This window comes from Capricornis sumatraensis, chromosome 4 (assembly GCF_032405125.1).
Source record: "Capricornis sumatraensis isolate serow.1 chromosome 4, serow.2, whole genome shotgun sequence".
Taxonomy (NCBI): domain Eukaryota; kingdom Metazoa; phylum Chordata; class Mammalia; order Artiodactyla; family Bovidae; genus Capricornis; species Capricornis sumatraensis.
In genome coordinates this window covers 119713192-119781957 of record NC_091072.1, presented here as the reverse complement: position 1 = coordinate 119781957, position 68766 = coordinate 119713192, and the positions used below count along the sequence as shown (strand labels likewise).

General features: G+C 51.6%; 3 protein-coding genes across 4 annotated transcripts in view; all 3 read left to right on the top strand.

Annotated features, from left to right (window-relative positions):
- Positions 1 to 15403: 15403 nt before the first annotated feature.
- On the top strand, positions 15404 to 33620 carry RAC2 (Rac family small GTPase 2). The gene is made up of 7 exons (XM_068972028.1): positions 15404 to 15531; positions 17654 to 17725; positions 25909 to 26026; positions 26738 to 26800; positions 27123 to 27282; positions 30499 to 30631; positions 31238 to 33620. Exons 1-6 carry the CDS (start codon positions 15497 to 15499, stop codon positions 30627 to 30629), a joined length of 579 nt encoding a protein of 192 aa, XP_068828129.1. The 5' UTR covers positions 15404 to 15496; the 3' UTR covers positions 30630 to 30631; positions 31238 to 33620.
- Positions 33621 to 52629: 19009 nt separating this feature from the next.
- On the top strand, positions 52630 to 53898 carry SSTR3 (somatostatin receptor 3). The gene has a single exon (XM_068972119.1). It carries the CDS (start codon positions 52630 to 52632, stop codon positions 53896 to 53898), a length of 1269 nt encoding a protein of 422 aa, XP_068828220.1.
- A 12178-nt stretch (positions 53899 to 66076) lies between these two features.
- Positions 66077 to 68766, top strand: part of C1QTNF6 (C1q and TNF related 6) — a 7287-nt gene continuing 4597 nt past the window's right edge. The window contains exons 1-2 of one of the 2 annotated variants that reach the window (XM_068970717.1): positions 66077 to 66206; positions 68491 to 68749. In XM_068970717.1, coding sequence (XP_068826818.1) covers positions 68497 to 68749 — 253 coding nt within the window. In that variant the 5' untranslated portion in view covers positions 66077 to 66206; positions 68491 to 68496. The remainder of the gene's footprint in view (positions 66207 to 68490; positions 68750 to 68766) is intronic. The other variant, XM_068970718.1, reaches the window with a different exon arrangement.

Below are 68766 nucleotides of genomic sequence, written 5' to 3'. Positions count from 1 at the left end.
ATGGAGAGAGGAAACTGACAGGCTACAGACCAAAGGGTCGAAAAGAGTCAGACACGACTGAGGCCAGCCCCACGGATGACATGATATGAGCTTCTGGACCCATCCTTGCCTGAAGCCTGGACAACCATCAATAATTCCCTTTTTGGCTCTGGCAAACATTAAAAATTGTCTCACTCAACACTATTCCCAATCCATCTTCCCCTTTCCTTCCTCTGCGACAGAGTCTGGAAAGCTAAATTATTATTTTCGAGCCAAGGGTGGCCATGCGACATTTTATGACCAATAAGGAAGTCCCTGGGGAAGGGTGCTCCTTCCTGAGTAAAAGGAAATTCTCATTAAGAGAATGAATTTGGGGTCCTTTGCCCTTCCGCCTTCTTGCTGCTTGGAATGTGCCTGTCAGGCTAGGGCAGGGGGGTGAGTGTGTGGCCACCATCTGGCAGATACGCGGCAGCAAGCTGGAGATACATGACAAGCGCTAAGGATGATGGGACCAAGACACCAGCAGAGCCGAGGCTCCCGACGGCATCACAGGACTCTTGCTTCAGGCCTGGGCGGCTTCTTCCCGACGTTCTGCTGAATAGGCAATAAGGCCTCCTACCTGATCAAACTGACTCATTTGGAAAGACCCTGATGCTGGGAAAGACTGAAGGCAGGAGGAGAAGGGGATGACAAAGGATGAGATGGTTGGATGGCATCACCGACTCAATGGACATGAGTTTGAGTAAACTCCGGGACTTGCTGATGGACAGGGAGGCCCGTGCTGTGGTCCATGGGGCCGCAAAGAGTCAGACGTGACTGAGCGACTGAACTGACTGACTAACTGACCTGATCAAGCCCCTGCTGCTGGGTTTCTGTTACCTGCAACAGAGTGGAGTCTGTAGACACCTGGAGCTCGGGCAAAGGAAGCCAAGTAAATGCGAAGCAAGTATGCTTAAAAGGGCAGGGAGTGGAGCCGAGTGATGCAGACAGGCTGGGAGAACGGAGCCTGTGATGGAGTCCTGGGTGAGCCCACTTGCCTTCTCTTACCCTCCCCTCACTGTGCTTTTCTGTCCTGCTCGTGGCCTTGGCTGCAGCTCCCCTTGGTCAGTTCTGCGGTGTTCAAGGAGTCGTTCCTGGAGGCCCACCCACTCACAGAGTACTTCCTGTGATTTTTTAAAGCACCCAATTGTCCACCTTAAATCCCTCTCTACTGAAGATAACTAGGGTGGTTTTAGTTCCTGTACGAAAATATGACTGATACAGGATCAAGAAGTGGCCCTTGGGTCTAGGAATCTGGAAGTCGCCAATGACCTTTGAGAGAGTGGTTTCAATGGAGGGGTGGTGAGGGGCAATCTGTTTTGGAGCTCCATTGGTGCCTTTGAAGAACATGGCCTAACACATAGATGCAGGCCAGTCTCCAGAAGTACAGTGCTGCGGGAGAGCCTGAGTGTGTAGATTTAGCTCCCGAGTGTGTCTTTGGCTCACTGGGGTCTCTTGTCTCCAGCCCTTCTAGGCCTAGTCCCTGGACACCTCATCTTTGTGTATTGACGTCTGGGGTCTGGTCTTGCTACAGTTGGGCCACAGAAAAACCAGATTGCAGTGGTGAGGGGTTTCCTAAGAGGTAAGGCCAAGAGATGACTTGGATAGGGGGGTAGAAGCTTGGGGGAACACAGGCAAAGCCCCAGGACTGTTCCTCTCTAGGTTGGGAGGCTCGGTGTGGGAAGGGGTGGATGTGGGAAAGCAGTTGGAGATGCTGCAGAAAGATCAGAGCAGCATCCTAGAGGAGAGCAGAGGGACAGACGATGAAAAGGGAGACCTGGCCCGGTGGCCTCAGCCTCCCGGGTATTTAGGAGTGTTTTTTGGCTCTCACGTCACTGGCCACGTGCTCATGGCTTTCTAGCAAGTGAAGGGGGTGGGCGTGACCACACAGCTGACTCCAGGTCCATGAGTCGGGAGAGAAGGAAGTTGGAGGAGGACCCATCTCCGGCTGGGTTAGAGTGAGATGGGAGTTGAGGTCTACTGAAGGAGAAGGTGTGTGGTTCCTGAATAGGTGATGGTCAGAGGGCCCCGGGCGTGTGTGAAAGAGCGCCCTCAAGGGCTCAGTAAGGGGATGGCTGAGACCTCAGTGCCTTGCCAAAACTGAAGTTGAAGTTGCCTCAATGGACTTTCTCCAACCACTGTGTGCAGCCCATGAATGGGCTGGGTAGGGGGTGGAGGGTAGGGAGGTAAGCAGGCAGCCAGTGTGTGGTTGGGAGAACAAAGTAGGGAGAAATTAAGGGTGCTTTGGGTAACTTGAGCAGGAAGAGCAATCTGAGAATGAGCTGCTGTCTGGGGTGTGGAGAGGAGGACAAGAAGGGGGCCAGGGCAGGAGGCCGAAGCTGGGTGAGGGTGGGTCCGGGAAAGCCTGGAGAGGGGACAGATATCTCTCCCTCTCCCAAGATATTTCATACTCAGTGACAAGAATATGGTAAGAGGGATTTTCCATGCTTATATTTCTAGTCTGGCTCCTTCCCTTGCTCCAGGCACATCATCCAACTCCATACTTGACATTCTCATGTCCAATAGCCTTCTCAACCGAAATTTCCAGAATGGAAGCCTGAATTCCCCATCCTGCAAACCCTCTCCTCCCACCGTCATTCCCTCCTGGTTAAATGGCACGTCTACCTGCCAAGTTGCTAAGAATGAAACTGGCACCGTCCTTGACTCCATCAGCCTGTAGACCGCACAGCATATATCTTGGGTCTAGCCACTTTGTAACTTCTCCACCACCACCTTGGTGGTCCTAGCCTCAGTCCTGTCTCACCAGGACATTTCTGTGATGATAGAGTCTCCCAGCTTCTGCCCTTGTTCCACAATGCTCTATTCCTCACATGGCCACCGGAGGGCGCCATATTGATGTGGCTCCTGTGGCTTCCCTGTTTGCGTGCACAGTCGTGCCTGGCGCCTGTCGGCCTGCTGGCCACTTGGCCTAGTGCACTTCATTCAAGCTCCACGGGCCTTTTTGCTGCGCCTGAGAACACTTCGAGCTCCTCCCCACCTTTGCCCTCGGCAGGTCCCTCCTGCAGTGCTCAGCCTTCGATCTTTGAGAACTCAGCCTGGTTTCTAGTCAGACTAAGTCAGCCTCTGCCCTTCTGTGTCATTCTCTTCTCCCCAGCCTCCTTTGTTATCTTTTCAGGGCACTTCCACCACCTGTATTTCATTCTACTTATTATATTCTTTATAGTCCGTGTCCCTGACGGCTCTGAGCTCCCCTGGGCAGAGTCTCGGCCTTTTCCACGGCCATATCCCCAGGGCCCGGTGCCCAGCACAGGTTGTTGAATATGCACTGAGTAGCGCATGTCAGCCTGGAGTGGCACAGGTGACCTGCAGTCCGGGAGGGTCCTCCCTACCCCCCAGGCCAGGGCCTATTGAAGGTGTCTTCCCTCCCCCTCCCTGCTTAGGGTTAGGGCTCCAGCTCACCCACCTGAGAGCAGGCAGAGCTAGATAACTGACCATAGCAAGGGCACAAGGAAAAAGGTGAGAGTGACGTGGTTCAATGGCTGGGGGTCCGTGTGGGAGGAGGGGACACTGAGAGCGGATGGAGCAGAAGCTGCCCCAAGACTCCTGGCCTCTGGCCTCGGAGCCAAGGAGTCTCTGTGCGTTGGTTTGTCCAGTGTGGTTCATGTGGTGCCTGAAGGCTGACAGGCAGGCCAACTGGAGGATGGGGGTGGTCCCTGCTCCTACCCGCTCACGGTAAAGGCAGGGGCTGTGCTGAGGAGTGGAGAGGTGAGTGGCGGGAGCTGAGGGCGGGGAACACCCAGTGCAGCCTTGGGGAGACATAGCATCTGGCCTGGCGGGAGGAGGAGCAGAGATTTCAGGCAGGGAGAATGGCGGGTGCAAGACCACTCTGAGCGGGCAGTGGAGGGCCTCTGGGGTCTGGCCTGGTGGTGATAGAGGGTGAAGGTGGGTGGGGACCAGCATCGAGACCCTCCTGCCCTAACCAGATGGGAGTGGGCCTTCTCTGGGGGAAACAGGTTCCCACTGACATGCCGGAAACCTCCCCCCAGCACTGATACTGACACACCGGAACACCTCTGGAGAGAAACGGTGAGTTCTGAGCCAGGCTGTGAGATGGACTGTGAGAGAAGGAGGGGGAACTATTCAGGAGGGAGAACCCTCAAGGCCCTGGATGCTGGACGGAGAGGAGGGAAAGCCCAGGAATGCTGCCCAGTTCAAGGCTAACTAAACCCATGTATGAAGGTAGCACGAGATGAAGGTCGCTTCAGGCAGCGGGGAGAAGATACACTCTTGGGGTAGATAGTGTTGGTCAAGGGACAGCCATCTAGGACTTTCCTGGTGGTTCAGTGGTTAAGAATCTGCTTTCCAATGCAGGGGACATGAGTTCAATCCCTGGTCGGGAAACTAAGATCCCACATGCTGGAACAGCTAAGCCTGTGAGCCACAACTATTGAGCCTGCATGCTCTGGAGCTTGTGCTCTGCAAAGAGAAGACGGCATGCCACAGTGAAGACCCAGCGCAGCCAAGAAAGAAAAAGGAAAGAGGGAGGTAGCCATTTGGAAAGAATAAGGTAGGAGTGGTACCTTATATGGTACACTGTGATAATATCAGATGTGTCAACTAGCCAAACGTAAAACCGAGATCATGACAGCAAGGAGAAACCAGAGAAGGCTCTAGAAACGCAATTTCAGGAGGGCAGAGGCCCTTCTAAGAATTACAAAGAAACTAGAAGCCAGACAAGAAAAGACAGAGAGACTGAATGACATGCTTCTGAAGAAGTCTGCTTGGTTCAAGCCACTATTAATAACATGGTGACAATCTGGGTAAATGTGGTTGTACCCCATGTGACAAAGAACTAATTTCCCTAAAATGAAAATCAGTGAAAAAGACCAAGCCAGAATAAGAAAATGGGCAAAGGGCATGAAAACACAATGCCCAGAAAAGGGAAATGCAGATGGCTTTCAACGCTATGAAAAAATGCCTGCTCGTGTTAAAAGAAATGCAAATTAAGATGCCATTGCTTTCTCTTTTTTTTGGCTTCTTGGAATATCAAACATAAGAAAGGCACCTAGAAGACTATTGATGAGAACGAGGAGAAAAGAGCTTTCATGCCCCGCTGCTGGGAGGATGGCTGACACAGCCCAGGAGGGGATTTGAGACAAACGGCAGCTCTAGCACCCAGCAGTCTTCAGACACTCACACCTGACCAAACGGTGTGTGCACGTTGTAATACGGGGCAGCACAGCTGGAGGGTAAACAGGCTGAGGAAAACCAAGCCATCCTTCAGTAGGAAGTGATCAGACCAATTCCAGCACGTGAAACAATGGAATTCTGTTCAGCGGCAAAAGCGAATGAGGAAGCTCTTTATCGGCAATTACGGAACAAACTCGAAGGTAAATAATAAATGGAAACCAGCTACGTGTGAGACACCAGGCCTCGTGTGCTCCCTTTGCGGGTGAGATAAAGGAAATAATGAACGCCTTTTTCTGTCGGGATACTTCCGGAAGGACACAAAGGACATTGGCGATGAAGGTGGTTTTCTAGGAGGAGACTGAGTGGCTGGGCTAGAAGACAGGCTTCTTCGTGACTTGGCGTGGTCAGTTTTTGTGTGCCTTTTGGGTTTTAGACCATGTGAATGTATTACTCATTCAGAGGTAATGTCAAAAGATTAAAATAACAAAAAAAGTGTAAAAGCATAGCAGTGATGCTGTCTAGGCCCCAGTTTAGGATAGTTGTGTTGTAATGGGATGGGAGACGGGGAAGCTGTGGAGCTGGAGGGACCAGTGGGCCATCTGCGGGGGCACGGGAGCCCCTCCAGTGGGCAGGGGAGCAAGATCCAGGGGTCCTATTTTTGGACAGTGATAGAATCCAGAGAGGGCTGAGATGACTCCAGGGGGTGTAAGAGAAAGGTCAAGACAGCACCCCAGGAGCAGAAGTGTGAACGAGAGGAGGGTGACCTGGCCGGGGAGCCAGGGCTGGAGGGGCAGTTCTCAGTGACCATCAATCGGAGGTATGCGGGGTATGCGGGGAGGCCTCTGGGGTCTGAGGGCTGAGGAGCAAGAATGGCCTGGCTGTGCTCGGTCCTGGGTGTGTCTGGGACACAAAACCTGATCCAGGGGCAGAAGAAGAGCACTTGATGAAGAAAGGGGTCCGTGCTCTGCATCTGGGGCTTTGTGGGGAATCTCCCATGCAAAATCCCCTCCCTGTGCCCTGGACTTGCCCCCTGGAGGCTGCTGGGCCTCTTCTGGGCTCCTCTAGCAGGAAGGAGGGAGATGACTGGAAGTGGAAAGTGGCCTGAAGTGATCGGCAGAGGCAGCTGGGTTGGGGCCCAGGGTAGCAAACAGCCCTCAGCGGCTGTTTGAACCAAAACTCAAGGAATTTGACTCCAGAGCCCAGTCATTCTGGGAGGACCATGCCAGGCTGGGGGTCAGATTCCATCAATGGGGACTGCCTGGAGCTAGTCACCCCTTCTCTTCATTTTCTTTTTTTTTTAATTTTTAAATTAAAAAAATTTTTTTTGGCCACACTGCGTGGTGTGTGGGATCTTGGTGCCCTGACTAGGATTCGAACCCACGCCCCCTGCAATGGAAGTGTAGAAGCTTAAATACCAGACGGCCAGGGACTTCCCTGGACACCGCTTTCTGACATTTCTTGATTGTGATGCTGAGCCTGGGTCTGACCAAGGCAGAGCCTCCACTCAAATCAGTTCCTAGTGCTGCCTCTAGGGGGCCTGCCAGAGACACACAGCGCAACTTTGTCCCATTGTTTTGTTTTGTTTTGTTTTAATTTAAAAATTCTTATTTCTGTAACAGTTTACTAAGTTCCATATCAGTGCCAGATATTAGAATACAAGGAAGACTCAGAAAATGTTGGCTGCTATTCTAAGGAAAGGTTAACATTTTTATGAAGATTTAACAATTTTAAAGTTCTATGCATTTGATGATACAGCCCAAAGATTTATCAAGCAAAAGTAAAAAGCAACAGAATTACAAGAACTGAGAAATTCGCCATTATAGTGCGAGAGTTAGCATATCTATACCCTTCTCAGGAGCTGATAGATCAAGAGACAAATGAAAGCAATCTGTAATGATATAAACAATTTAAGCAGACAGTTAACATCTTTGACTCATGAGACACACATGGAACACTGAAGATGTACACATTTATTTTTAAGCTTTTTATTTTGCACTGGGATATAATCAATTAATAATGTTGTGATAGTTTCAGTTGAACAGCAAAGGGACTCAGCCATACACATCCATGTATCCATTCCCCCTCAAACTCCCTTCCCATCCAGGCTGCCACATAACATTGAGCTGAGTTCCGTGTGCTATACAGTAGTTCCTTGTTTGTTATCCATTTGAAATATAGCAGTACGCATTCAAAACTTCCTAACCATCTCTCCCCACTGGGCAATCATATGTTCGTTCTCTAAGCTTGTGTGTCTCTTTCTGTTTCGTAAATAAATTCAATTGTATGAAGAACCTATACATTTGTGAAAAAACAAACCTCATACTAAGTCATACATGAAGCAAGTCTCAGCAAATTTAAATGAATCAGTGAAATACAGTCCATGCTTTGTGACCACAATACCGTTAGGAAGACAAAACAAAAAACCCCTTTCCCCAGCATTTGAAGATTAATAACACATTTTCAAATGACACAGTCAAAAAATAATAATGAAAACCCTAAGATACTTAGAACTAAAACACAATAAAATATTACACATCAAAAGTGTACCACAATTTTAAAAAAGCTATAAGCTGTAGCTCAAGTAGTATTTGAGAACAATTTATAGCCTCAAGAGCTTATATGAGGAACAAAACAAGGCTGAAAACTCATGACCTAAGCATTCAAAACTGAGAACTAAAATAAGAACAATAGAATAAACTCAAAGACCAGAAATTAAGTGGAAGAAATTGTATAGTAGAAAGGATATACAAGGCCAAAAGGTGGTCCTTTGAAAAGACTAATAACATGAACAGATTTGGGAAACAAGAACAAAGTTTGGAGACAAAAATAGTCAATGCAGAATGAAAAGAAGGGATATAACAAAAATTAAAAAGTAGAGATTAAAAAGATATAAAATAATACTATGAATAGCTTTATATCAGTGAATTTGAAAACCCAAGCAAAATAGAAAAATATATTGACTATTTCTAGAAAAATAGACAAAAATTGACTTGAAAAGCAATTGAAATTTTGAATAGCTCTGTATCTATTAAAGAAATTGAATTAGTAGTTTAAAATCTACCACCCCCTCCTCTTACATCATCCCAAACTAGGCACAGATAACTTTACAAATATTACAAAATATTCAATGAAGAGACAATACAACATTACCCAAACTTCTCTAAAAATGGAAAAAAAGATAACTACTGCCAACTCATTTCATGAAACTAGTATAACTTTGATACCTTCCCCTCAAAAAAAAAAAAAAAAAGACAATGTGAAAAAGGAAAATTACTGGCAAATCTCACTGATGAAACTGGGGTCCCCCACCAATACTGGCAGTTTGAAGCCAGCGATATATCAAAGACAATCATCATGACTGCATTTCTTAGGGTACAGTTTAAGCTGCTATAACCAAAAAACCTCCAAACACAGTGGCTTAAAGAAGACAAGGTGTATTTCTCTCTCACATCCAGATGTGAATTGTTCAAATCCACCATCTCCCACACATCCAGGATTGCAGCAGTATTTCTATCAATACTTCCTGTCCAGTGGAGAGGAAAAAAAGATGTACAGGACACATGGCATAGCCTTCAAGGAGATGGTAATACAAACTGCACTCCATTCATACCCTTTTCCTCCCAATGTAATTACGGGACCACATCTTGTTGCCGGGGACACTGAGAGACGCGGACTTCAGCTGGGTATGCTTAGGGTTGGCTACAAATCTTGGAGCTCTGTTCTTAAAAAGAAATGGAGAATGGCTATTGAGGGATAGTCAGCAGCATTTCCCAGATAGACTAAATTAGGTTTATGCAGGAATAAACCTGACTTCCCTAATTCATTGGTAAGTGAACGTTTGTTTGCTTAGTTGTTACATTATGTCCGACTCTTTTGCAACCCCATGGGCTGTAGCCTGCAAGGCTCCTCTGTCCACAGGATTTCCCAGGCAAGAGTACTGGAGTGGGTTGCCATTTCCTTCTCCAAGGGATCTTCTTAAGCCAGGGATCGAACCCATGTCTTCTACATTGCAGGCAGATTCTTTACTGCTGAGCCGCCAGGGAAGCCCCAAGTGAACATCAGGGAATGTATTAATATTATTCTCAGTATCACCATAGATACATAAGAAAAAAAAAAGCACTCAAAACTAAACACTTATGATCAAGATAAAGCTGTTATTACTAAGAATAGCAAGGAAGTTTCTTTAACTGATAATAATATATGATAATTATATCTGCCAAGAAGACCCTGCATCACATTCAGTGGTGAAATACTAGAAGCATTCTTTTTTTAAAATATAAATTTATTTATTTTAATTGGAGGTTAATTACTTAGAAGCATTCTTTGTAAAATCAGTAAGCAAAGATGCCTGCCATCACTGATTCTATTCAACCCAAGGAGTTATGTTATAAAAATTGGGAAGGAAGAAATAAAACTGTCATTTTTCACAGATAAGACTGTCTACAAAAACAGACTCGTTAGTAAGAAACTCTCCATAAATTATAATAAGAATTTCCATCCAGGTTGCCATATATATAAGTGCAATCTACAATGTTTGACATTTTTCTATGTATAAGCAACAAACAGAAAATGACATTTTAAAAAGTGTTAGCTATAATGACACTGAAAGTAATAAGGTATCAAGGGATAAATCTTACTTTAAAAGTGCATGACATTTCTTAGGCGAAATTATAAAATTTTATTGAAAGCTATAAAGAAGAAATATGACATGTTAATGGTAGGAAGATTGAAGGATGTTACCAAGATGTCAATTCTCTCCAAATTCTTCTATAAATTGAACAGAATTCTAATCAAAATCCTGTCATAGTTTTTCTTGGAACTTGACAAGCTGATTCTAAAATTTCTGTGAAAGAGCAAATGGTTAGTGACAACTGTAACAACTTTGAAAAAGTTTGAGAGGAGACTTAGCCCTTCTGAATATAATGACCTAACACAGAATTTCAGTAATTAAGGCAGCGTGATGCTGGCTCCAAGGTGGACACATAGACCAATAGATGGAGAAGCTAGGAACAGACTCACACACAGACACACTTGCTGTGGACAGCTTGGCTGCAGCTCACTGGTGACAAGACAGGCAGCTGAGCTCATTAACGGTGCTGCTGGGATGTCCCTGGTGGTCCAGTGGTTAAGAATCTGCCTGCCGATGTAGGAGACATGGGTTTGATCCCTGGTCTAGGAAGATCTCACATGCTGCCGAGTGACTAAGCCCAGGCACCACGAGTACTGAAGCCTGTGCTCTGCAACAAGGGAAGCAAGAAGAGTAGCACCCACTTGCCACAACCAGAGAAAGTCCCAGCAATGAAGACCCAGTGCAGCCCAAAATGGAAACAAATAAAAAATGGTGCTGGGGCTTCTCTTGTGGTTCAGGGGTTAAGAATCCACCTGCCAATGCACGAGACACAGGTTCGATCCCTGTTTGGGGAAGATCCCACTTGCTGCTGGGCAAATAAGCCTGTGCATCACAACTACTGAGCTTGTGCCCCAGAGTCCAGGAGCGCAACTAACTGAGCCCGAAGTGCCACAGTCACTGAAACCTGCGTGCTCGAGAGCCCTTGGACTGCAAGGAGATCCAACCAGTCCATTCTGAAGGAGATTAGCCCCGGGATTTCTTTGGAAGGAATGATGCTAAAGCTGAAACTCCAGTACTTTGGCCACCTCATGCCAAGAGTTGACTCATTGGAAAGGACTCTGATGCTGGGAGGGATTGGGGGCAGGAGGAGAAGGGGATGACGGAGGATGAGATGGCTGGATGGGATCACCGACTCGATGGACGTGAGTCTGAATGAACTCCGGGAGTTGGCGATGGACAGGGAGGCCTGGCGTGCTGCAATTCATGGGGTCGCAAACAGTCGGACACGACTGAGCGACTGAACTGAACTGAACTGAAACAATTATTCTTAAAGTGGTCTGGAGTAATTGGTCATGGCAATGGTGAAATTAAATCCTTAATCTCATGAAAACTGAAGAAATCTTATTTTACCACAGCCTAAAATCCATCCCAAATGTTTAAGGACCTAAATGTAGGAAATGAAACTTTAGAAGCTTTAGAAGAAAATGCGGTAGAATATCTTGATGAAGTTGGGAATAAGGCAGAACTTTGTAAGCAAAACTCACTCCAGAAGCACAAGTTATTAGAAAAGAAATTTAAATCAGACTACATCCAAGTGAAAATTTTATGTATTAAAAGTCATAACTGATTATAAGACATCTCGAAGACCGGAAGAGAGATTTGTAATGCATATAGTAAATTTAAGTTTGAAAATCAGAATATATAAAGAACTTCACCAAATAAGTATCAGAGAGTAGAGATGTGCACAAGCGATATGACGAGAAAATTTATGGAACAGGAGTCATCAGTGTCTGATAAAGATGCTCAGCCTCACTAGAAACAAGTTAGTATAAATTACATCTGCAACAAGATGCTAATTCATACCCGTGAAGTTGGCAAAAAGTCTTACAAAGCCAAATGTGGGCAAGTGTGTGGACCATGAGGATCCCTGAAAAATGACTTTCACTCTGCATTTAGGTGAAAGATGTAGGTGCCCGACAGCTCTGCCGTCCCTCTTCTAGAGAAACCTCACCCACCAACTTCAGGTGTCCATAAATATCCATAGCAGAACTATTTGTAAAGCAAACATCGCAAGCCTCATGCATATCCAGTAACAGGAGATGGGATAAATGCATTTTGATGCAATCATGTCACATGATATTATACACAAGCAAAGATACCTGAACAACAGCTACAGGTTAAACATTTACCAGTACACTGCTGGGTGCTTCCAGAATGCTAAGGCCTGTGGTGGGGGGAGGAAGCTGACCTGAGCAGCCCCTGGATTAGAACTAGGACCTCTGTGAGCACGATCTAGGGAGGTGAGTTGGGCTGAAAATGAGGAAGGGTTTTCTAACAGGCCCAGCTGCCCAAGGTGGGAGAGACTGTCCCCTAAGGGAATGAGTTCCCCATCATTGGAGATATGTGAGTTGGACTGGGCAGCTGCTTCGTGGGCCAAGCCTTGGATACCAGAAGTGCAGAGGCAGGGCTGGATAAAGATGCCCTCTATGATCCCTCTGCGTGTGCCCAGAGACCCCGTGCTTCTGTGAGTCAGTGAGCTTGCACAGTGTGGTTAAGAGAGGACTGAATGAGTAACCAAACTGTGACACATCCCTGGATGGAACTGCTCACTAACAAAAGGGGATGGACCATGGGCATACAGCAGCTCGGATGGAGCTCAAAAACACGCCGAGGGAAAGAAACCTTTTGCAAGAGGCTGAATACTGTGATTCCATTTATGGGAAACACTAGAAAATGCATGGTAATCTATAATGATAGAAAGCAGATCAGAGCTTCTCTGTGGGGGTATGGGGGTGGGGGAGTGGATGTGCAGGGGTGAGAAGAAACCTTCCACAAGAGTGGGAAAGTTCTCTGATGTTTGGCGTCTTGACTGTGGTAGAGATTTCATGCATATATGTATCGGGTTGGCCAAATGAACCCAAAGTTCACTTGGGTTTTCTGTAAGATGTTATGGAAAAACTTGAATGAACTTTTGGGCCAAACCAGTATCTGTGAAAATGAATGGAATTGAACACTTTAAATGGATTCATTTAATGTATGTAAACTATGTCTCAATACAGATAATTAAAAACAAAAAAGAAAAAGTGAAGAGGCCTGGAGAGGAGGCCACTGCTGCTGTATCTTGGTCTTGATCACATGCACAGGAGCCTCAGATGCCCCATCTGCAAAAAAACGAGGCTTCCAGTGTAATGGTTGCAAGTGCATCGAGTCACTCTGGGCAAATTCATCAATCACTCTGGGCCTCAGTTTTCTCATCTGTAAAGTGGGGGAATAATAGAGACACCACCAGCCAGGGTTTAGAGCAGTGGTTGCCTCACTGGAGGCCCGCAGAGACTGCTACTTCTCCTCTTGCTTTGCAGACACCCGGTGGTCACCCAGGCTGCCCTACTCCCCATTTATTCTCCTGCCATCCCTGCCCTGTCCTCACAGCCATAGGGCTACCTGCAGATTGGGGCCATCCCAAGATAATCTGTGGTCCCCAGGCCTCTGAGTCACTCTCGTTACAGGTTATAGGTTCCTCAGGGGCAGCTTCTCGTCTTCCTGGTTTTGTATCCACTGCAGTGCCAAGCCCAGAGCTAGGTATTCAAGTGGTATATAATGGATATTCGCAGAAGGAAGGAGGGATTCGGGTGGCCCTAAGTCAGGGAAGATTTTGTTTGTGTTGTCCTGGAGATTGGCTTTCTCAGTATGGAGGGCAGGTACAAATTTAGGGCCATCATGACCATGTACAGTTGAGTAGATTGTTCACTGCACAAGGGAGTTCCACCCCAGGGGACAAACGGGGGATGAAACACAGTACATATATCCGCTTCCAAGTCACGTGGCCATTTGCATTGTCTGTGTCTTCCTGAAGAGGTGCATTCTTCTATTTTCTTTTTAAATAAACATTTTATTTTGGAATAAACTTAGATTTACTGAAAAATTGCAAGGACAGTGATAGAATTCACCATATCCTTCAATCAGTTTTCCCTTATGTTAACAGCATTTATATAACCACAGAACTTAACCTTAGTATAATACTACTATTTAATTTCAAATTTGTCTTGGAGTTTACTGCCTTTTCCATTAATATCCTTTTTCCCCCCGTTGTTTCAGGATCCAATCCAGGATTGCATTGAGTACATTGTTTTCGTTAGATTAACACAGAGATTACCCTATGGGATCCCAATGGTTGGGAAAAGAATGTGGATTTGGGGGGAGTAGCCAAAACAAAGTCCTTAGGTGGCCTGTGAGGTGCCCAGTCTGGGTTGTAGGGGGGACCCTTGACCTTCCTGACCCTGGCTGGGTGCCATTAAGGCTTTGCATTGTCTCCACTCAGCCCATGCAAAGCACAGAGAAAAGACATCAAAGTTGGTTGGTGAGTTTTAATCATTGGCTGGCCAATGATTTTAGAGCAGGTCCTCAGGGAGGACCTTTCCTTTTCTGTGGAAGCCATTTTTGGCAACCCTGTAGCTTGCATGGAAGGTTCAGGAAGGTTCAGCTCCTCGTGTTTGTTGGCGGGAGAGGGGTCATTGACCCAGCACCTGGTGTTCCACACTCTCTGGGCAGTCTCCTGGTTTGTCCTGAGTGACCAGTGAGCGACTCTGCCCATTCCTCCCTCCCCTTGTCCCTAGAGCCAGAAGGGTGCTGGGTGTGGGGAGCACTAGCGATGAGAGTAACAGCTAGGTGAACTTGGAGCTCCCTGCGGAAAACCAGTGCCACTGGGATCCTGAGTCTCCTGGAGGCCAAGCGGGCTCACTCCCCTGCCCTACCCAGCTGCAGAACTCAGGTTTTGTCCCCCAGACAGCAGCTGGGGTGAAGAGGAGCTTGAAGTCACCTGACCCTGGGTTTGACTTCAGATTGGGCAGTCCTCATGAATCAACCTAAGCCCCAGACCTTCAGTTTCAGCATCGTTTAAACGGGCCACAGCTCCTGAGCCAGGGCGCCTGTCCCCGGGCTCCCTCCAGCACAGGGCCCAGCAGGTGTGGCACTACCAGTCACTTCCATTTCCCCTTCTCCATCAGCTGACTCCCCACCTCTCTTCCGTGCCTCATCATATTTCCCCCATCCTTGCACACTCAGGGGCTTCCACACTGGCCCTTGCTCAGGGAAGTCTTCCTGTCTTGCCTAGGCAGTCCCCTCTGGAGTGCCCTTTCTCTGACACCAGCTTTAACGTACCTGCTCAAGTGCCACCCTGAAGGTCCCAGCTCACCCTCTGTGTGACTCTGAGATCCCCTCCCTGCCAGTCCTCTGTGCCCCCATTGCTTCCTAGTTTGTTTTATGAACCCCTGTGATGAAGCTGTATCTTCCCACTCACATCCTGGGCTCATGAGTGCTAGCTCCTGTGCTTGGGACACAGCAGGTGCTCATTAAATGCTTATTGCTTAGAACTGAGGTGAACTACACTCTTGGAAGCCTCCGGTTCTTAGAGAACAGCTCTGGCCCTGCCTGTGGAAGTACGTCTCCAGCCCCGAGGGTCCCCAGATCTCCTGCTGGTGCCTCAGAGCAGCGATACCTGTGGGGCTGGCAAGGGCCCAGCCCAGCACCCGAGGGCCGCCCTGCCCTGGAGCCGTTCTGCCAGACCGCACGCTCCGCCTTCTGCAAACGGCCGTGGGGGCAGAGGCTTGGGTAAGTTCCCCTTCCGCTTCCTCCTGCCTCCTGTCCCGCTGCTGCTGCTCCCCATTCAGGACGCCTCTCCAGCTCTCCACACCCCGCGCGGCTGCAGAAACGCTGGGGCTCTGAGCTGTCACCACTACCAGCCCCCAGGCCCCGGACACCATGCAGGCCATCAAGTGTGTGGTGGTGGGAGATGGGTAGGTATCTGGCTGGACTTGTTCACAGCTCCCTCCGGGGGTAGCCCTGGGGCCCTCCCACCCTGGAGTCCCTGGGGAAGCCCCCTGCCTGCAGACAGAGGGGTCCCTAGGAGGCAGCCAGAGGAACTGCTCCCTTTTTCTCCCAGAGCCCAGAGGGAACCCCAGGAGTGGGCTGCACACAGCTTCACTCTCTGCCCCACTCATCCCGGAAACTGCCTGGGTAAAAGACTGCGCTTAGGGGTACCTGGGGCCTCTCACCTGCGCCCTGAGAGCTGGGGCTGATCTCCTATGGGACTTTGGTCTCTAAATCTGTGGCTGCCGGTGGGGGGTGGGGCCCCAGGCTGACCTGGGCTCTAGTCCCTGACTTGCTTTGCTGTGTGGCCTTTTGCAAGTCACAGTGGCCTTTTGCAAGTCACAGTGCCTCTCTGAACCAAAGCTTGGCCATCTGGGAAGAGGTCCATGCCCTCAAGGCGGATGTCGGGTCGCTTGAGCTGTTTTGAGTGGTTGTCCTGCACGTACGTGTGCTCGGTATAGCTTGCCTTCTAAGTCTCAGCCTGCCTGGCTGGGGAGGTGGTGCGGGGGACGTGGGTGAGGAGCGGGGGGGAGGGGCGTGAGAAGCAGCGCTAGGGCAGGCGGGGGGCGGGGTGGGGGGGGCTGCGGGGGACGGCCCAGGCTTGAACTGAAGGCCCTTCTCAGCGGTCGGATCTCTGTGACCTTAGCTTGTCAAGTGCCCTTACAGGCCTCAGTTTCCTCATCTGTAAAATGACAGGTTTGATATCCCATCTCCTGGGCCTGCCAGCAACACTGCCTCAGGGTCCAACACAAAGGTGCCTCCTGAAGTCTTCTGTAGGTCCATCCAACCCCAGCGTGTTCCAGCATGTTCTAGCCGGCAGGCTCTCGTCCAGGCCTCCCATCCTACAGAGGGGCAGCCTGAGGCCTTAAGAGACTTGACTTTCCTGTTCAAGGTGGGGTAGTGGTAGGGGGCTGGTTTATCATGGCAGTAGGGTGGGGATAGTGGGGGTGGGGGCTGGTTTATCAGGCAGCCTTTAGCTGATTGTGATACACGGCTTTGCCCGCCTGTCCAGTCCTGCTCACTTCTGCTTTGTATCTGATATGAGGAGGGGAGGGCGGAAGCCGCAACGTTCCAGTCACTCAGAGGTACCTTGCTGGCAGGCGGGGGGGTGGGAGGGGACGAGGAGAGAAAAGGGCGGGTGGCCCCCTTCAGAGCCAGAAGTGACGAAACCAAGTGGAGCAGGGGAAGGCCCAGGGCTACCTGTGGCCCCCACCCCCTCCCAGCCCAGCAGATTCAGGGCGCAGACAGCACCAGTCATGGCACTCACTTCTAACTTAGTGCTTACTGTGTGCAGGCCCTGGGCTTCCTCACGCTCTGTTTCATCCTCCCAACAACCCTCATATTAGGCCCGTCTTACAGGTGGGAAAACTGTAGCTCAAAGAAGTTAAGTCATTGGCTTAAGACCTCATGGGATTTGAGCCCTGGTCTCTCTGATTCCTGAACTCCACGCTCTTAACTGCCACACCCTCTGGTGAAGTGGGAGGGGAAGGAGAGGGGTCAGGCAGTCCCCTACATTTGGCGTCTGCTATGCTGTGCCAGGACTGTGCTTCAGTCTTTTACTGGCTTCATCTAATTTACATCTCCAGACTCATCTCATCCCTGTTTTCTGGACGGGGAAGCTGAGGCATGGGGAGGTTATGTGGCTTGCCTGAGAGCGCATTCCTGCTGGGTGGGTGATGAAGGATCTCGATCCCGGGGCAGTAATGGCAGAGCCCTAGTCAGGCTTCGGGAACCTCCTGGGGACCCGCTGCTCTTAATCCTCTGTTTCACATCAGAGTCACCTGGGAAAGCCTGTTACAAATTCCCAGATCCACGCCACACCCATGATTCAGAATCTCGGGTAGGACCCCAAAGTCTGTCCTTTAACAAACATCTCAATGTGATAACGCTGATACAGAAATTCTCAGATGGGGACACTGAGGCCCGCGGAGGTGGGGCTTGGGTCTCCCCTGAGGGCTGGGCTAAGGGACCATGGAGGTCCTCAGAAAACCTCCCTAGGTCTCAGGCAGGGCCCCTGACTGCTGTCCTCTTGAACTTCCTGTCTTTCAGAGCCGTGGGCAAGACCTGCCTGCTCATCAGCTACACCACCAACGCCTTCCCTGGAGAGTACATCCCCACCGTGTGAGTTCTGCACGTGGGTGGGATGCTCGGAGGCTGGGGAGACACGCATGGACCACCAGGCCCACCCCCCTTTCAGGCATTTCCTGTGTGCCGGGCCTGTGTGGGCACTTGGGGGTCAGGCTCCAGCCAGTCTTGGGCCTGCTGATCCAGATGGGGAGGTAGCCACCTGTTCCAGGATGAGCCCCCCAGGCTCCCAGAGGGGAGAGAGGTGCAGGAGGCAAGCTAGGGAGCGGGGCCTTCAGGCAGGGAGACATGGAGAGCTGGCCTGAGCAGAGCTGGGTGGAAGGGGACTGGGACAGAGGAGTGGAGTGGGTGCAGGAGGAGGGCCTACACATGGGGAGACCGGAGACGTCAGGGCACACACGTGTGCAGGGGGAGAGGACAGTGGCACTGGAGACCACTCAGGACCCACCCTTGTGTTGGATGTGGAGCAGGGCTGTCACCTGATTTGCAGGTATGGAGGAGTATGTGGGGTGAACGGAAGCACCAGCTCCTCTCTCCTTGATGCTCGGCGGCCCCACTCCCTCACGACAGCCCCTCAGCTCTGCAGCACAGCACCCAAGGCTCTGCGTGGCCTTCTCCAACCTTCCCTTCTGGCTTCACCACCCAGTTCTTCAGTTCTTGTTCTGTTTCTGGCCGCCTGGTCACCAAACACACCCTAGACATTTCTACTTCGGGATCTTTGCTCCAGCTCTTCCTTCTGCCTCAAGTGCTCTTCCTTCTGCCTCAAGTGCTCTTCCTTCCCATGTCCGTGTGTCTAAGTCCTCCAGGCCAGCTCCAGCATCCCTCCTCCAGAAAGCCTTTCTGACATAGCCTGAAGGGGTCTCTCACTCCCTAGACAGACTTTATCTGATCTTTTCCATGACCAAGAGTCTACAGAGGGCAGGGGGCCATCTCCAGTTCTTTAAGGGACTTAGGGTCTTACATGCAGTATAATCTACACATTATCTTAGAAACGATGTATATATTTTGAGTTGACCTGAATTGAACTTTATGGAGAGGCCCTAGGAGGATAGATCACAGCTATCATCTCTCAAGGGCCTACTGGGTGCCGGTCCCTGGAAATGTCACACGTGTGTGACCTCATCTGATGCTCGTGGGAGGAGTTGGGATTATTTTAGTCCCACAGTGTCTGTGGGGGGAGCTGAGGCTCACAGAAGCTCAGGGACTTGCCCCCCACCCCACCCCCCCCAGGGTCACCAGGTGGCCTAGGATCTCTCTATTTCTCCCTGGCACAAGGGGCCAGGCTCCAGTTGCCTCAGGGACCCCAGCCCAGGCAGGAGGATGACAGCTAGGAGAGGGCAGAGGGCAGGAAACCTGGGAAAGCAATTTCTAGTCTGGTTCTGTTCCCAATTCCCCATCAGGGCACCAGTGCCCCCCTTCGCATCAACCTGTATCTGCCCACTCACCATCCAACACCAAACGTTTCTCAGCGCCTCCTGGTGCTGAGGATGGTGGGCTCTAGACGTGGCAGGGAGGCAGGTGCAGCATTAGGCCAACCACCTCCTGCAGAAGGTCATTGTCACCAGGACTGTCACTGGCACCACCTACTCTCCTGCCCCTGCTGGTCACAGATGGGCTGAAGGGCCTACTTGCTCAAAGACCTTAGACCCAACACTTCCCCTTTCTGAGCCTCAGTTTCTCTTTCTTTAAGAAATGGGGCAGGGCTGGGAGGTGCCAAGTTCCCTGCCCATGCACCTTCCCTGTGCAGGGAGATGGGAGGTGAGTTCTCTGATGCAAGGTGGGGGGACCAGCAGAGGCCAAGGAAGGGCCAGGTGCTCTCAGCAACCCCTGGTGGCCCCGAGCAGATTCGGTGGTCCTAGACAACTTTACAGGACAGAGAGGATGGACCAGACAGGGTTTACCTTCCCAGGAGTCTGAGGAGCTGGGTCAGAGATCAGGGCCTGCTCCCAGGTGGGCCATCCAGGCAGGCTCACAGTGTCCCACACAGGAGGCTCCTGCACTTCGTTTAACGCTCGGAGGCCCCCATCCCCAAATTCTTAATGTTTGAACAAGGGGCCCTACGTTTTCATTTTGTGTTGGGCCCGGCCTGGTATATAGCCAGACCTGCACCCCTCCCTCTTTGTCTTCCATACGGAGTCACTTGTCTCTGGACAAGCCCCTAGAGGGGCTCCTGCTTCAAAGCCTGCACTCCTGTGACAGAGAGGGGAAAATAAGCCACCCTGAGCCCTTGACACTGGAGGGTGGGGACAGTTGGAGAGAGCAGAGTTGGGGAAAACAGGCAGCCTGAGATCTCCGGCAGAGGGATAAAGGTCAGGAGGGCTCTGGGGCTCAGGGTGGCAGGGTTTGCTGGGGCCAGAGGCCTGTGCCACAAGAATCAGATCAGATAAGAGAGAGAGCGAGTTCAACTTACTGCCTAGGGTTGGGGGATAAGAGCTCGAAGTCAAAGCCACGTCCTACAGATGGGGAGACTGAGGCCTGCTCTGTGGATGGCCAGGTGCTGGGCATTGGAGACACAAAGACGAGGTAGGTAGACCCTGCTCTGGGGCGTTTGTGGCCTAGAGGGTCTCCCCCTTACCCTCTCCTTATGACCACTCTCAAAGGGAAGCCCAGGTGAGCTTTCAAATGCGAAAACTAGATAGAGGAATATCTTGCTGGAATTCCCCTCTCAAAACCCATTTCCTACCCACTCCATTTTGGTCCTTGGGGACCAGACATGCCAGCCTCCCCCAGGCCTCTGCGCCCGCCCCTTCCCATCACTCAGTTCCCTGCTGAAGCAGCCCATCCCTGACCCCAGTCTAAACAATCCCTCCCTCCACCCAGGCCTCCTCCACCCCTCCACACCCTGCTGGATGGTCTCCGCTGCCCATCCTGACCTGACTTCTCCTGCTGGGATGGCAGCTCTGTGAGGACAGGGCCCTGGTCCATCTAGTTCACTAGACCGGCTGCTAGAACAGAGTTGAGCACCTCGCTGGCGCTCTGCAGTGACTGGACCACCCTGGCTGGCAGAGAGGGAGTGCTCCAGTCTGCCCTGAGAGGGTGCTGGAACTCAGCCACCCAGCAAGGAGCTCGGCTCTGCGGAGCTTCTCTCTGGGAAGAACACAAGGAGTTAATTCGAGTCAGATGGGCCAGTATTAGGTTTTCACTTTCCTTTGTAAACTGGCAGTCCAGCCTGGATTCCCATAGACAGGATGGCGCCCAGCCTCCCTAGTGGAGATTCCAGGGGTCGGGCTGAGTTTTCCCACCTGGCCTCGCAATGCCCCCTTGCCCCATACTCCTGCCACCAGGTGTGTTAATCCCTCCCTGTGTCAAGCTGGCTCAAGCCTGCTCACTGCTCCTACACAGCCTCTGTCCCCTCCCATCCCATCTGGGACACCCATGCCTCCGTACCTCCTCCAACCACCCGCCTCTCTCACTAGTGGCTCTGTCTCCCAGCTTCCCCTCTGACCTTTCTACAAGATGTTCCCACCCAGTGGCCAAGAAAACCTTTTCCAAATGCAAAGCTGATGAGCATGTCACCGCCGCCTGGTGAAGGCCTTCGGTGGCTCCTTATTGTCCCGAGGACCGGGCCGCGAATCCTCACAGGGGTCCATGCCTCGCCTGACATATCAGTGCTCCCTGTTCCCAAATCAGCAGCCATGCGTGCCCCGTGTTCTTTGTGTTCTGTGAGTCCACCTTCCTTTCCCTGGAGGCCTGGGTGGTGGTCAAGTGATGCGCAGGGCTGAGGGCCATTTCATCTGTCCCATGCCCTTCCTCCTCTCCATGGTGAAGGGCTACAGAGCCGAGTGTGTAGCCTAGGGGTGCAGAAAGGGGCCACATAGACTCTGGGTAAAAGCATACCAGCTGTGTGACCGTGGGCAGGTTACTCTAGGGCTCTGAATCCCAGACACAATGTAGAATCCAGTTCCTGGGTCCACTGAATGATCTAAGTATAAAGGACCCGGAGCAGCATTTGGGACCCCCGGGTGCTCAGCAAGCATGGACCCCCTGCCCTCTGCACAGGTCCGGGTCAGCCCCACGTGCTGTGCTGTGCTTAGTCTCTGAGTTGTGTCCCACTCTTTGCAACCCCATGGACTACAGTCCGCCAACCTCCTCTGTCCATGGAATTCTCCAGGCAAAAATACTGGAGTTGGTTGCCATGCCTTCCTCCAGGGGATTTTTCTGACCCAGGGATCGAACCCATGTCTCCTGCACTGCAGATACATTCTTTACCGTCTGAGCCAGCAGGGAAGCCCAAGAATCCTGGAGTGGGTAGACTTTCCCTTCTCCAGGGGATCTTCCCAACCCAGGGATGGAACCTACATCTCCCACATTGCAGGCGGATTCTTTACCATCTGAGCCACTAGGGAGCCCCTGCACCTGAGCTCAAACTTCACTGAGCCTCCGGCCATGAACCCACAGTGATGCTTATACCACAGGCTTTTCTGAACTGGGTAACAGGATCTAGTCCTGGCTCTGCCACCAACTGACTGTGAGATCTTGGGCAAGTCCCTTTCTGTCTGTGAGCCTCAGTTTCCTCATCTGGAAGAAAAGAGTGAGGGTTGGCCACAGTGGTGGTGTATGTTCCGGTGGTCCTGGCTGCCTGTGGGTCTCTGGACTGGGGGACTCAGGGGTTGTAGATCACTGTCTCTGCAGGAATCCCTCAGGCTCTGGGGAGGGGCCAGTGAGGGGGCTGTTTCAGGATGAGGTTGCTCTCATCTCCCCTTGGGATGGCTTGAAAGTCCTCTCTGCCTGGATCCTCTTAGTGGCCCTAAAAGATGGGGCTTTTCTTTTTTCACAGTGAAGAAAGTGAGGCTCAGAGAAGCTGGGCTACTCACCCAGGGTCACACAGCCAGGACAAGGCTTCACAAGGAACTTTCTGCTCCCTTCCCACTCTGGGGGCGGGGGGCTGTCCCCAGGCAAATCCACCCTCCTATGGAGCACTAGTCTACTCTCTCTCACTCACAAATGAGTGCTCAGAAGGAGACCAGATCAAATCCCAGCTCCTGTGCTCCTGAGCTGACTGACTTTGGATAAGTTATTTGACTTCTTAGAGCCTTGATTTCCTCAACTGTCTAAAGAGAATAATTTGAGGTTCTTTTGCCTTGGGTCACATGGGACTTCAAAACCTAAGGTATGAAGGTCCCTAGCCCTCTGCCTGGCCCCAGAGCAAGTGCTTAGTCCTGTGACAGGTCCTACAAATCAGCTCTTTCCCCATCACCGTGGCCCCTGAGATCCTAGAGCTGGTTCAGAGAAGGTAGATATCCTTGGCTCAAGGAATCTTGAGGGAATTTTTGGTGTCAGAATTTCAGACTAGACATTAGAGGAGATAAAGTCCCTATATCCTAAGCTCACCCCAAAGGAGTGTTTCTGGCTGAAGCCAAAGAAAACACAGGGACTTCTTTTCCCATCACGCCCTGCGGTGTCTCCTTGAATAGTGCCTTTGGCCTGAAATCCCACAGCAGTAATGGGTGGTACTCAGAGCAGACACAGGGCAACTGTTGCTGTTGTCATTTAGCTGCTCAGTCGTGTCTGACTCTTTTGAGACCCCATGGACTGTAGCCCGCCAGGCTTCTCTGTGCACAGGATTTCCCGGGCAAGAATGCTGGAATGCGTTGCCATTTCCTTCTCCAGGAGATCTTCCCAAACCAGTGACTGAACCTCGGTCTCCTGCATTGGCAGGATTCTTTACCGCTGAGCCACTAGGTGCCAAATGCGATGCTGGCCTCAGGGCAGCAAGGAGCAAGCCAAGCCTGATGCCTTTGGGTGCTGAGTTCACCACAGATTACTGAGTAGGGGTGGGGTGGGGGCCCCGACCTGGCTGGGGCTCAGGGAAGGCTTCCTGGAGGAGGTGACCTTGAGATGGGGCTGGAAAGAGGATGAGTAAGAGTCAGACTGGCACCAGGAAAGAAGAGGAGGAAGCCAGGGGAAGAGCATTTGCAGGAACTTTCCAGGCAGGAGGGAGCAGGGCCATCTGAGGAAGTGAAGGCTGGACAAGCACAGGGTATTAAAAGCATCAAGTGGCCCACTGTTTTGGTGGAGGGTGCCTGTCACAAGACAAATGTCTTTGAGTTGCTCTGAAGCACTAGGGCTTCTGCAGCCTGTCACTGAGCAATGTTCTTGGAGGACTTCATGGAGGAGGTGGCTTCCCAAGTGCTTTGGTTCAGTTTAACTCTGTTCTACCTGCACTTACTAGGTGCCAGTCCTGAGATTTCAGAGATAAAGAGACACGGACCCTGCCCCCATGGAGCCCCAGCTACATGGCAGGAGAGACACATTAATGCCAGCTCATAGTCTAGGCAAAGTAGCTGCCTGAGGGAGGGGATGACAAAATCTTTCCAGGTGGGGGACAAGGAAAGAGGTGGCCGGGATGTTTCCCCACAGAGGAGGAACTGCCTGGGCAGGGCTTCAAAGCATGAATGGGAGACGGAGTGCTGAAGGCACAGAGGAGTATTCCCAAGAGAGGCACGGGCAGACAGGGGCACAGGCTGGAGAGCACGGTGGACCGTGCAGCCTGGGAGTGAGGAAACACCTTCGACAAGGAGAGGGTGGGAGGGCATTCCAGGCAGGGGGGCACAGCGTGAACAGACTCAAGGAGGCAGGAAGCCTGAGTCTTGCCAGAAACGGAAACGGCTTGGCTGATGTGTGAAGGGAGACAAGCTGGAGGAGCCTGAGGTCTCAGTGGGCCAGGTCAGGGGACAGGAAGCAGGACCTGTGTGGGTGACCTCAATGCAGAGAGAGAGGTGGTGGTTCCTCGCCCTCAGGGAGGCTGCGGAAGCAGCTGTGGCATGGGGTAGTGAACACTGGACGTGGAATCAGAACTGGCTTCACACCTGGTTGGGTCACTTGCTCACTGGTTGTGTGGTTAGGGTCAGTCACTCTATCTCTCTGATCCCAGTTTCTTTTTGAACAGCATTAGAGACCAGCTGCTGCCTCTCAGGAATGTGTGTAACGAGAAATACTATTGAACTGAACCTTTAAAAAAAATCTGGAAGCTCGTGTGATTGTCCCAGAGGCCTGTCTGGCATTGGCAGGGAGTTTAGCATGTGCATATCCTTCAGCACGTGCCTTTCCAGTGTGTGCCAATGGCATTTCCTGAAATCTCCGGTGACTGGCAGCTTTTGGGGTGGGCTGGAAGGCCAGTGAATTAATACCCCAGGATATCCCTCTGCCAGTGGGAGGTGGAGAAGGTGGATAAATACCCCAGCTCTCTGCCTCCTCAGGGGGGATGCCCTGAGCTCAGAGGTCCCAGCAAGATGGAGTCCCAGTTCCACCTGCCCCCCAGTAACACCTCAATAGCTTCTGCCCCTTCCCTTGGCTCCTGGAATCACTTCCCAAGTAAACTTTCATCTCAGGGTTTGCTTCTGGGGGGACCCAAACTAAGATGGAAATGAGCATTCATTCAACAAATAATGGGTACCCGCAGGACTTCCCTGAGGGTCCAGTGATAAAGGCTTTGCCTTCCAATGCAGGGGGTGCAGGTTCAATCACTGGTTGGGGAACTAAGATCCCATAAACCTCTAGGCCAAAAAAAACACAGTATAAGACAGAAGCAATACTGTTAACAAATTCAAGACTTTAAAAATGGTCCACATAAAAAAATAACTTAAAAAAAATTGGTTGACCAGCTGCAGCGTTCAGCCTCAGAGGAGGGTAAAGTTTATTCTGATTGTGCCTTTGAGAGAATGTTACACAGTCTCGAAAAATCATCTCTTCAAAGGATGTGTGCTGTCTGCTGTGCTTAGTCACTCAGTCGTGTCCAGCTCTTTGTGACCCCATGGACTGTAGCCCGCCAGGCTCCTCTGTCCATGGGATTCTCCAGGCAAGAACACCAGAGTGGGTTGCCATGCCCTTGTCCAGGGGATCTTCCCAATCCAGGGATGGAACCCAGGTCTCCTGAATTGCAGGCAGATTTTTTACCAGCTGAGCCATGAGGAAAGTCCAAGAATACTGGAGAGGGCAGTTTATCCCTTCTCCAGGGGATCTTCCCGACCCAGAAAGGATAGACAGGGCAGAAAAAGAGTAGAGACAATGTTTCCTTCTTTATGCTCTCCTGTGTTTAACATTCTTTTAATATAATGGACTGGCATTAAAAAATTAAACATTAACCCCAACTGCAGGGTGAAGTGTGACTTGGGTCCCATTGTGGCTCCTCTCTGGGTCTTGGCCTCTGTCATGGAACCAGGGACTGCAAGTCCGCAGACTCTGGGGCTGGAGATGGACCCTCTGTCTTGTTCCCACAGGTTTGACAACTATTCAGCCAATGTGATGGTGGACAGCAAGCCTGTGAACCTGGGGCTGTGGGACACAGCTGGGCAGGAGGACTATGACCGGCTTCGGCCACTCTCCTACCCGCAGACGGTACATCACCCCACCCTCCTCATGGTCCTGGCCTTCACGTCCCTGTTTCCTCCGCCTGGAGTGCCAGCTCGGCCTGGTGAACCCTGACCCTCCCCTTGAGGCCCAGCTCAAGGAGTCCCCGCCCTCCATTCTGTCTGTCTGTCGCCTCTGTCTGTCTTCACTGTGCCTTCCCGTCCTCCCGTGGGCTCTGGCACCACCTCGTGCCCAGTGGGTGGGGCAGGCAGACCCTGGACAGGGCTCCAAAGGAAGCTCGGGATGATCAGCCTCCGGGGGGCGTGGCGGGGGGCAGGAAGACAAGGGCACAGCGGCAGGTGGCTCTGTGGCTTCTGGGCTCTCCCTCCAGGGTGGCAGAGAAAGGGCTGGGACCCGCAAACCGACAGAGGGGTAGTAAGAGCACGGACTCTGGAATTCCAGAAGGCACACCCTTTAATCCTTGTAAACCTCACTTTCCCTGTCTGTAGAATGGGGTAGCAATGGCATCACTACAGCGTGATGTGAGGATTACCCACTTGGAAGAAACCCCGGCCTTTAGGAAGTGTTGGATAAACAAGCAGCAGCCTGCTGTACAGAAGGGAAACCCTGCTATGCCAGATCCTAAAAGCCCAGCATCCCCTGGGCTGCTCCAGCCCTCAGTAGCTGCCCAGGTGTGGAGGGCCCAGGTTGGACGCCTCCAGGCCTCCCCTCACCAGTAACCCTTGCTTGATTCCCCAGGACGTCTTCCTCATCTGCTTCTCCCTTGTCAGCCCAGCCTCCTATGAGAACGTCCGGGCCAAGGTGAGTGGGATGGAGCAGGACCTTAGGGGTTAGGGCAGGCGACCCTGAAGAGGGGAGCATGGCAGGGAGGGACTGGAGACTTTGGCCTGCCTCTGGGCAGCAGAGGATGTGGGCAGAGAGGGTTCCCAGTGCCAACCATGGCTGGTGGGCGGGGATGGGGGAACTCGGGTCTCAGAGACATTTGGGATAGTTAACTTTACTCTCTGACCTTGCCCTCTCCTTTCCACACACCCTCATGCCCCCTTCTTCTCCTCTCCCAACTTGGTGCCCCTCATCTCTTCCAACTCCTTGCATGACCTCCTGCCCCTGCCCGCTGGCCCAGTGGTTCCCCGAGGTGCGACATCACTGTCCGAGCACACCGATCATCCTGGTAGGCACCAAGTTGGACCTGAGGGATGACAAGGACACCATCGAGAAGCTGAAGGAGAAGAAGCTGGCACCCATCACCTACCCGCAGGGCCTGGCACTGGCCAAGGAGATTGGTAGGGGGCTCGGCTCAGAGAGGGGAACTCTGACACAGCCTTGTGGTGATTGCGAACATAGCCTCCAGGGCCAGACTGCATTCCAACCCTGGCTGTGCTGGGTACTAGCTGTGTGGCCCAGGACGAGTCACTTAGCCTCTCTGCCTGTGTTTCCTTATCAGTGAAATATGGCAATAGAAGTGGTTCTGAGTGGTTAGGAGAATTCAGTGAATTCACACCCATGAAGCCTCCAGAGAAGCACCAAGCACACTCTGTGTTGATCACTGTTGGTACTAGTGCAATCCATAAGCAGATTCTGACATGACAGACAAAGCAGGGTTGGAGTGGGATGTGCTGTGGTTTCTCAGAGGAGGAGCAGTCAACTCAAGCTTGGGTTTTCTGGGAAGGCTTCCTGGAGGGATTGTTTCAGCTTGGATTTGAAGGGTAATGCCTTCCCTTCTGCCTCCTTCTCACCCCCCGTTCCCCACCCTCCTGTCTTCTAAGCCCAACTCCTCTTTGCTTCCCGGTCACTGGGCCAGAGAAGTGAAGTGACTTCTCAGGGTCCCACAGCTGGTAGGTGGCAGAAGCAGGATTTGAACACAGAACCGCAAGGCACTGGCATGGGGCCCTCCTCGTGGTGGCCCAGGGCTGTCTGCACCAGCTATGACTGGTGTATATGGCCTCTTCCATGGTGTCCAGTTCTGCTGTCTTTCAGGCCCTGACTTGCCTGCTGCCTGGAGACAAGGCACTTGCCCAAGAGCCTGGGACCACCAGCAGGCTTTGGCCACTATGAGTTGCAATCCAGCTACCCAGGGCTCTCTGGGTCACCCAGGGTTTGGCCCCTGAACTGATGGGGCCTCCTCCAGCCCTTCCCTCCCTCAACCCTAACCCTCTTCCTTCCGCCGGAACTGGGAGGGCCCTGGGGACTCACATCTCTCCACAGGAAGAGAAACCGCAGCCTCCACCTCCCCTTTCTCATGACTTGCTCAGAGACAAGGCCATCTTTCCCAGGGGGCCTCTGCTGCCGCTTAAACACTGGGTCCTACGTCCCATCCTGGGGGCTCTGACTCCCAGGCTCTCTGGTCTTTCCTCAGGGATACTGGGGATTGACCCTGCCTTCTCTTCTTTCTGATCAGCCTGCCCCCTGGATTCCTTCCACCCAAGACAGTGCCTCTGAGCTGGAGACCCTTTCCATTTTAAAGCAGAGGCTTTGGGATAAGATGGGGCCTGGAAACCTGGATTCTGGTACTAGCTCTGGCACTGTCTGTGTGACCTCGGACCAGGGGCTCCCCTGCTCTGGACCTCAGTTTTTCCATCTGTACAAGCTAGCCTGCACCCTCCTTAAAGGTCCTTTCTCTGCCAGAAGGAGATGACTTGGGGGTCCTGCCTTGGCCTCTAGCCGATTTTTCCTGGAGCTGATCCCAGATGGGGTCGAGGCAGTGACTTATGACTTTGGACTTGCCTCGGACTGGCCCAGGCCAAGGGGGAGGCCTGGGGAGCCTTCAGGGCTGGTGAGGCAGTGGCGGCCTCTGCCCACCAGTCCAGTGTGCTGACTTGTGGCGCAGCTGCCAATTCCAGCTGACATGGGTTGAGCACTTCCTGGGTGCTGGGCCTGTGCATTCTCCTGCTTCATCATCATAGCAACTATGAAGGAGGAACTCTCATCACCCCACTTTACAGAGAATGAAACTGAGGCTCAGGTAGAAGTCGAGAGCTCAAGGTCACCCAGCTGGGATGTGGCAGAGCTAAGACTGGAACCCGGGCTGTGTGGCTCCCTCAGTCATGATCAAGGTGGGAGACTGGGGTGCAGAGCAAGGCCAGGCCCCCAGTCAGGACTCTTTCTCTGGATACTCCTAGCCAAGAAGTAGGAGGGTGGCAGGTGCCAGGGAGGACACAGTTGGTGGGTGTGAAAGGAAGAAGTGGACATTGGCCACAGTCCCTCACAGTCCCTTGCAAGGAGAAGTGGCCAAATGCCCAGGGAGACTCTTCTGGGCACAGAAGTTTACGTGAGACTCCCAGACTTAAGTCCTGGTGTTGTGTGCCTGCCAGCCTGGCCCTGGGACCACTGCCCATGCTTCCTGCTGGGACAATGCTCCCATATGCAAGGGCGATGGGAGAGTCCCAAGTGTGGCTTTAGACAAATGACATCCTCTCTGAGCTTCAGTGTCCTTGTTCCTGCCCCATCCTTTCTTTCCCTCATCCTGGGTTGCCCCTCCTGAGATCCTGGCTCCCCTCTCCAAGCTGTGTGTCTCTGGGCCTGGGGCATCCCCTCTCTGGGCCTGTTTCCTCACCCAGGAAGTGGGGACTCACAGAATTTCTTCACAGGGTTGTCAGAAGCACCCAGCTCAGCGCCTAGCAGGGAGCAGGTGCCGATCAGTGTCATTCTGCTTCCTCCTCACAGAGGAGTGGGCTCTAGGGAGGAGGCAGATTTCCATGCTCCCGCCCCTCTCCTCCTCTGGTTCCTAAAATTGGCCCCCAGGCTTCTCTCAGGGAGAACTTGTCAATTGCTCACTTCAGGGAGACACCTTGGGTTGTTGTGAACACAGAAACTCACACAGGTTCCTTCCAGAAGGTCATGAACACTGCCCCGGGCGTGGGGCTCAGCCTGCCTTCCTCACTGTGCCCTGGGCTCCAGCCCTGAGTGGTCACATGGGAGAAGGACAGTCCCCTCACAGGTGAACAAGGCTCCCCATTTCTCATTCCTCTTGCTGAGAGTTCTCAGCAGCCCCTAGGGGACAGGAAATGTCTAGTGTGTGACTTTGGACTAGCGACTTTTCTGAGCCTCAGCTTTCTCATCTGTAAAATGGGGTAATCTGAAGGACCAGTTCAATGATATTTGGAAGGTCCTGGTGAGCAGCCCATGGGTTCTTCAGGCCTCCTACAGGAAGGTGGAGGCAGGAATGTGGCAGTCTTCTGAAAGAAAGTGAAGTGCTGAGAGATTTGGTCACTGTAGCTTGAGCTCCTTTCTTCCCAGGAAGGTATCAAAATTCCTGCCACCTTCCGCAAATTACGGACTTATGTGTTCGAGAAAGACACAAACCTGCTGTCGTGGGTCTTAACCTTTTCCCCTAAATAAATTTCCTCCTTTCAGATATGAGGAAACTGAGGCACAGAGGGGGTAAATGTGTGAGGGACACAGCCCAGGGGGCCCCCACAGCCTGGTGTGGTTGTATGACTTGGGAGGGGGTTTTGCCCAGCCCTGACCTAGGCCTCTGTTCTCTTGCTGCCCTGACCCAGACTCAGTGAAATACCTGGAGTGCTCGGCCCTCACCCAGCGAGGCCTGAAAACTGTCTTTGATGAGGCGATCCGAGCCGTCCTGTGCCCGCAGCCCACACGGCCACAGAAGCGCCCCTGCAGCATCCTCTAGGGGTAAGAGTCCCACCCACATGGCTTCACGACACTCCCTCCCCCCCTTCCCCCACTCCCCACACACAGCAGGCCGTGGCTGGGAGGGAGGTGTTCAGCCACTGCTTGGTAGCCCTAAGTTTCACTAGGAGTGGCATTTAGGCCAGGACAGAAGGGGGACCATTGAAGGGGCCTCAGTTTGCTCATTTGCCTGAGCTGGGCCTGCTCTGTGAGCCCAGTTCCCAGAAGGAGGGTTCAAAGTATCAGAAAAAATGCCAGGTAACAGGAGCCAAGCGTGGTGTCACTGAGCTCCCAATGTGCAGTCCCTGCAGGAGGGCGGAGAGGACCAGGGTGAAGAGATACTTCAGCTCCTGTCCCTCGGGAGAGCCCAGTTGAGCCAGGGAGACCCGATACTCACATATAGGGTAGAGGCAGGGCAGACTAGCTCCGAGGCTATTAGGGCAGAAGAGGGATGGGTGGGGGTGGAAGGCGCCCACAAGGATAGAGAGGACTTGGCCAACCTTGAGCACAAGCTGGGAGCTGGACTGAGCTGGGAACCAGGAGAGTTGGGAGCGGGCTGTGGGTTCTGCTTGGCCCCAAGTTCTCACCCCCTGTTTATCTTCCTTCCAGGATGCACCCAGCCTTCCCAGCCAGATGGTTCTGACTCTCCAAGGGCCCCACCCAACGCCCAGTGGTCCCCTGGCTGGCCATGCTGTTCCCTTCCTGTGGCGTTTCTTAGCAAGATGGCTGCAGAGCCTGGTTGACCGTCTTCTCTGTGCTGAAGTTCCCCCTGGGGGCCCAAAGAGTGTAAATTTGTAGGTGCTGCGCCCCCATCCCCTCATGCTCCAGCCTTCTCAAGGGCCAAAAGGAGGTCCCAGCAGCCAGTAAGCCACCCCTGCGTTGCTGTGGTCAGATGCCACACATGGCGTCATCTACCCCGTTACTCTTCCCTTCACCCCCAACGCCTGAATCCCCTCTGCGAACTTCAGGCCAGATGGTTGCTGGCCACCACTTATATACCTTCAGAGATGGATCTCTCCTTCCCTTCTGGGGCAGTAGTATACTCCAGTACTGATGGTCTTGCTTATTGAGACTTCTTCTGAGGAGTTAAATTAAGTGTCTCAGAAGGTTTGTTCCTCTCTGGTCTTAGTCCTCCTTTGGGGACAACATACATTCAGATTTTCTAAATCTCTGTGAGTACCTGCCCAGTCAACCAAAAAAGAGGGTCCTGCTGACTCCTGCCATCTCTCAAGTCTTTCTGCTCCACTCACAGGACCCTGAGCTGCATTTATCTGTGAGAGTCTTAAAACTTTCAGACCTTGCCAGTCAGGACTTTTGCCATTGCAAATAGAAACCCTGCTTAAGCAGAAAATAAATTTATTGATTCAAGATTGGAAATATCATGACTGCAGGTACAGCTTGATCAAGGGGGCTCAAATGAAGTCATCAGGGCTCACTTTCCTATACTTTCCGCTGTCTGGTTCATTCTTAGGCACAGTGACTCTCAGGGCTTCACCCTTCCAGTTTCAAGTTCAGCAAAAAAGAGCAAGTGTCTGCCCCAGGCAAAGTTCTGATTAAGGTTTACTCTGATTGGTCCAGCTTAGATCTTCCCCCTTTCAACCAATCACATTTGTCAGGAGAATCCTGTGCTCTGGTTGGCCAAACCTAGACTACTTGACAAGCTAGAGCAACCACTAGGGTGGAGGTGGGGGGATTTGGTTCTCAAAAGGAGGCTGAGAGCCTTGTCAGAATTTGGGAATATGGGTGTCGAGCAGCCAGAAACCCCAGTCTCCAATATTGGCGGTCCCAGGAAAGTGTCCAAAGAGTGTAAGGAACCAGTGCCGGTCCCAGCAGGCACTAAGCACAGGGAAGTTTAAGAGAGGCTGCTGTCAGGATTAACAAAGCTCATCTCTAAAGCGCCACTGAAGGGTATGGAGCCAATCTCCCCTCAGTGTTTGCTGATTCACGAATGCTAGACTTTCCAATCCTGCGGATGATCCTGCTTCTATTTATCTGAGCTTCATCCATCCATTCAACACAAATTTACCAAGCACCTACTCTGTTCAAGGCACTGTTGCGTGGTCCTGCGATTCACTCATGTTATTGCCCTCAGGGGCTGACAGTCTAGAGAAGCTAAAATAAAGGATTTTTACAAAGAGATATGAGACACTGTGCTGACAACCCAGAAGTCTCTCAATTCGCAGCCAGTGAAATGCTTTGAATTTCCATTTCTGGCTCCCCCAGGGCTCCTGGCCACTTCCACTGCCCCGAGACCTGAAGTTCTGATGCAAGATCTCACCTCACTGTCCTTCCCTCTTGAAAGCCCCACCATCTAGAAAGGGATGGGGTGTAGGCAGGGAAGCCCCATGTCCTTTCTCAGTTTCAGCTCAGACAAGGTTGTTATGTTTTTAAAGTTACCTCTCTTCTGAAACAACCTCAAAAACCATTAACACTGTTACCTCACCCCACCCCCGGCACACACGACACAAACACAGATATGTGTGGGTCAGAACCCACACTCTAAGAGGTCCAAGGTTTAGAAGCCATGAGAGGGCTTTTCCCAGCAGGCCAGAGTCGAGAAGAACCTCTTTCTCTTCCCTGCCCTTCTGGGGCCTTGGGATAAATCCAGGACCATCCTGGTGGCCATAAGCCTGGCCACACCCTGCCTTCCTCTCTCGTGTGCTCACACCTCCTCTGCCAGGTACCTCTTCTACCAAGCCTACCCCAGTGAATACAGTCCTTGTTTTATACCAGTAATAAAGTCAGGAAATAAATACTCTCACCATTGTGTGGTTTCACCTAGCACATATGATCTCATTTAATTCTCCTGGTAGCCCCCCAGTGTAGTACTAGCAACTCTGTTTTGCAAAGAAGTAAACAGACACATAGGAGTTAGGGCTCAATTCACTAAGGCAGACACTGTACTTTTCAACCCACTACCACCACTTGCATCCTCCTTGCTAATAGAATCCTAGCTGTGTTCAGAACAGCAATGTATCTAGCCCTAGACAAAAATACTTGTTCCCAGCCTGCTTTGGAGCTGGAGTTCCAAGTTCATACAGTTCCAGCCAATAAGACATAAAACGAAAGTAATTGGAGAGGCAGCCTGTGTGAAAGTTTTGATTTTTCTCCATTAAAAAAATGATAGAACCAACCAACACTGCCCTGTGTCCTGGCTCCTTCTCTAGTGAATTCTGATGAGATGTCTGGAGCTGCAGCAGCCATCTTATGAAGCTGAAACCACAAACAGAAAAATACAACCTAACATTCTAAGAATGGAGAAGCAGAAAGATAAAAAAGCCTAGATCCCTCAAAACTTTGGTAAGCAGTTGAACTACTGCCAATGGCTGCCTTGTTAAGGGAACAGAGCAAAAATGAAACCACTTATTTGTTTATGCTGCTGTTGGTCATGCCTTCTATTACTATTAGCCTGAGGTCTTAGGACTCCTAGCTCTATGCTCCTTCCTCTGTATCATTGTGTCCAGAACTTGCTGGACATTGGGTGAGTCACTTGTTTCTGCTTTGCAAATTGGCTGAGGACCAGAAGGCCTTCAGAAAGGAAAGAGAAACCTTGAGGAAAGTCAGTGAAGAATTTTGAAATAGGAAGAACTGTTAGTTATGGGCAAGAGCTGACAACATGGTGATGTTCACTCATTTGACAGCACCCACTCCCAAGCACCCTGCTACTGTCAGGCTTGGACTGGGTATCAGGGATCGGCCCCTTGCAATGAAATCATCACCTGATGGGCAGGAGAGCACCTGCCAGATAAGCCTACTTCATTTGGGGCTCTCTGTCTTGGAGTCTGGCTTATCCTTGTGTCTTCTTCTAAAACAGAGGCCAGGGCCCCCCTTGGCTTTTCCCATTCTGTGCTCCTAGCATTCACTGGTTACCAAGACTGGAAAATTCAGCTTCCTAATATCTGTTAAACCTACCCTGTCATCTGGCCCATCATCACTTTCTGCTCTAGGCCTTGCAATCATCCCCTGGACAGTAGTTATGCCTTCTCACAAGCTTTCCTGCCTGCACTCTCCCTAACCTCCAGCAGGCATCCTGGGAGATCATCTTCATTTACAAATGTAATTATGCCACTCAGAATCCTCGATGTAGGGTCACCATGATCCTAGCAAGTACCTGACATCTAGTGGATGCTGGATAAGCCTCCGTTGTTTATATAAATGAACAAGCAGACAAAAAAAAAAATGGACTTTAAAGGAGAGAGAGACCCAATCCTTCTAGTGTCCCAGCTGAGCCCAGCCTTCCAGCACCCTCATCAAGGCATCAGTCATGTGTGGGAGCCATCTCCGATGTCTGCCCAGTTGAGTCCCCAGATGACTGCCACCCCAGCCAACACCCTGTGGAACAGAAGAGCCAGACGACGGAGCCCAGCCATCTCACAGGATCATGAGAGATAGCATGATTGTATACTGAAACAATGCCTCTTCTGGGGCCAAAGTCCCTGCTGACTCTTCCTTTGATCTCTTAACTCTCCTCCCTACCCTCTTAACTCCTCCACTGCCCAAGAAATAGTCACCACTGGGGCCAATTGACGCCATCTAGGTAGGCCTCATGGGATGTGGGAGGCAGGGCAGAGTGGGCTGCAGGGAGTGAAACAGAGATCTAGGATAGTTCTAGAAGACTTTGGAAGGCTTTGAGAAAGTGAAATGATGAGCAGTCATCCATGTAGTCTGAAGTTCAGTTCAATTCAGTTCCCATATGCTAACAATACACTCTGTGCCAAGTGCTGGGAGCTGGAGGGGCAAAAAGGGGTGAGACCCAGCCGCCTCTCACCCAGAGGCTCAGAAGACAGACGTGTAACTCAACATCTGCCACGGGGTTTGATCAACATACCACAAATGTGCATTCAACAGAAAAAGGAAGAGACCTTGGTTTCAAGGTGCCAGGTAGAGATGCTTCCACCCCCTCACCCCTGGCCAAAAGCAGCCTGACAACAAGAACATGAAACAGAAACACAAAACTCTCATCTTCAAAGAAACCAGGAGACACCTGTGGCCCCAAACCGCAGCACATAAGCATGAAGAGCAGATGCAGGGGTGGTAAATGATTTAACAGAGCCCAGGAAAGACAAATCTAATGCCTGCTCTTCCATGGCCGAGTTGGGTAGGGGGGTTGAAGACAGGAGAGATGCAACCAACTGGCCTTACAGAACTGTGAGGGGGCTCCAAAGTGGCAGACCCAGGTACCACAGATGGTGAGGCCGGAGGCTGAAAACAGGGGGTTGTTTAGAAGTCTATATAAGTAGTTAGACTCCCTGGTCCTCTCCCCTGCGCTATGCACCCAGCAATCACCCCTCCCTAACCCAGGCAGGGAAATCCAACCAGAGAGTTCTGGACCTGAGGACACTAGCCACAAAGCAGATGGGGTGAGGCCCCAGACTGATTACTGAGGATGTGGTAGATTTGATTACACTTAGCAGATAATCATTCGCTCCTTCCTCTCCCTCTGGGGGAGGGGTGTGCTTCCCTACTCCGCTGATGCTGCCTCGGCTGTGTGACTTGCTTTTGGCCCATGGGATGTTAACATATACCTCAAAAGGAGAGGCTTGCTGTGCTTGCACCATGTTCTCTTGTGCTGATGAAAGAAATCCCAGGAAGCCTGCCATTTGCAAGAGTACATAAGAAACAGGGAGCAGGAGTGTCCAGATGACCTGCAGACCTACAGCTCAAAGCAGATCAGCCTATCTAAGCCCTGCCTAGATCAACCAATCCCAGCTAACCTGAAGGTGTGTAGTGAAATAAAAGCTTATTGTTGTGCACCACAGAGGATTTTTGTGGTTGTTTGTTACACAGTAGTAGCTGACTGATAAGAGAGGATTCAGTGAAAGTCTGAAGACTTAACAGAGAAGACCCCAGCCTCCTTCTCTTAGCCAGTTTAGGAATGCAAGCACCCAGGCATACATTCATCCCAAATAGTAAATCATGGACAGGCTTTGACCATCCCAGTGAAAAGCCTTATAGATGGTGACAGCTGGTGACATCTGGATGTTCCTGACAAAACATCCAGCTATTCCTACAGAGATGTTCACTATTTTGCAAGTCCTGCCTTCCTACATTGGAGAAGGAAATGGCAACCCACTCCAGTATTCTTGCCTGGAGAATCCCATGGACAGAGGAGCTTGGTAGGCTACAGTCCATGGGGTCACACAGAGTCGGACACGACTGAGTTTCCAGTCCAATTTTTAATGCTTTATTCTGCAAAATGAACGGATAACCAAAGATGACTAGTTTATTGAGGAAAGTTCTAACATGAAAGGGATCCAATCAAACAAATAGAAAAAAAGAAACTAGCATGAAATAGAGACACAGTAGCGATCAGAAGAAAACGTCAGAGGAATTACTATCGCTGTCTTAGAGAGAAAAGGAAATGTGTTATGTCCACAAATAAACACAGAATGCCAAACAAAGCAATAATCAGGAAACGGAACTCTTAGAAATTAAAAATGTGCTGATGAAAGTTTTTAAAATTAGAAGAGTTGGAAGATAAAATAAACTAAAAAAAAAGAGAGAGAGAATCCCTCAGAAGATAGAAGATATGATAAAAGCAAACAACAAGAAAACTAAAGGATTAATCTATGAGACCAGTAGTAAAATAACAAAAGTTCCAGCAGGAAATTAAAAAAAATCTTTCCTAGAACTTAAGAATATACATCTTCAGATTAAAATGGTTCACTGAGTGCCCCCACACTTGGGATTGGTGAGGACACAGCCTTAACATTATAAAATTTCAGAAATTTAGGGATAAAACAAAGATCCTAGAGGCTTCCAGAATGATATTTTAAAAGTTACCTAAAGTTATACACAAAAGATTGAAGATAAGAAAAAAAAAAAAAAACAGTTTGAAGCTAGAGACCTGGACAGCTGCCCTTTGCCAATCTAGAGTCAGTCTAGATTTTCAACCTAGAATTCTAAGCACAGCTGGGCCATCAACAAGGGTAGGAGGAGAATTAATGGTTTTCAAGCCTGCATCCGTCCTCAGGAAGTTACTGGAGGATGTAGCCGACAAAATAAGGGAGTAAACCATTAAAGAGGAAGACATCGGATTCAAGAAACAGTATCCAATACAGGGAAAAAAAGAAGGAAATCCCAGATATGATGGTGGAGAAAGTATTCCGGGATGTCAGAGAGGAGGAGTTTAGGAGTCTCCAAGAAAAAATTATCACTGAGATTAAATCCTGGAAACTCCACTGTGTGGTTTTTATGGAGCTTCAGGAGTGTATGGAAAAGCTTAGTCCAAGAAAACTAAGATTTAAAAACCCCTAATTGCACTCCTTTCACATGCTAGTAAAGTAATGCTCAAAATTCTCCAAGCCAGGCTTCAGCAATATGTGAACTGTGAACTTCCTAATGTTCAAGCTGGTTTTAGAAAAGGCAGAGGAACCAGAGATCAAATTGCCAACATCCACTGGATCATGGAAAAAGCAAGACAGTTCCAGAAAAACATCTACTTCTGTTTTATTGACTATGCCAAAGCCTTTGACTCTGTGGATCACAATAAACTGTGGAAAATTCTGAGAGAGATGGAAATACCAGACCACCTGACCTGTCTCTTGAGAAATCTGTATGCAGGTCAGGAAGCAACAGTTAGAACTGGACATGGAACAACAGACTGGTTTCAAATAGGAAAAGGAGTATGTCAAGGCTTTACATTGTCACTCTGCTTATTTAACTTCTATGCAGAGTACATCATGAGAAACGCTGGGCTGGAAGAAGCACAAGCTGGAATCAAGATTGCTGGGAGAAATATCAATAACCTCAGATATGCAGATGACACCACCCTTATGGCAGAAAGTGAAGAGGAACTAAAAAGCCTCTTGATGAAAGTGAAAGTGGAGGGTGAAAAAGTTGGCTTAAAGCTCAACATTCAGAAAACGAAGATCATAGCATCGGGTCCCATCACTTCATGGGAAATAGATGGGGAAACAGTGTCAATCTTTATTTTGGGGGGCTCCAAAATCACTGCAGATGGTGATTGCAGCCATGAAATTAAAAGACGCTTACTCCTTGAAAGAAAAGTTATGACCAACCTAGATAGCATATTCAAAAGCAGAGACATTACTTTGCCGACTAAGGTCCATCTAGTCAAGGCTATGATTTTTCCAGTAGTCATGTATGGATGTGAGAGTTGAACTGTGAAGAAGGCTGAGCACTGAAGAATTGATGCTTTTGAACTGTGGTGTTGGAGAAGACTCGTGAGAGTCCCTTGGACTGCAAGGAGATCCAACCAGTCCATTCTGAAGGAGATCAGCCCTGGGATTTCTTTGGAAGGAATGATGCTAAAGCTGAAACTCCAGTACTTTGGCCACCTCATGTGAAGAGTTGACTCATTGGAAAAGACTCTGATGCTGGGAGGGATTGGGGGCAAGAGGAGAAGGGGACGACAGAGGATGAGATGGCTGGATGGCATCACTGACTCAATGGACATGAGTCTGAGTGAACTCTGGGAGTTGGTGATGGACAGGGAGGCCTGGCATGTTGCGATTCATGGGGTTGCAGAGTCAGACATGACTGAGCGACTGAACTGAACTGAATTGAACTGAAGGAAATGAAGGCTTTCTTATCTCTCTTTACTATTCGTTGGAACTCTGCATTCAGATGGATATATCATTCCTTTTCTCCTTTGCCTTTCGCTACTCTTCCTTTCATAGCTATTTGTAAGGCCTCCTCAGACAACCACTTTGCCTTTTTGCATTTCTTTTTCTTGGGGATGGTCTTGATCACTGCCTCCTGTACAATGTCATGAATTCCAGTCCATAGTTCTTCAGGCACTCTGTCTATCAGATCTAATCCCTTGAATCTATTTCTCACTTCCACTGTATAATCGTAAAGGATTTGATTTAGGTTATACCTGAATGGTCTAGTGGTTTTCTCTACTTTCTTCAATTTAAGTCTGAATTTGGCAATCAGGAGCTCATGATCTGAGCCACGGTCATCTCCAGTCTTGTTTTTGCTGACTGTATAGAGTTTCTCCATCATTGGCTGCAATCTGATTTCAATATTGACCATCTGGTGATGTCCATGTGTAGAGTCTTCTCTTGTTTTGTTGAAAGAGGGTGTTTGCTATGACCAGTGCATTCTTTTGGCAAAACTCTGTTAGCCTTTGCCTTTGTACTTCAAGGCCAAATTTGCCTGTTACTCCAGGTATTTCTTGACTTCCTACTTTTGCATTCCAGTCCCTTATAATGAAAAGGACATCTTTTTTGGGTGTTAGTTCTGGAAGGTCTTGTAGGTCTTCATAGCATCATTCAACTTCAGCTTCTTCAGCATTACTGGTCAGGGCATAGACTTGGATTACTGTGATATTGAATGATTTGCCTTGGAAACAAACAGAGATTATTCTGTTGCCTTGAGATTGTAGCCAAGTACTGCATCTCAGACTCTTATGTTGACTATGATGGCTACTCCATTTCTTCTAAGGGATTCTTGCCCACAGTAGTAGATATAATGGTCATCTGAGTTAAATTCACCCATTCCAGTCCATTTTAGTTTGCTGATTCCTATAATTCCTAACAGAAGCAGAAGATATTAAGAAGAGGTGGCAAGAATACATGGAAGAACTGTACAAAAAAGATCTTCACAACCCAGATAATCAAGATGATGTGATCACTCACCTAGAGCCAGACACCCAGGAATGCGAAGTCAAGTGGGCTTTAGGAAGCATCACTACAAACAAAGCTAGTAGAGGTGATAGAATTCCAGTTAAGCTATTTCAAATCCTGAAAGATGATGCTGTGAAAGTGCTGCATTCAATGTGCCACCAAATTTAGAAAACTCAGCAGTGGCCACAGGACTGGAAAAGGTCAGTTTTCATTCCAATCTCAAAGAAAGACAATGCCAAAGAATGCTCAAACTACCGCACAATTGCAGTCGTCTCACACACCAGCAAAGTAATGCTCAAAATTCTCCAAGCCAGGCTTCAGCAATATGTGAACTGTGAACTTCCTGATGTTCAAGCTGGTTTTAGAAAAGGCCAAGGAACCAGAGATCAAATTGCCAACATCTGTTAGATCATCGAAAAAGCAAGAGAGTTCCAGAAAAAACATCTATTTCTGTTTTATTGACTATGCCAAAGTCTTTGACTGTGTGGGTCACAATAAACTGTGGAAAATTTTGAAAGAGATGGGAATACCAGACCACCTGATCTGCCTCCTGAGAAATCTGTATGCAGGACAAGAAGCAACAGTTAGAACTGGACATGGAACAACAGATTGTTCCCAAATTGGGAAAAGAGTACTTCAAGGCTATATGTTGTCACCCTGCTTATTTAACTTATATGCAAAGTACATCATGAGAAATGCTGGACTGGATGAAGCACAAGTTGGAAACAAGTTTGCCAGGAGAAATATCAATAACCTCAGATATTCAGATGACACCACCCTTACGGCAGAAAGTGAAGAAGGAGTAAAGAGCCTCTAGTTGAAAGTGAAAGGGGAGAGTGAAAAAATTGGCTTAGAGCTTAACATTCAGAAAACTAAGATCATGGCATCTGGTCTCATCACTTCATGGCAAATAGATAGGGAAACAGTGCAAACAGTGGCTGACTTTATTATTCTGGACTCCAAAATCACTGCAGATTGTGATTGCAGCCATGAAATTAAAAGACGCTTACTCCTTGGAAGAAAAGTTATGACCAACCTAGACAGCATATTAAAAAGCAGAGACATTACTTTGCCCACAAAGGTCTGTCTAGTCAAAGCTATGGTGTTTCCAGTAGTCATGTACGGATGTAAGAGTTGGACTATAAAGAAAGCTGAGTGCTGAAGAATTGATGTGGTGTTGGTGAAGACCCTTGAGAGTCCCTTGGACAGCAAGGAGATTCAATCAGTACATCCTAAAGGAAATCCGTCCTGAATATTCATTGGAAGGACTGATGTTGAAGCTGAAACTCCAATACTTTGGCCACCTGATGCAAAGAACTGACTCATTTGAAAAGACACTGATGCTGGGAAAGATTGAAGGCAGGAGGAGAAGGGGACGACAGAGGATGAGATGGTTGGATGGCATCACCAACTCAATGGACATGAGTTTGAGTAAACTCCAGGAGTTGGTGATGGACAGGGAAGACTGTCATGCTGCAGTCCCTGGGGTCACAAAGAGTCAGAAATGACAGAGCGGCTGAGCTGAACTGAACTGAAGCAAATGAAAAAATGAGACATTTATTAATTCCTGGCTGAGCAGGGAATAATATTTATATTAAATTAATAACATAGACACTGAATATGCATTTAACAGAAAGTTTGTTATGTTGAGAGGATGGGGAAAAGAGACTAGAGTGTGCAAGAAGCCTAAAATCTTTTTATCATAATATGAAGTCAGTATGGATGGGCAAAACTGGGGATTAAAGTGATAGAAAAATAAATGGGGTATTTAACAAAACAGAGACAAATACAAGGAGAAATAGCTAATGGGGTGAAATTTCCTCTGGGATAGAGAATGGATCAGGGCCAAAGGAGAACTTCTTTTGTTTTTTTTTTTTGCTGTTACAAATCTGTTTAGCACCATTGGTTTTTAACATATACTTGCTAACAGTACTTTGATAAAAGCAAATTAAAAATAATCGCATTACAAATAAAAAGGAAGCACAGAGGAGCAAGTTCAGAGGAGAGAAAGGCTCCAGAGAAGGCTTCCCTGAGCATCTGACACCCTGAACCTGTTGAAGGATGGTGAGAGAGCCTGGGAACAGCTTGTGCAAAGGGCCTGGGGCATATATGTTTTCCCTGAAGGCCATGTCTCTTAGAAAGAGAGGAAGGGTGAATGGGAAGAGACACAGGCAGAGGCAGCTTAAATGGGTACCCAGCCATGGTGGGGACCGTGGCTTCCATTCTCCAGTTACAGGTGGCCTTAGAATGGTCTCAAGGCGGAAGCAACTGACATGACTTGTTTTTAACAGACTCTTTCTCCTTGGTGAGGAGGGGATGAGGGCAGAAGCAGGAGAATCAATAAGAGGTGATGGTGATCTGGCCCAGAAGGGAGCTTTCTGAGATGGAGAGCAGGGACAGGTAGAAAGATGAGAGGTTCAAGTAAAAGCAATAAGGCTTGGTGCCGGGAGGGGCAGAGACAAGCTGACAGGCATTTCCTTCATTTGACCTTTTCATGAAACTTTGGGGCTGGGGGGGAAGTGGGGGCATATGATACTGAAGAAGAAGGTTTGCAGACAAGTTTCTCAAAGTCATGCTGCTTCACTGAAGCATATCAGGGACTCAAACTCACCAGCCCAGTCTGCTAACCCATCTCTTTTGACTGCAGGAAGTGTCCCTGGGAACTGTTGCTGGGTAAAAGTGTTAACTATTTCTCATTCCCTGTGATCTTGTGCAGTAGATGTTTAAGATGATGCACTGCGGTTCAGAGAGGTTAAGTCACATATCTAAGGTCATATAGTCAATAAGTGGCAAACCTAAGATTCAACCCCAGGAGGACACAGCAGGGGCTGAGGAACCAGAAAAGAAAGTGAAAGTGAAGTTGCTCAGTTGTGTGCAACTCTTTGTGACCTGATGTAGCCTACCAGGCTTTTTGGTCCATGGGATTTTCCATGCAAGATTACCAGAGTGGGTTACCATTTTCTTCTCCAGGGGATCTTCCCGACCCAGGGATCGAACCTCGGTCTTCTGTATTGCGGGCAGACACTTTACCCTCTGAGCCAGGACACCCTTAATAGGGACTCCAGTAACAACAAAACCCAGGGCCTGGGCGGGGAAGGGGTTTTGGCTAATTTCTTCTTATTTGAGAGGACAGATCTCAGTAGCTGCCCAGTGGCCAGCTCTAACCTGCACATTGTAGAGAAGGAGGAAGAGGATCTATCCTGCTTCTCAGGAATAGGAGGAGTCTGGGCCCCAGTTTTTGGAAAACCACCCGTCTGATGGCAGAGACACAGTCAGTCTTGGGGAGCCCTCTAGGCTGAGGCTGGAGGCATGACCCTAGGTTTGAGGAGGTCAGAGTCTGATGGGGGAGACATAACATTGTTCTGTTTTGGGGAGGTGGGCTTGATAGCCCCTCCAGGACACCAGGTAGACGTGACAGACCAAGGTGCCAGGTTCAGGCCCAGGTTAGAGGTGCCCCATGGACCTCGGTGCCAAGCAGGGCAGGGCCACTCCACAGCTCCCAGACACAGCGTCCCAGCTCCCTAGAGCTCACAGGTGTGGAGTTGCAATTCCTTCTGCCTTGCCATCCCCAGAAGGAGGGGCTGATGAGGGGTTCCAGGGCCACTTCTGTTGAGGGAAGACTCCCTGAGTGGAATTAATGTCTGACTCAGGTCACACTTCCTTAACCTGGCGCCCAGGATCCCTCACCACCTCTTCAACCTCCAGCTAGTGTTCAGCAGATCGGTCTCCCCTTCTTTGTTTCACTGCAGCCACCCATTCATCCATCCATTCATCCATCCATCCATTCTCTCCTCATTGAACGTGCAGTGCCAGGCTGGTGCCATGTCTGGGTACACCACGGGGACACACACAGAGTCTGCTCTTCTGGAGCTCACAGCCCAGCACAGAAGACACGGAGAGTATCCAAACAAGGGGCACAGCCTGTGAAATAGCCCACCCGAAAGTATTAGGATGACTAATACTTTCTCACCGGTTCTGGACTGGTAAGACTTTGAAAACCATACTCCAGATCACAAGACTCCTCTGCTCATGTCCTGCAAGACTCGCAACACATTCGGCCTGAAATGACAAAGCCCCGTGTGTTCTGGCCTCTGCGGCCTCCCTGCCTCCCTCTTCTCCAGCTATGCTGCTCTCCTCCTGGTCCCTCAAACATGCAAGCAGGTCCTTACCTCAGCACAGAGCACAGCCCTTCCCGCCCCATCTCCCTCACCAGCGGAAGGCTTTCCGAGATCACCTGTCTGATGAATGAATGGAGGACAGAGCAGAAGAGTGGCTGAAACAGGCCGGGTGTGCCTAATCCTCAGGTAGGTGAAGGAGATCAGCAGAGGAGACTCGGGCAGGCAGCAAGGCCAGGAGGGTGAAAGCCTGCTGGGCTGCAGGGGCTAGGCTTTATTGTGAGCTTCTGAGAAGTTGCTGGAGGGCCTTGGGTGAGAGAGGGACAGGGGCTCTGATGTCACCCCTCATTCCTAGAAGTCTCAGAGCCTACCTGCCCCTTTTGACCTTGTGCACACAGATCACTGATGTCTGGAGGGAGGGCCTTGTTGGGGAATGGGCTCTAGGCAGAAGTGCTGTGTCCCACATAGTCCTACTCTGTGCTGACTACCACCTCTGCAGGCATTGTCTTGCTGGCTCTCTGAGGGTCTATAACACACGAGCACTGGGGACATAGCCACAGAGTCAGTCCAGCCCTGGTCCTGAGGAATGGCCCAGTGTGGAAAGGGGCTTGGTGCATAGCAGGTGCTCAATAAAGATTCCTTCCCTTTTTCCCTCCCTTTCTGGCTTTTACCTCCCCTTGCCTTCTGAGAAGGGGTCAGGCCACCCAAGCAGGCAAGGTACTTAAGAAGATGTCTTTGGCACAAAGTCATTTTGCCTCTCGACTCACTAGCTGTGTGATCTGAGCCAACTGCTTGCCCTCTCTGACCCTGGCTTCTCCATCTGGAAATCGGATATGCTAACACTGCTCACCACTGGCGGTGTGGTAGCCATGAGGGTCGGTGATACAGCCAGTTGGGGATGCAGGCTTCATAAAAGAAATGAAAGTGAAAGTCACTCAGTCATGTCCTACTCTTTGTAACCCCATGGACTATACAGTCCATGGAATTCTCTAGGCCAGAATGCTGGAGTAGATTGCTGTTCCCTTCTCCAGGGGGTCTTCCCAAACCAGGGATCAAACCCAGGTCTCCTGCATTGCAGGCAGATTCTTCACCAGCTGAGCCACCAGGGAAGCCCAAAAGGCTGTTGTTACTACCTGCTACTGATGCGCTTATGATGCTCTTGTTGAAAGAGGAACTTAGGAATCACTGAGTCCCATCTGCCCAGAATCTGGAATCAAGATTGCCAGGAGAAATACCAGCAACCTCACATATGCAGATGATACCATTTTAACAGCAGAAAGAGAAGAGGAACTAAAGAGCCTCTTGATGAAGGTGAAAGAGGAGAGAGAAAAAGCTGGTTTGAAACTCAACATACAAAAAACGAAGGTCACGGCATCCGGCCCCATCATTTTGCGGCAAATAGAAGGGGAAAAAGTGGGAGCAGTGACAGATTTTATTTTATTGGGTTCCAAAATCACTGTGAATGGTGACTGCAGCCACGAAATTAAAAGGTGCTTGTTCCTTGGAAGAAAAGCTGTGATAAACCTGGACAGCATATTAAAAAGCAGAGATATCACTTTGCTGACAAACATCAGTCAAAGCTATGGTTTTTCCAGTAGTCATGTACGATTGTGAAAGCGGGACCATAAAGAAGGCTGAGTGCCAAAGAATTGATACTTTCAAACTGTGTTGCTGGAGAAGACTCTTGAGAGTCCCTTGGACAGGAGATCAAACTAGTCAGTCCTAAAAGAAAGCAACCCTCGATAGTCATTGGAAGCACTGATGCTGAAGCTGAAGCTCCAATACTTTTGCTACCTGATGTGAAGACCCAACTCACTGGAAAAGACCCTGATGCTGGGAAAGATTGAGGGCAGGAGGAGAAGGGGCAACAAAGGACGAGTTGGCATCATCGACTCAATGGACATGAGTTTGAGCAAACTCCGGGAGATGGTGAAGGTCAGGGAAGCCTGGCATGCTGCAGTTTATGGGCTCACAAAGAGTTAGACACGATGTCGCAAGTGAACAACAATCTCCCCACGGTCCGGATGAGGAGACCCCTCATGGCCCAGAGAGGGGACAACTTACCTATGGTCACATGGTTGGTTGGCATGAGCTGGGGCATGGCATCCAGGGGCAATCAGGCCTGTGCTCAAGCTCCAGATAGAAATCTTAAGGGTTGGCAAATATGGTCCAGGGGCCAAGTCTGGCTCACTGCCTGCTTTTTTTTTTTTTTTTTACAGCCTGCCAGCTAAGGATGGGTTTTACAGAAGACCATTTGCAACTGATTTGAGGAAAGGAAATACTAACTTTGAACTCCAATGAAGCAAAATATTACCCTTCTCCAAAAAAAAGGGGGGGAAAAGAGTTCTACTCTTCTCAGTAGTAGATCTGTATCACCAAAAACAAAAAAAAAGTCCTCGATGGCTATTATTATATTTGAAATGTTGTCAATTGACAGAGTGGGAATTTGTGTTCTCCTGTATACCAGCTTTCATGTTGTCTCTTGGCCCCCAAAGCCTGAAGTAGTTATTCTTTACCCCACCTTTCTATTCCTCACCCTGCCTGGGGGCTCCCCAGACTCAACCAGTCTCAGGGCTGAGAGCCCCCACCCAGCCTCCCGCTGTGGCTGGGGGACCCAGACCATAGCACTGTGGACTCCCCACCCAGTGCTCACCCCACGCTTCCAGCCCTCCTTGCAGCACTGACCTTGGAACCCAGCTGTCGCCCTGGGGGATGTGTGCACCGTGGCCTCGGAGGCGTCCCGCCACTGGCTCTCGGCCCCCAGCTCCCCTGAGTACCACACTCTCCCTTCCAACCCCTTGCAAGAGCCAAGGCCAGCGTGGGTGGCTGAAATCTCCCCGGTAACAAGATCTGTCCCCCCTTCCAGCCTCCTCCCCTAACCTGCTGCCCCTCCTCCCTCATCCGCACCTGCGCTCTGGCCCCTCCTCCCGGCCCCTCCTCCCGGCCCCTCCCGTACCCCCACTCCTGCCCCCTCCTTGCCTGGCTCTCCATGTCACCATCTGTGGCACAATCCTTCTCTGTCACTCTCCCTGCCACCCCCTCCTTCCCCTCCCTCCTTCCCCGCGCTCTCTCCCTGCATCTCTCTCTGCATCCCTCCCTCTGGCCCCTTCTCTGCTCTTTCCTCCTCTTTCTCTTCTCCTGCCACGCACTTCTCATCACTCCCCCTCATTCTGGCTCGCCACCCACTCGCAGTCTTCTCTCTCTGTCTCTCCCTGTCTCTCCACCTCCGACCGACCCCCGTTTCCCCTCTCTTCCTATTGGCCTCTGATAGTCCTCTGCTCCTCATTGCTCTTCTTTTCCCTGGGAGGTTTCTCCCCGCACCCCACCCCCAGCCTCCTGCCTGCAGACCCCCATCTGTGTCCCTTCCCCCCACCACCCAGGACGTGTCCTGCAGTTGGGGGCTGACGCACCAGGCGGTGGGAAGTCAGGGCCGGAGACCAGATGGGAGCGGCTCTGTGGGCAGACGTGGCCGTGGCCACTGCAGGCCTAGGAGGGGGCCCGGTCCCGCCAGCAGTCTAGAAGTGGGCACTGTGTGGGGCCCCCAGCTCAGGGGTGCTCAGGGACGCCTGGGGACTGGGCAGGGAGAGGGGACAGCAGAATGATAACCAGCCTGGCCGCAAGGAGGGAAGCCCTCGCCCCATGGGCAGGTAAGGAGGCTGGGGCCTGGACGGGGTCCCAGAGGGTGGGGTGCTGGAGCCTACCTTCTGCCCAGGATGAACTTGGGAGGCTGGAGCTGGGGGCTGGGAGAGGGTAGGAAGGTCTAGGGAGGAAGGAGGACTTCCTGTGGCTTTCTTGATGGACAGAAGGGTCCTGGGGACTGGGGGATGGGCATTAATCTTGGAATCTCATATCATGACTCCAGAATCTCGGAATCACAAAACAGCAGTGTCGGAGCTGGACAAACCAGATGCCTCATGGCATTTAGCTTAAGCGCCAGCTTTCCTGAGCTCCCCTTCTGGACTGGGCACTGTGCTCAGCACACTCCCATTTAATCTTTACAACAACCCTGGAAGGTGGGTACACTCATCTTCATTTTAGTAGGAGGAAATTGAGGTCCGGAGGTGGGAAGTGAGTTGTCCAAGGTCACACAGAAATTTGGCATCGTTCCTTTGTGGCAGACCCTAAGTCCCCAACCTAGGGGCTGTGGGCTTGTAGGCTGTGCTCCTGGGGGTCAGGTCTGAAGTGGGCACAGACCATCGGGGCCTCTTCCTGAGGGGCAGGCCCAGGGGAGCAGAGAGCAAGCAGAATGCGGAGTCAGCCAGGGACCATCAGGCTGTGTTGTCCAGGGCTGTCTCAGTCCTTGTTATCTCTCAGCCCAAGGCCTTCAGGGAAGTCTGCAAAACCAGGAGGCACTGACGGTTTAGTAATAGGCAGAGCTGGGCTCAACTTCTGGCCTCCCACTTACCAGATGCGTGACCTTGTACAACTTACCGAACTTCTTTGAGCCTCAACTTTCTCCTCTCTAAAAACCCTCCCTCTTGGGCTTGGCGAGGATCTCATGATGCGTGTTTGAGGCCTATCCCAGGAGCATCCTCCCACCTGGCTTTGAGTTCTACTTGCTGAACTTCTTGGTCTGTTCACATCTGTGATGCTCTGGGTGCTGCCCTGGGTGCTGTGCTGGGTGCTAAGGTTACAGGTACAAATAACTCCGGGTCCAGTGCCTAAAAGCCAGCAATCTAGAAGGGAAGAGGGTGGGATATAGACAAATGGAGAATGATCTGGCATCCATGAGGGCCTTCTGAATTGCGGTGGGGCTCAGGGCAGCCACTCACCCTCTCTGGACCCTTGTTCCCTCTGGAAAAGTCTTCCAAGGAGTCTGTCCCCGGTTTTCAGGCAAGCTTGTGCCAAAGATAAACCAGACAGGGAGAAAAAGGCCCTCCTCTCCAAAGGATGAACCAGATCATGCACAGTACCCCACCTCCTTAAAAGGCAGCATCTAAATTGCAGGTCTGACTTACACCCGAGGAAAGGTATAATTTCCTTGCTTCTGGCACTCTGGCCTGTTAAACTTTGACAGGGAAGATGCACCCAGATAAAGGCGGAGGCAAGGAGTCTTCCGGGGGGCCAGAGGCTCTGGGAGGGGCTATTTAATTCTCCTGCAGGAAAGCAGGGCCTGGCTGGTACACTGTGTTCCTGCCAAGGCTGTGTGTTAGCACGTGTGCATGTGTGTGTGGGTGCACAGGTGTGTGTCTGGGCAGGAGACGCCATCCTCAGAGCTCACTCTCAAGCTTCCCCCAAGGCATCTGTCCCTGCAGCCTGGAAATTAGGTTTGCCTGGCTCACTGCTCCTCTCTTAGGAGCCTCCCTCCTCCAGCCCTGGGCTGTGATTGGCCACCTGACAGGGATGCTATAAAGAGGATCTGCACACAAGGAGGCGAGGTGGATGGATTGGTGACGTAGAGCTCCCCAGCCAAGGAGGTGTGGACTCTTAAGTTCCCAGATTCACAATTCTGGATCTAAGGGCTGATTCCAGCATTCTGGAAATCTGAACTTCTCCAATTCAAAGACACAGAGTCTAAAAATCTATGATTCTACAAGTCAGTTCTAAGACTCTCAAATTCAATTTTTAAGTCTCTAAGGGTCTAGGGATTTGGATCCATGATCTTAATAGTTCAAGAGCCTAAGGAGCAGTAAGGAGAGTTCTGAATAGGCTAGTAAGAAAGCTGAATGCCAGTTGGTTTCCCTGACCAGTTATGATCCTAAAATAAGTGCCTTCTCTAGGCCTGACCTCAGTTTGCCGGCCTGTGAAATGGATGGGTCGGGAGTTGGTATAATGAATCCTCCCAGCTTTGCCCCTTCCCAACTGTGTGAGCCGAGCGCACAGCCTCATTTGGTCCCTGTGTGTACTGTGGGGACAACCTAGTGCCTTCTTCGTAAGACCCTATACGATGCTGCACGTCACTGCTGAGCCTGGAGCCTGGAGTCGGTGCTCAGTCCCCAGGGACTGGCAGTACTGTTAAGATCCTATGAACCCACCATTCAGACTGCCCCTCAACTAGTGCCTGGGGTGACGGGAGGTTGAGGGCTATCCTGAGGCTTGGAGGAGCAAGGAGGGGGTGCTCTGAGCCCAGTCAGCCTGGGGAAGCATCAGGAGGAGCCAGGGCGAAAGTTCTTACCCATTTTTGGCATTGCCCTGCCTGCTCAGAGTCTTTGGAAAATCCAGGTCACTGGGCAAGGGCAATCAGACATGCTCACCCACCTAGAGGCGTCTGCTCTGAGTTGGGGTGCCTCCCCTTTGAAGGAGCTTCACATCTGAAAAGCCATGTCAGGACAGGGCAGTGAGGACCATAGGTCCTGCTGAAGGCATTTCAGGTCCAGGGCTGGGCAGGCAGGGGGACACTGGAGGAAGTTTCCCCTGAGAGCTTTCTTTCTCCCTTGGGGTTTCCCTAGGGAGTCAGGGAAGCCAGCAGCCGAGGGACTTGGGGAGGAGGCATCATTTGGAAAAGGGAGAAAGGCCAGTCCCAGAGGAGGCTCCGGCCTTCAGTCCTGGCCTATAACTGGGTCTCCAGAGAGCCAGGGAGTCCTGCTGAGGAGGCGAGGGCATCCTAGGCCAGGGGCCCTTCCCCAGCAGGGCCTGGATCCCCTCCGTCAGCAGTTCATCCTCCCTTTGTGTCGAGATTTGTCCACCCAGGGTTCCTCTGATTCACTCAGTGCCTCAGACACTGAGACAGAACTTATGTGGAAGGGACGCAGGAAAGGACCAGAGCTGAATATGAGCATCTCCACACTTAAGGAGAGTCAAGTCCAGCAGAGACGCCGGGAGGAGGCCTGGCTCCTCATAACACAGGAGAAGTGCAGTAAGGAGGTGCTCACGCAGTGGGTGGGGTGCTGGTTCCCACTGAGCCGCTGGGCAAGCTCTTACCCACACTTCAAGGCCTCCTTGAAGTGCCCTCTTCTCAGAGGAGCCCACCCCACTGGTACAGGGGGGAGCTGACTATTCTTGTCCTCACCTCCAACGTGTTATGAATTTCTCCACCATCAGTCAACCTTGGGAGCAGGAGGGACAGCAGCCGCCCAACCCCAGGTTCACAGTCCATCATCCTAGGCAGGGCCTTTGTAGGGGGCGTGGTGGGATGGGCCAGGCCGAGAGGATCCTCAGGGGCTTTGATTCCCAGGGAAGGGGACACCTCTGAGTGTTTGTTTGGTTCTTAACTGCATTCAGAATCTGAGGAATCGGATGAATGCGCTGGCTTCTGCCCAGAAAATACAAGGAGGTGTTGTTACCTTTCACCGGAGTTTGGGCAGGGGGTGGGGGCTGGTTATGGATCCGCTGAAGTTCATCTAGAGACTTGGGCTCAACATTGAGGATGGGTGACACGCAGCAGTGTTTTCAAGTGCGCGAGCTGAGACCTGTTGGGGGTGTCTTAGTCTGTCTGGCTTGCTCTAACAGAATCCCATAGACTGGGTGGTTTATACACAACAGAAATTGATTCCTCACCATTCTGGAGGTGGGGAAACCCAAAATCAAGGTGCCAGGAGATTCAATATATGCTGAGGACCTGCTTCCTGGTTCCCAGCTGGCTGTTTTCTAGCTGTTTCCTCCCATGGCAGAAGGGACCTAGGACCTTTCTTCAGAAGAGCACTAATCCCATTCACAAGGACTCTACCCCTGTGTCCTAATCACCCCCCACCGCGGCCCTCCCTCCTAACACCATCACACTGGAGGTTAGGGTTTTAATATATCATTTAGGGGTAGGAAGGACACAGTCTATCTATCTCAGAGTCTATCTCAGTGGCTGAGCCACTTGGGTCTCTGCCAGTAAGGCGATCATATGTAGAAAGGGTACATATTGTGTTATGGAAGAGTATGACATCACTGAGTTGCAATATAAAAGGCACTGGTGTCAAAAGCATTTGAAAAGGGCTGGTATAGAGAAAAGGACCTATGTTGTCAGCAGCTGAATGAATGATCCACCTGCCCCTTTACTGAAACATTTGTGGGACACTCGTCCTGTACACAGGGGAAGGGACCAGGCCTCTGCTGGTCTTGCCCTCTGGAGCAGGCAAGCCCAAGTCCCCTGCTGCACCCCTACTGCGTCGCATGGGGTGTTCACTTTACCCCTCTAAGATTCAGTTTTCTTGTCTGAGAAGTGGGGCTCTCTTGCCAGCCTCCATGGCTGGCCTGTGCAGAATGAATGAATGACTTGTCAAACTCTGGGCAGGTGCCCAGGGAGTCTCCAAGTTCAGTGTGATCGGGGAGGGGCCACAGAGAAAAAGTCATGCCCTGCCCTGACCAAGCTGTGTCCTCCCTCCTCCAGGCCAATAGCTGGCTGCTGACCCACCCTCTCTCGGCCATGAACACCCCTGGCTCCCTTTCACCGGTGCCCGCGACCTCAGAACCCGGGAACACCTCCTCAGCCTGGCCCCCAGATGCAGTCCTCGGAAATGCGTCCACAGCATCAAGTGCGGCAGGGCTGGCTGTCAGCGGCATTCTGATCCCACTGGTCTATCTGGTGGTGTGCGTGGTGGGCCTGCTGGGCAACTCCCTGGTCATCTACGTGGTCCTGAGACAGACGGCCACCCCATCGGTCACCAATGTCTACATCCTCAACCTGGCGCTGGCCGATGAGCTCTTCATGCTGGGGCTGCCCTTCCTGGCTGCCCAGAACGCTCTGTCCTACTGGCCCTTCGGCTCCCTCATGTGCCGCCTGGTCATGGCTGTGGATGGCATCAACCAGTTCACCAGCATCTTCTGCCTCACGGTCATGAGCGTGGACCGCTACCTGGCCGTGGTGCACCCCACCCGCTCAGCCCGCTGGCGCACGGCGCCCGTGGCCCGCACAGTCAGTGCGGCCGTCTGGGTGGCCTCGGCCGTAGTGGTGCTGCCTGTGGTGGTCTTCTCGGGCGTGCCCCGTGGCATGAGCACCTGCCACATGCAGTGGCCCGAGCCGGCGGCTGCCTGGCGGGCTGGCTTCATCATCTACACGGCCGCACTGGGCTTCTTCGGGCCGCTGCTGGTCATCTGCCTCTGCTACCTGCTTATTGTGGTCAAGGTGCGCTCCGCCGGGCGGCGGGTGCGGGCCCCCTCATGCCAGCGGCGGCGGCATTCTGAGCGCAAGGTCACGCGCATGGTGGTGGCCGTGGTGGCGCTCTTCGTCCTCTGCTGGATGCCCTTCTACGTGCTCAACATCATCAATGTGGTGTGCCCGCTGCCCGAGGAGCCTGCCTTCTTCGGCCTCTATTTCCTGGTGGTGGCCCTGCCCTACGCCAACAGCTGTGCCAACCCCATCCTTTATGGCTTTCTCTCCTACCGCTTCAAGCAGGGCTTCCGACGGGCTCTGCTGAGGCCCTCCCGCCGTGTACAAAACCAGGAGCCTCCCGTGGGGCCTCCGGAGAAGACAGAGGAGGAAGAGGAGGATGGAGACGGGGAGGACCGGCACAAGGGAGCAGGGAAGCCGGGGGGCTGGGGGGAGATGAATGGCCGGGTCAACCAGATCATACAGCCAGGTCCCAGTGGACAGGAGCGGCCTCCCAGCAGCACCACCAGCAAGGAGCATCAGTTCCTACCCCAAGAACCCTCGGCTGGGGAGAAATCCGACACGCTGCATATCAGCTATCTCTAGAGGCCTGTGGAGGGCCAGGGTAGCCTGAGGAATGGGTAAAGACTGTGGGTGCACCTAGGGTGTGCCACCCGAGGTAGCAGGGGCCCATGATGGAATATGTGGAGGCCTGGGCTCTAATCCCCTTGCTGTGTGACTTACTGTGTGACCTTAGATAGGTGGCTTCCCCCTCTCTGGGCCTTGTTTTCTCCTCTGTGACTCAGGGATGGGAGACAGCAGCCTGGATGAGCTCTATCCGATTAAAAGTCTGGAGGGGCATCACTACTGGGCTGATCTTCCTGAATAGGGTCAGGATAAGGGAGGGGGTAGAACTTCCCTGGTGGCTCAGGGGTAAAGAATCTGCCTGCAATCAGGAGCCACAGGAGATGAGGGTTCGATCCCTGGGTCAGGAAGTTCCCCTGGAGGAGGGCATGGCAAGCCACTCCACTATTCTTGCCAGGAGAATCCCATGGACAGAGAAGCCTGGTGGGCTGCATTCCACAAGGTCGCAAAGAGTCAGACACGACTAAAGCGACTTGACACGCACAGCACGAACAAAGGGAGAGGCAGAGCTGGGCTCTCCGCTTCAGAGACAGAGCACCCTGAATATTGGCCCTCAGAAGGGTAAACCAGGGCCTTGGATTTCCCGGGCTCAGTCAGGTTCACAAAAGAGGGAGCGGGGCCCAGTCGTCACAGGGGTCAGTACTGCAGCCCCACGTGGGAGGAAGTCTTCCCCAGTAGGGAGAAGGGGTGTGAGACTGCCCAGGCCGCACGTCAGCTCTGCTCCTCTTGCTGCAAGGCCAAGGGCCAGCCCTTCTCCTCTCTGGACCTCAGGCCTCACCTGCTGAACAACCTGATAACCTCCAGGCCTTCTTGGTCCAGATGGTCAGTACCAGGACTCCTGTGTCCCTGGACAAGAGAAGAGGCAGACTTTCCAGGAAGCTAATTAAGTCCAGCTTCATGGTCCCTGACTGCTTGGGCCCTTCTGAGGCTCTGAGTCTAATTTTGTCTTTGTAATTTTGTATTTCTTTCCTTAAACAGGACCCCATACTGCACAGGCCCCCCAAAGGCTAGCTCAGGCCCTGTTGGGGGCAGCTGATCAACCCTCAAAGCATCTTGCTTTGGTCCTATGGCTGGAGGGGATCTCTGGGTTTTGAGGGCTCAGGAGCCTTCTCATAGGAGAAATTCTCCCTGCTTCTCCCCTCTCATTGACTAAGGCAGGGACCTGGCCTGGGCGGACTGGCACGGAAAGGCAGAACGTCTAAATAGAACTGAAAAGAAGAGGAAGAAGAGGAGGAGGGAGAGGGGAAGAAAAAGGAGGAAGAGAAGGGGGAAGGGGGGGAAAGAAAGAAAAAGTGGAGGTCAGATCTGTCTCATGACCTTGGGGCAACGTTGGTCCCCCTGGGCTGAGCTCAGTGGCAACATCAATGAAATTGGGTTGCCAGTCAGTGCCTGGCCTGATCAAACTCAAAGAAAGGATGCCATCAGGATGGAAAAGCTAATGCCCTGAAAGGTATGGGGCCAGCAACCCTTGAGGGCCTGCAGTGCGCTAGAGTGTTGGGCTTTGATGGGAGCTGGGGGCAGAGCTGAGAAGCAGGGCCTGGCTCCCCGGAGAGGTTGGGAGGAGTGGTGTGGCCCTGGCAGGCTGGGGAGCAGGCCTCCCATTCTTTCACATTCCCCAGGTCCAGGTCGGGAAGGTTCAAGGAAGAAAAAACTAGAGGAGGCTGGAGGGAGACCATAGGGAGGGGCCATTGTCCAAGGTTGGGCCTGGGCTGGCCTGGACTCCCTCCCCGAGATGACCCCTTAGAGCCACAGCGAGACTGGTTCTGAGGAAGGTGGCACCTCTTGTTAAATCTCCCAACCCTCACCCTTCGGAGGGTAGGGGGTCCTCAGAGAAAACATGGGAGACCTCCAGATCCTGTCCAGCCTTGCCCTCTCTGGGCCTCAGTTTCCCCCTCATAAAATGGCAGTGGTTGTCCCAGTTTGCCTGCCTCCTGGGATTTGGGAAGAAAAGGAGTCATCTGGGGTAAACTTCCATGTACGCTGCAGTGGGTGGGGCTGGGGCATAACAGATTATAGAGCGGAGGCAGCCTCCTCCTTTCTCATGAAGTGGCTTCTCTGTCTTCCAGTCCTTGGGGGTAAGGACACTGCAGGATACAAGGAAGGGAAGTTGAGGTTCAGAGGCCAAGAATCGGGGGGCGGGGCTTGGGGGAGAGTGAGGCCCCACCAGGCGGAAGGAAGTGGACAAAACTAGAGCTTGTACAGAGGCTGGAGGCCCAGTCCTCCTTCTAGGGTTCCCGAGGAGGGGCTGGGGGTCTGAGGGAAGAGGAGCCCTGGCATTTCAGCATTTCCTGCTTTCCTGATTCCTGGGGCAAGTGAGCCACTTCTACAAGGGTGGCTGAGAGGCCCCTTAGGAAAATTCTGACCCGCACTCTTGTCAATAAAGTTGGTGACACGTGACGACCGGCCTGGGCCAACTGCTCTGACTAGCACTGTGTTTTAGATTGGTGTGCCTGAGTAGGGGTGTGTCCATGCATGCCTTTCTATCCGGATACTCCTCTCCCGTTTCTCAGCTCTGCATGCCCAGGCCTCCTTGTGTACTGCCTTCCAGAGTCCTGGTCCTCCAGGAGTCATGGAAGATGCTCCTGACAAGCCTCAGCCTATATCCTTAGAGAGCTTGATCCAAAAGCAGTAAACCTACTCTTTTGCTGTGTCCAAATTTCAGACCTCATAGAAGAGAGCTGATTGGTTCTAATTGGGTCACATGATGGCCAGATGGATAGATCACCAAAGACAAGGTGATAGAATGCCATGATTGGTCAGATGTGGGTCATAAGTCCATCTTTCCAGCTACAAAGAAGGTGGGACATTGTGACGGACAGTTTGGCCTGACCAGTGGGGTAGGAATTAGGTCAGGGACAGACTCTCAATGGCAGGGAGAAATGAGACAGGCAGCAGCAGCAGCAGGATGGAGGAGGGGTGTGTAAGCACAGTAGGTGCTCAGGCATCTTGGCCATATCCTCGAGGGAGGGTGCCTGGGGTGAAGCACAGGGCCTGCTGTGTGTGGCAGTTGTGCACGGGCTGGGAGCAGAGGGACTGCTAGCAGCCAAGGTTGTGTGGGGAGTGGGGTCTTGGCTAGGGTCACCTCTCTGGAGCCCACAGCCCTCCAGCTCCCCTGACTTCCTATGTGTCACTCACTACCTGTGCACACACATGTGCGTGTGGGAGGGGGAGTGTCCTACTAGCCTTGTGCTTCCAGGCAGGGTTCAAGCCTGATGTATCCATGTTCCCAGGGCCTGGCAATGCTGTGGGCCCTTCATAAGATGATTTGGGATAAATGAGTGAATGGGAGAAATTCCATTTCACAGTTCCAGGGGGAAATTTTCGCACTGTTACTCTAGCTTCCTTTGGTTGGTACAACGTGCTTGTTGTTGTTCAGTCACTCAGTCGTGTCCGACTCTTTGTGACCCCATGAACTGCAGCATGCCAGGCTTCCCTGCATCACCAACTCCTGGAGTTGCTCAAACTCATGTCCTTGAGTCAGTGATGCCATCCAATCATCTCATCCCCTGTCATCCTCTTCTCCTCCTGCCTTCTATCTCTCCCAGCATCAGGGTCTTCCAATGAGTCAGCTCTTGGCATCAGGTGGCCAAAGTATTGGAGCTTCAGCTTCAGCGTAATTCCTTCCAATGAATATTCAGGGTTGATTTCCTTTAGGGTTGACTGGTTTGATCTCCTTGCAGTCCAAGGGACTCTCAAGACTCTTCTCCAACACCAACGTTTGAAAGCATCAATTCTTTGGTGCACTGTGGTGACACTGAATAAATGTGGGAAGAATCGAGGGGGTGGAAAGAGTCATATGGGGGTCTGGGGTTAGAATCTGTGGCTTATGGGAACCACAGGGGCTATGGGTTCAGGGGAGGCTCTGGAGCTGTGAGCCCAAGCAGGCAGGAAGGGGTGGTGATGGTCCTCCCTGCCTGATTCCTTCTCTCCAGATGTCCAAGTTGCTCAAGACATCCAAGACCCAAGACCTTACCTTAAACTTGTCTCTCAGAGGCAGTTGTCAGGCAACAGCCCATGGCTTGGACTAGGACTTCATACAACAACCTCAGCACCAGCAGAAAGGAGTCTGCAGGGCTGGGACAAGGAAGCCAAGGACCCAGGGCTACAGCCCTTTTCACCTCCAAGGAGTGGGGGAGACAGAGGCCACTGTCCCATACGGAAGGGACAGCCTGGGTTCCAAAGGACTCCAGACACAGAAGAAAGCACTCTAAAGACAGCAAGAACTCCAGGTATAAGGTGAGGGGAGTTGTACAAGGCCACAGTCCCATCAAAACACCAGGGTGCTCCTCTGTGGCTGGCAGGCCCTGGTGAGACCTGGTGAGTCTACTGGAAGGCCAGAGGGCAAACACATCCCTTAAACATCATAAGACCCAAAGTCAGGAGACCCGGGAGGCAGGCCCACTCTGCCACACACCTACCACGTGGCCTTGGCCATTCACTTGACCTCTTTGGGCAAAGTTCCTTAAGTTGACAAAGGTTTTCCTGCGTGCAAGGCCCTGACACTGGACTGGGAGTACAGCGGAGGGAAATAGACATGGTTCCCATGCTTGTGGCTCTCACAGGCAGCCACACAGGTAAACGGACTACTAACCAGTGGGAATGCTAGTGCAGTGTGCTCTGGAGGAACACAGCTGGGGGGAGGGGTCTGTGCTGGGGGTGGCACTGAGAGCAGAGGGTGAGCCTGACTGTGTCTGGCAGGGGGACAGTATGTGCTAAGGCCCTGGGGTCGGAGAAAGGCAGTGAATGAAAGGGAGAAAGGCCCAGTTCAGGGACAGAAGTTGTGTCAGACAGGACCTCCTAGGAAGTTAACTTCCACTGTGCATCGAATTGTGTCCCTCTTCCTCAAATTCATATGAAACCCTAACCTTCAGTACCTCCAGATGTAACTTTATTTGGAAATAAGGTCCTTCCAGTCTTAAGGAGTTCAGATGACATTACCCTGGAGTAAGATGGATCTCTTTCAGTATGACTGGTGTTCTTAAAAAAGGGAAGATCAGGACACAGACACATGGGGAAAATGCTGGGTGATGCACCCAAGGGTCAGTGCCAAAGACAGCCAGAAAACCACCGGAAACTGGGAGAGACGTCTGGAACATGTCCATCCTCTCAACCCTCAGAAGGAAGCAGCCTTGCCTGACACCTTGGTCTTGGACTTCCAGCCTCCAGAGCTATGAGAAAATACATTTTGGTTGTTTAAATCACCTAGTTTGTGGTAGTTCAGTCCAGCAGTCCTAGCAAACTAATACAATTACCACCTGCAAAACAAAGCCAGCATCCCTGCCTCTCCCGGGACTCTGGAAGACCTTGGACATTATCATTCATTCCTGTCTTCATTCAACAAGTGTTTATAGAACAGCTGCCAAATGCAAAAAGCAGAAGGTAGAGAAATACAAGGTCTGTCTTCAGGGGCGAAGGAAGTCACAGTGAACATAAGAGATAAAGGGGTGGTTCTTAAGCCCCTGCAATCTGGAACTGTCTAGTTTTGAATCCCCACTCATCCATTCACTAGCTGTTTGATTAACCTTTCAGTGCCTCAGTTTCCGTCTCTCTGAGATGAAGATGAGGCTAGACATCTATGTTAAGAAGATTATGTGACTAGTACAGTCCATTGTACAGGGCTTCACTGGTGGCTCAGACAGTAAAGAATCTGCTTGCAACATGGGAGACCCAGGTTTGATTCCTGGGTTGGGAAGATCCCCCGGAGAAGGGAATGGCTACCCACTCCAGTATTCTTGCCTGAAAAATCCCATGGACAGAGGAGCCTGGTGGGCTACGGTCAGTGGGGTCGCAAAGAGCTGGACACAACTGAGTAACTAGCACTTCAGTTTCACAGTGCATTGTAGGTACTATGTATTAAATAAACCTTGAGTAATGCTTTAACAAAAGTGAGAAGCCATCCATGGGTGGGGGTGGTATTCTTGCTGGAGGGGTTATAGCCCAGCCAAGCATCAAGAGGGAACTGGAGCTTGTGCTCTGGGAAGAAGCGTGAAAGATGTTCACAGTACGATTGAACAGCTCTCATATCCATTTTACACCTGAAGACAGTAAGGCCTGGGATGGTCACATGATTCACGCATGGTCTCAGCACCAGAGGCAGACCAAGAACCCCATTTTCCTAGTCCCCAGTCCAGCGCCTATAGTTTTTAGAAACTACAAAAATGAAGGTGAGTGTGGCAGGAGTGATGCTGGGTGTGGAAAGAACTTGGAGGCCAATGGTATCAGCTCCCCCTTGGCAGCCACTGGTGGTGACAGGCCATGTCCTTGAGCAAGACTCAGCAGCATGAAGGGCAGCCCAGGCCTCTGGATTGTTGATGTCAGGACAGAGCGGGGCAGTGATGTCATCATGCTGCTGGTGGGCAACAAGATGGACCTGGGCAACGAAGGCAGATGACCACTGAAGAGGGCAAGCGGCACGCCGAAGAACTCAGTACCATGTTCATCGAGACAAGTGCAAAGACAGGCTACTGTGTGAAGCAGCTCTTCTGACCTGTGGGCTCGGCTCTGCTTGGAATGGCAAATGTCCAGGAGAGAAGCAAAGAAGGGATGGCCGACATCAAGCCGGACAAACTCCAGGAGCCCCTGGCCAGCGAGGGTACCTGCTTCCATTGATGCAGTCTGACCTTCCTTTGACACTACTCATTTGTTGTGATATTGGTTGTGTTCTAGAAGCCCAGCCCAGCCACCCTCCAGCCAGCCTTGCAGCCTTGGCATAGGCCTGTCTGGCAGGCTAAGGTGGCCTGCACACAGGAGTGAACGTCACTGATGTATTTGAGCACACACACGTGTGTGGAGGGCAAGGCCAGTCTTCACTTTTTCACAAGCTCAAAGACAGTGCTTGGAGCCACACTTGGCCTCCTCCAGGGTCCCAGACATCCCAGGTCCTGGCTCACATAGCCCAGGAACACAGCCTGCAGACAGCCAGGAGCTCCTAGCCTCTGGCCATCTTGTAAACAGGAAGAGAAAATGAGGCCTGCAGTCGTATAGGGCCTCTCCGACTTGCTCTCTGCTTTAATGACCGGGAAACATGTCAATATTTGCATACGGGGACAGCTGGCCCTGCTGTGCTTGGTCAGCGTGCCCAGAGCCTACTTGGTTTCACCACCTGTAAGAACAGGGGTTATCTCTGTGCTCCAGGGTGGGTCTACCCCGGATCATCAGACAGGGCAGGTGCCTCCCCCTGGATGACCATGATAAATGACAGCAATTCCTGCGAGAGCAAAGCAAACACACAATGATCACTGCAGTGGGTGGCAGTGACAGGTGAGCTCTCTGCCATACAATCTGTTTCGAACCTCACAGCCACCACTTCTTAGCTCTGTGTGCCTTTGGGCCAGGCTCGAAACGTCTTGGAACCTCAGCTTCCACATCCATAAAACGGGCTCAGTAGCCCCCGACTGTCGCAGGACTGGGAGGCGGCGGCGCGTTAGCTTCGGCTGAGTCGAGCGCCGGGCTCTGTGTCCAGCAGGGGGCGCCGAGTGACCTTCCCCTCTCCCCTTGGCTCCCTCCAGCAGCTCCACTCGGCCGAACTCGGCTCAACTCGGCACCATTCGGTCAGACCCGGCTCTGATCCGCCAGACCCGCCTGACTCGGCTGGACTCGGCTGGACTCGGCTGCGTTCGGCCAAGTTCGGCTTTGCTGGGTGCTGCTCGGCTCCACCGGAGCTTAACTCTCAAAGGCCCCTCCCCGGCGCCGCCGCGGCTGCTTTCACCCATCTCGTGTTGGGCTTCTGGCTTACAGGCGCCGTGGCCGGAGCGAAGACGCCGGCGGGTTTCTTTGTGGCGGGGGTCTGTTCTAGCAGAGCCCTGGGTGTTGCCAAGAGTGGCCGCAGCTGGCAGCAGTTTTCCCCAGGGTTTGAGCCCGAAGTGGGGGTGGGGGGCTGTTGGGGCTCCCCCCGCTTGCGGGTGGGGGTGTCGCGCCCCTTAATTTGGCCGAGAGAAGTGGGAGGTGGCAGTGGCCTCCCGCGTACCTTGCCCGCCCCGTCATCTGGCTCTGCCCCTAGTCGGCCGTGAGGAGGAGCCAGTTGGCGCGCCTGCTTCCCTGAGCCTCAGTTTCCCGCTGTGTAACCGCCGTCCTTGTTAGGGGCCAGGAGGGCTGGGATGGGGCTGGCTCTTCCTTTCTGTAGGCCTCTTGGGGATTCGGTTTCCCCTTCTGTAAAATGAGATTAAACTCGCCCAAGTCAGATGAACACCTGTAGGACAGACGTGGGTTGCTGAGAAAGCCCAGGACGGAGAAATGGAGTCCGGAGAGCGAAGTTCACCCTCGACTACTCAGCTGGTCGAAGGAGGGGCTCTGCAGATCCAGGAAGCAGAGTAAGCTAGCAGCTTGGGAGAGCGATGGTCCCATTGGACCCCCTACCCACGTTGTTGGAAGAAGTGAGGGAAAGGCGCATCTCAGTGGGCCCTCCATCTTACTCCCTGCCAGCTCCCTAAGAAGGGGACGGATGGGGTACATCAGAAGGCCGGGTGGCGTAGGGCAGGTGCCCGGCTCCGTGACTCCCCAGTGGGTGGCGCTCACGGTTTCCTTTGTTTCGTTTCTTGATGACTGCCCTCGAACAGTTATTAATAGATCGGTGACTTGCCATACACCACTTGCATAGCTGACTCCAGGAATCCTGTTTTCTGTTCTCTCTCACTTTATGACGGGCACATTTTATTTTTAAAAAATGTTGCAAGCACCGAGTGTCACTATTTTTATATCTTCGTCCAAACTTTGGGCTGGAAGGTGGGTGTGGCTAGGAGCTTGGTTCTGAGAGTCAGTGAGTCTGTGTCTCAGATGTGTGCCTGAGGAGAATGGGCATCCTCACCATATTCACTGGGAGAAGCACTGGTTGGTGGCCAGTGTATGTATCCCATTGAATATCCTGCCAGGCTGCTCAGATGGTTTAGGTCTCCTCATGTCCCTCTGGCCCAGGGACACCAAGGCTCAGAGGTGGGGGGACGTGGCCAAGGTCAACAGAGCTGGAAGGAGCTGAGATGTAACCCCGTCTTGTCTGATCCAGGGCTTGTCTCCAAGCTAGCTGGGCTGCTGTGGAGAGCTGCAGAATGGCGGGGGGACTAAGGGCTCATGCACAAATGGGGGAATTTTCCGGATGATGGAAGACAGCGGGAGGAAGAATATTATTAAAGTTGTGTATAATATTCCAGAGTCCAACCCTCTTGTCTGCCCTGCCCCTCATCACAGCCAGCTGCCTGGGAGCCGGGGGCGGGGACAAGGGGCCCTTTTCTGGGTCATTGACCACAGCTGGGAGTCAAAGAAGCTGGACCTAGAACCTGGTGAGAATGGTTTTCTTGTCCAGACCTCAGCCTCCTCACCTGTTAAGTGAGATGAGGCTCCTTCTTTTTTTCTTTTTCCTATATATACCTAGTTTATTAAATTTATATAGCAAAGTTAAGTCATCAAAATGACATTAGCACCTTCCTATGGCATTCCAGAGAAAGTGTGTAAAATATGACTGGCTCAAATGTGTGATTAGTCCCTCAGTTGTGCCCAACTCTTGGCGACGTCATGGACTGTAGCCCGCCAGGCTTCTCTGTCCATGGAATTCTCCAGGCAAGAATATTGGAGTGGGTTGCCGTGCCCTCCTCTAGGGGATCTTCCTGACCCAGGAATCAAACTGTGGTCTCCTGCATTCCAGGCGGATTCTTTACTAGCTGAGCTATGGATCAAATGCGTGATATGGATGTTTCCAATTCTTTTCTACAAAGGATTGCTTTAACATCCACTTGGAATTCTGTACCACTTTTAATAACTAATGTAGCACTTCCCTTAAAAAAATATTATTTTCTGACTCTTTGGAGAAGACCTTGATGTTGGGGAAGATTGGAGGCAAAACAAGAGGGTGGCAGAGGATGAGATGGTTAGATAGCATCACTGACTTGATGGACATGAATTTGAGCAAACCCTGGGAGACAGTGAAGAACAGGGAAGCCTGGCATGTTGCCGTCCATGGGATCACAGAGAGTCGGACACAACTAGCAACTGAACAAGAATGTTATTTTCCAAACCTTTGAGTTGAGGCTCCTTCTCTGCAGCGGGCCTGTTGAGCGTGGCAGGAGCACACAATGGGCCCTGGACCAAAGCAATCCTGTGTCCCCACCCTGCCTGTCCACACCCCCCCATCCCTTTGTCCTCAGATGCTAGGCTTTCTAAGCCAGATCTCTGAGAGACAGCCAGGAGCCGTGTCAGCCTCCAGAGCTGCTGATTCAGCCCTTTTCCCTCTGGTGGCAGCAGCAGGGGAGGGAGGAAAGGGCGGCTCCCCTTACTTCCCTCCCTCTGCAGCCCTGGCTCAGTGCCCTGGGAATGCTGCCTGGGGCAGGGCCACATAGAGGGCACAGCCAGTGCGGACCTGATAGCCTTCCCAGGGTCCACAGCGCTCTATCTGTGTTCCTTTGGGCTGCTTTGGACCCCGAATAGGCCTGGGTGGGGCGCGCTCCAGGTGGGCTTGCGAGAGGGAAGCGGCACAACGCTAGGAGTTGGGAGAGTCCGGCTCCCATCCCAACTTAGACTCCAGTCTGATGTGTGACCTTGAGCCGAAGACTTGCCGTCCCTGAGTCACAGTGTCCCCGCTGGACAGAATAAAGGATTGGATTAGATCACCCCTAAGGGTCCTTCCAGGCCTGCATATTCTGCTGTGTGATTATCCCCCCGAAGTAATAGAAAAACAGAAGCTCAGAGACAAGAGATGGTCAGCAACACACAGCCAGGACTGTTCCCTCCTTCACACTTTGCCCAGCTGTGAGAGGAGCCTGAGGGTTAACCCCCAGAGCCCCAGACTTCAATAAACCCCCCTTAGGTCACTGCACTCTTGTGCCACCTGAGAGGCACAATGTCACCACCTCTCTCTGCCCAGGGGACAGACCCTGAACTGCAGCCTTTGCACACAACCATACCCAGTTGGGTCATCGTGGGAACTCCTTCCATTCTGTAGGGTTGTGGTTCCGCTTCACTAACTGTGTGACCCTTGGTGAGTCACATCAGCTCCGCCACTAGCTCCTTTTCCCAAGGCTGGGGTAAGAAGAGTAGAAATAACGGATGTCAATACCTGTTGGGTGACAAAAGCCCCTCTGAAGATGAAGGCTGGCATGGGCAGTAAGTACTCAACACATGTAGAGGGGACTGGAGGGCGAGAGACCTGTGAGAGAGTCTTTGTACAGGGGTCTCAGCCCCGGGACCCAGGACTGCAGCCTTTGCAAAGCCTCCTGCAGCCTAACCAGAAGGAAGCAGAGGCAAGACCCTTCCTGGGGCCCTGGGGTCTTCCGTACAGACTGCCCTCCTGCGAACTTGAGAGTTATTTCCATGGCTCTAGAAGACCAGGAGAGTGGATACCTGTGACAAAATTTCCAGGCAGAGTAGGACTTCGGTGTCTGTTGGAGGTGGAGCTACTGACCTGGTCGCCACCCTTAGGTGATCCCCGAGGAGATGCGACCATCACTCAGCAAATACTTACTAAGCCTCCCCTTGTGACTGGCATGGAGGATGAGGCTGGAAGAAGACCAGGAAAATGGATACCCATGACAAAATTTCCAGGCAGAGTAGGACTTCGGTGTCTGTTGGAGGTGGAGCTACTGACCTGGTCGCCACCCTTAGCTGATCCCCGAGGAGATGTGACCATCACTCAGCAAATACTTACTGAGCCTCCCCTTGTGACTGGCACGGAGGATGAGGCTGGGGACTGGAGTTCTACAGAAAACCAGGGCCTGAGAGGGGAAAGGACTGGCCATTGGGTGCCTGAGCCAGGATTTGAACCTGCGGCAGCTGGGCTGGTGCCCATGCCCTCTGTATGCCTCCTGCCTTAGTGACTCAGGACTAAGGAGCCCTTCAGCTTAGGCTGGAACCTTCCCCATTCTGAGCAACTTAGGGGGCTCCTGCCCTTACCCCTTCCGGGGCTTGATTTCCCAGCCTGCACATCAGGAACCTCAGACCCCTTCCTGCTGGAAATGTATAGGGTCTCTGAATTAAACAAGACCCTCTAGGACTACCAAAGAGTTAAGCAAAGGGAATCCACCAGCTCCCTTCATCTCCGCAGAACCTAGAGGCTGGAGGGGAGGGAGCAGGGAGGAGGGCCAGTGGGAAGCCAGCCTGCTCCCTCCGCCCTCTCTCCCTCCCTCCTCGCTGGCTCCATCCCTCCTCCCTCCTGGGCCAGCCTGCCAGACCTGGGGGTCTGGGCCAGCAACAAGTTATTACCATCATCGCAAACATGGATCAAGGAAACAGAGGCTGCCGGGAGGCCCGGGGTCCATGAACTACGGTACGAGGCTGTCGGACACTGAGTGAGTGATGGGAGGTCCTGCAGCTTCCTCCAGCAGGGCCAAGGGGGTTGGGGTCAGAGCCTGGAATGCCTCTCCTTCCTCCTCTCTTCCTGGACATATCTCGGGGCCCTGCTGTCTCCCTCTGGCCCCGGCCAGCCCCTCTAGGCTCTCTCCTCCCCATCCCTTCCTCTGACTGAGGTGCTGGGGAAGGGCTGCCCTCCACCGATTCTCCTGGCTTGTGCCCACTCCTGCCTGGACGGGGACTGAATCTGCTCCAGCAGGGCTTGACTCTCCCTCGACCCCGAAGAGGCCCCAGCTCCATAGTGGAGGCAGCAGGGACCCCTGAATCACCCCCATGGCATGGTCCCTCCACTTGATGCCTGCATGACACTCTCCCCCAGGGACAGCCAGTGACCACAGCTGTGGTTATTACTTTTGTTAAAGGCTGCTTTGCTTCCTGCTTCCTGTGTCCCCCTCCCCCCGCCCCAGGTCACAGTTCTGTGTCACAGATATTTTGACTCCCAGCTGTCTGGCCCAACAGAAATGTCCCCAGCCTATGCCAGTTCTCTGGGAACAGTTCTACTCTTCCTGTCCCATGCAGGACTAGGGGAGAGGTCATGTTGGGCAGCAGAGAAAGGAACAAAAGTTTAATTAAGAGTGTTTTACCAGACAGGTGACTTTCCTGCTTTTAAATCCTCCCAAATAAGCTGGTGGGGAGGTGGTGTCTCCTCCTTGTAAAATGTTAAGGAGCACGAAGCCCAGAGAGGTTAAGCCACTAGCCTTAGGTCACAACAGCTTGCAAACCATTCTGGAATCCAGGTCTGATTCTAAAGGCTCACATCTGTGGCCAGGAAAGAGGGGGTTCTGCTCTTCTCAAAACTGATGGGCTGTGTATTATAATTTACAAATAGAAGGTAAGGGTGATAATCTTGGCCAGAGTGGGTGCTGTTCCCTGAAGATCTGACCTGCCTTATTGAACAGAACCAGGAAACCAGCTCAGGGTGGGGGTGGGGAGTGGGGAACAAGGTCACCTCCAGGAGAGGGTGACCACTCTGGAGGCTGCTGCCCACTGCTAGACCCAGCTCTGGGGAGTGGGGAGGGGAGGGGGCTGGTGCAGGGAGTGCTCCTGCCCCTTTAAAACCCAACTCTTACTTCAGTGCTCAGGTTAGGATAGAAGGGCATTTAAAAAAAATAATAATAATTTTACCTCTCAACCCATATTAACCACAGAAAAATATTTTTGAATTGTACTAAATGTTACAGGAGATCAAAAAAGGAAATAAACAAAGAAACGCCAGAAGTGTAAAAACCAGTCTGGTTTCAAAAAGCGAGTTTCTGATCCTGCGATAACGTGTGCCAGCCCCTAAAGACTGCCACCACCTCAGAAGCTCTTTGCCTGGCTTCCTGCCCACCAGCCTGGCTCGTCTCCAGTCACTGCTGTCCGGGCTACCTTCTGCCCCTCTTCTGGAACTCTGGATCCCTTCTTGGCCAAGGCCAAAGACAGATTCTCACAAATCCTTGGACTTCCTTGTTCCTTTTAAATTTTCCAGAACTCCTGGGTTCTGTTCTTTAATTCCAAATTACCACCCTGGCAGCTGATTGGCAGGTCTAAGATGATTGACGTGTCTAAGATGATTGATGTGTCTAAGATAGTTGACACAACCACCTTCCAATGAATTTTACTCTCTCCTGCTCCCTCCCTATAGGGTTAGGTGAGGTTGAGTTGTGTAAGCTGTTGACTGCACAAAGATGCTGAGCAAGGAGGTGGGCTGACACCAGCTACACACCTTCAGTGTTGCATGGCTGCTGGGACTTCTTTAGTTTGCTTCTTTCTAATTAGTCTGTCCCAAGGGGCTCTTTCTTCCAACTTGTATTCCATTGACTGTGGAGTCAGTGACAGGAAAACAAGGCTGAGGGAGATTGGGAGTGCGGGAAAAGCATTTTACAGTCTCATGGGCTATGTCACATGGGCAGCAGGGCATCGTCCTCACCCACCCCAGCAGAGACCTCCCAGGACCTTCATCTTCAGAAGGGGTCCTCCTTCGTGGGCCCACGTGTGGCAGAAACCCCCAGGGACTGGAGACTCAGACTCCAGGCCCTGCACTACCACAGGTCTCTTTGTGAACTTGGAGAACTTGTCTTCCTGTTTAGGCCTCAGTCTTCTTGTCTGTTAAATGGGGCACCAGTGCTCCCTCCCTGGGGTACCTCAGGAACACCCATGCTGCAGGTGGCAACATCCACTCTGGGCATCAGCAGAGTGTAGAGCTTCAGGTAACTATACTCCTGTCCTTTCTTCCTGCTCCAGGTCGCCATGGGGACGGCTGCCCTGGGCCTCCTCTGGGCAGCGCTCCTGCTCCCTCTCTCGGTGTCTGGACTCCCCACCGAGGAGCCCACTTCTGGGGAAACTGTGGCCTCTAGTTCCCCTGGGCACTGTCGACGGTGCTGTGACTCTGAAGACCCCACGGTCCTTGCTGATGCTGCGCATGTGTCCTCAGCCTCTCCGTCTGCCCTCCCATATGTGCTGCCTGAGGTCAGGCCCTACATTAACATCACCATCCTGAAGGGTGAGGACCCACACAGG

Excerpts from the sequence above, each read along its gene's own strand:
- RAC2 (XM_068972028.1), top strand. The coding sequence starts at position 15,497 with ATGCAGGCCATCAAGTGTGTGGTGGTGGGAGATGG. Across the intron at positions 26,027-26,737 it reads CACTCTCCTACCCGCAGACG|GACGTCTTCCTCATCTGCTT; the intron begins GTACATCACCCC and ends TTGATTCCCCAG. Across the intron at positions 26,801-27,122 it reads ATGAGAACGTCCGGGCCAAG|TGGTTCCCCGAGGTGCGACA; the intron begins GTGAGTGGGATG and ends CCGCTGGCCCAG.
- SSTR3 (XM_068972119.1), top strand. The coding sequence starts at position 52,630 with ATGAACACCCCTGGCTCCCTTTCACCGGTGCCCGCGACCTCAGAACCC.